This window comes from Curcuma longa, chromosome 13 (genome assembly GCF_044706935.1).
Source record: "Curcuma longa cultivar G26 ecotype Majalengka, Jawa Barat chromosome 13, ITB_CL_G26_1.1, whole genome shotgun sequence".
NCBI classification, from domain to species: domain Eukaryota; kingdom Viridiplantae; phylum Streptophyta; class Magnoliopsida; order Zingiberales; family Zingiberaceae; genus Curcuma; species Curcuma longa.
The window spans coordinates 4,178,785-4,239,732 of NC_133873.1; the positions used below are offsets into that span (position 1 = coordinate 4,178,785).

The window sequence follows — 60,948 nt, forward strand, 5'->3', positions numbered from 1 at the left end:
GAACACTGTTTGCACAACAGTGCAGACCAGGACAATAGCTCCAGCAACCACCGAGATCACCAGCCACGGGCTGCCGCAGTAATTCTGCTTCAGATCTGCTATGTACTTGTTGCCAACACTATTGTAGGAGCTTTTCAATTCTTCAAACGTGGAGCTCAGGAAGTGTTCCTCGTTGACATCAAAGACGACTCGTTTAACGAGGTTGTTGAAGAAATCTGAGACTTCTTTATCCGCTCCGATGCAGTTCTTGACAACTCCCTCCTTGACGAGCAAAGTGACATCCCCAGGCGTGCTCATGAGCTCCTTCATGAAAAACGCATAAGCCGCGAAGTAATTCTCGTCCGTGCACGATTGCTCGAAGGCTATCAGATTCCGGAAAACAGAACTTGTGCTGTCCTCTATAATCAAGGTCGGGATCATCAATGTTCTTCCGGAGACCAACTCCACATCCAACAAAGACTCAGAATGATTGCGCAGTTTCGGCTTGAACTTTATGCCAGCCTTATAAAGATCCGTTGCGCCGCGCCATGGTTGGAGCTCATCCGTTGGTTTGCTGTTGGAAGAGGAGCTATTGGCCATGGTAGGTCTAAACTTCAGGTGGCAGCAATGGAGCAAGTGGTGGAAACTCTGATCCGCTGTTATAGTTATAAGCGGATAAGAAGCTAGTAGTTTCTGTATGGTCTGATCTACCTTGTCTTTCAATTCATCAGGTGTTCCTGCAGTGGCGAGGCCATATATTTTCTCGAGCACAATGAAAGGCAGCTGGTTTTCCATCAGGAGGAGATCGTGTCTTATTGAATCATGATGCCACAGTGTTATTCTGGCAGAATCAGCTGTGCGTTTGGATTCTGCTTCGACAGCAAGTGCTACTTGTTTTGGATGAGGGGCTAGCATTTTTTTAACCCTTGATATGAATTTCCGAACCGTGCTTGCTTCAGCTACGAGTTTATCTTGCTTTTGAGTCTGAGCGCCAACTTCTTGCGGTGGCAATGGCAATATGCCAAGAAAAACCCAAAATGCCGCACCCATCGAGTAAAAACATTATGTATCCATAATTTGTTTGTTTTAGGATGCCCTCCTCATAGCAACCTTCCACTTGTTTCTTCACTCCCTCCATTTCCTCCAAGTACGTCCTTAATGGTACACTTGTGTTCATATTGCGGATTAGTTCAAGGAAGAACCACTTGAACTGGTCACCCATCCTGAGAGCTTCATTGTCACGATGATAGGGACCGAACGACACAAACTGAGGAGCATAAGCATTTTCGTCTGATCTACAGGTGATCTGTGGAACTTTGTAGATTCTGTAGATCTTTTCCTTTTGATCTAGAACTTTCCCAACTGGCGAAGTATTTCGTCTTCCATGAAACTTACTATATCTTCAATGCTGCCTTGAATAGTTTCACCAGAAGGTAACCCTGCCAAAATTTGAGGATGGTTAGGGAGTTTCTTCTTTTGAAATAAAAAGGTGAGGATCAATAGCAATCACATATTGTTCTTTTTTGGCCTCTAGAAATAAATAAGTCGCTATCCTCTTTCCTCTGATCCTCCAAGCGAAGCCCCGGTCCCTTCGTTTTAATGGGAATTTGTAAAGAGAAAAGTAATAGGCATGCGCTTACCTTCTCCGAGATAGAAACGATGGCTCTGTTCTTCATCCGAGGAAGCTGACACACGATCATGCGGCCGAGTTAAATCTGCTCCAACCCCCCAAATGAATGAACAAACAATATTATCTTAAAAGAAGATAACAGCGCAAACATTAAAAGAACGTATTTTTTATTTGAATAATAAAAAAGAGTACTTTTTTATTTATTAACAAAATATCATCACATTTCACTAAAATATATTTTTATTTTCAAAATATTGTTATTTTCGATATTATTATAACATACTATATATAATATAACATATGAATATTTCAATTTTAATCCATATTAATAATATTATATTATAATAATTATAATTTATAACTGATATAATATTATTTAAAAAAATAAAAATATAGATTGAGCTGGAATAAAATATTACTTTGATAATAATAAAAAAAAATCTTTGACATGATTTCAATAATAATCAAAAAGTACCTTCTAACTTTTGAAATGGCAAACAAGCTCACCTGAAGTGCCAGGATCTCCAGCGGCGTGAGACCGTATCTGCGACAGTTCGCGGTCAATTGCTTCCTGCAGGCTTGCATGCACTGGATTCCCTGCGATGCGTGGCTCTGCTTCATCAGCTTCTCTATAATTGATTAATCATAATATAGGAAACTAACTTCGTTGCGATTTAATCCGTACGGAGTAAAATGGTATTCTTGTCCATCACAATTTTATATGCAATTTCCTAAAAGGGTACATGTAAAATTGTAGATTTTTTAAAAGACTCATCGATTTCATTCTTCCAATACACGTATTTAATTTTAATTTTACTTCTATATTAACGATTGATTTTTTTTTTCACTAATCTCTTTTATATGCATCTTTCTTTTCTTCTCTTAATTTATTCTTAAATTAAATTAAACGTTATTTAAACTTTAATAAATAATCCTCTAAATTTATTTAATTTTAATTTTAAAATTTTAATAAAAAATAAAAAAGTTAATAAAAAATTAAAAATATTTTTATATTTTAATATCTTCTATTTTTTAATATTTAATTATAAAAGAATAAAATAAAAATAATAATTAGAATGGATTTTATTAATAAAAATAATAAAATAAAAAAATCACTTTGATACTTATTTTTTAAAAATTAACATCACAACCTAAATATTAACATCGTTATAGTGTTAGGTTTTAAATAGTAATACAACTTAAATATCAGCATCGTTGTGATATTGATTTTTTAAATCCAGCATCACAGTGATGTTGGTATTTAAAAATCAACACTACAACTTAAACATTAGTACTATCATAGTGTTAATTTTTTTAAAAAAATATTAAAGGACGTATTTGGACCCGGAGTACTATATAGAAATCCATGAATGAGTCCAATCAAAGTTCTTCTAGGTATATCAATTAGTTTTAGATGTTAATAGTGTTAGGTTTTAAATAGCAATACCACAACTTAAATATCACCATCGTCGTGATGCTAATTTTTTAAATCAAGCATCACAGTGATGTTGGTGATTAAAAATCAACACCACAACTTAAACACCAGTACTCTATCATAGTGTTGATTTTTTTAAAACATTAAAGAAGGACGTATTTGGACTCTGAAGTACTATAGAAATCTGTGAATGAGTCTAATCAGAGTTCTCTATGTCCATCAATGAGTTTTGACTAAAACTCATTAATCAACCTAGAAGATTTCAATTTTTAAAAAGTTAACATGTAATAGAAGAGAATAATACAGTAAAGGTATTTATGGTGTCCATGTTTAATTTTAACATCTCTACGATAAGTTATGTGTATGTGTCAATTGCTTTAAAGTCTGAAATTTTGAAAACCTTTTGATCACTATTGTTAACAACTTAAAATTTATATTTTTGGACGTATATACACTCCGAGGAACTTAAAAAAACTATAGCACTTGGAATAGATCCGATTAGAGCTCTCTAGATACATCAATGGATTTTAATCAAAATTCATTGATGAACTAGGGGTTTTGGATTTCTAAAAATTTATTATGAAATGGAAGAGGGTAGTGCAGTGAAGATATTTATGGTGTCCATAACTGGTTCTGACATCCCTACGATAAATTATGAGTAAAAATTAATAAAAAATATAAAATTTCTTTAGAACCTCCAAAAATGCCTTAAACCATATTTTTTGAGCTCAAAACATGGGTACAGGTTCATTGGTACTTTAAATGAGCTTTGATTTGGCGTGTAGAACGTCTCATACCTGAGTTAAAATTTATGCCCTTCGAAAGTAAGCATTGACATGTATACATAATTTATCGTATGGATGTCAAAATTAGACATGAACACCATATATATATATATACCTCCTACACAATTGTAAAATTTTAAAAATTTAAATATCCCAAGTTCATCAATGAGTTTCTGTCAAAATTCATTGATGGACCTATAGAGCACTGATCAGACTCATTCAAACTCACATAGGTTTCTACAATGCCTGAGAGTCAAGAGTATCCTCTGTTATCATCGTAAATGATGTAGAAGGATCCAAAGATTGTAATTTTTTTAGAGTTATTTTTATTTTTTTATTTTTAGATTTTAAGTTTGTTTAAGATTTTTAGAATTTTAAATTTGTTAAAAAAAATTTCATTCTGTTAGGATTTTTTTTCCTTTCTGTTAAATTTTTTTTTCTTTCTTTGTATCTTAGGATTTTGAGTCTATTTAAATAATTATTTAGTTAATGTTAAGAGAGTTTTTTTGATAAATAATATTTTCAACCGTGTCGTTTATTTCTCTTTTTCCTATTTTCTGGTATTCTTCTGAATCAATAGATTTTAGAAGATTATTTATGGTGTTCATAATCGAACCAACAGAATTAATATTGTCCATAGGATAAACGTTATTCTATCCAGTATCAGTTGGCATTAAAGCCTATGATCCCATGGATGATCGTCATGATCATGGTCGTGATGGACAGGTTCAGATTGAGGAAACCTCGCACCTTGGTCGTAGCATCTGTGACGAGATACTTGAAGATCTACAAATTAAGACGAGTCGCGAAGTTATCCCAATGTTTAATGGTGCAAGATCTTAAAGATCATAAGTTCTCTTATCTTAATTCGGATTCCACTTTTGTAAAACCCTATCACAATCATGAGAACTGTGATCGAGATGAACTATACGTAGATATTAGTTTTCCAATTGATCTTTTCAAGTTTTTATATTGCGGATCAAGAAATTCTTTAATTGGTTTGATGAGGTGGAAGGATTTTTTTTTATTATAAAGAGGATGTGAACAATAAAATCAAAAAAGTAAATGATCTAGTTTATGATGATGATGAAATGGATAAAGTTGTTGATGAAGTTGATATGGATCTTCAAATTGAGAAAGAAGCAGAATAAACTAAAATTGAAGATGTTGATATAGATGAGCCTCGAGATTCTGATATGGATGGATCAGAGTTGGGTTCCTTTGCATCTGATGAAGACAAGAATGTTGCGGATGACAAGTTCAAAGAAGACAATGCTGTTGATGAGGATGTTTCTCACGTGGACAATAACTTGAGGATCAAAGTGAAAAGAAAACTAAAATTGTAAAAATGGAGTTAGATTCGAATAAGAAACTCTTCCGTCTGATGAGACCTTTGAAAATCCATCGGAAGGGAAAGAATCAATCAAGTCCTCTTGTTAGACACAAGAAATTTTAGGGTTAGAATTAACCAATTAAAGGCTGAGTTTTAATTGGGCTAGATTAAGTGGGATGAAGCTTGAATTAGCCAAGTCCATTTAGGTTAATGGGTTGGATCTAGAGTTAGGTTAAGATTATGGAAAAACGGAATATATAAGAAGTTTTGTCTTAGGAAGACAAAATCAACAAAACTATTTGGGTTAAATCGGAGTTTGTTTGGTCAAATCAGAGTTTATTTGGTTAGTAAACAAAGCATTTAGCCTAATTAACTTAGCCCATGTAACCATATAAACCAACCCAATTTAACAGCCCAATTAACATCCCCAAAATTTATAAAGATTAATGGATCAGGTCGGGTTAAACCCGTTAACCCGTTAGGAAACCGACTTCTTCTTCCAAGACCAGATCACGCGCCTCGCAACCGCGACGCCCGCGACTTCTTCGCGCTGCCGAGAACCTCGGATAGGAAGGCTTTAAAAGGCCGATCGAAGGAGGGAGCCGAGGCACTTCTCCCTCTCCATCTATCGTGCCTCCGCCACCACCGTCCCCTACGTCCAGCGCCACCGCCTTCCTCCTCTCGGTGGTCCACCAAGGGAGCAGCGCCACCGTCTGGACTGCCCTCCGCGCCGCGCCCTGCTCTGCCCTGTCGCCACAATCCCCTCCTCTGCTGACGCCACCGCCCACCCCTGAATCGTTAGGGTTTCTTTCGCGTTCTTCTCCGCCTGTTTGTAGATCTGCTCTAGGATCAATTTCTGCGGAGCCAGGATACCGATCAACAAGTTTGCCGGTGTTCCTTCTGACCACCGGCGTCCATCATTTTCCAAGGATCCGGACAGCAGTGAGGCTGCCTCGAATACTCTCGGGGTGGGGCAACTCTCTGCTGAAACCACCGATTCAGATCTGATGGTCATCTTCTTCAAGCATGGCGCCTTGGATTGCACCACGATGCAATCGGTGAGAAACTATACCTTCGTGTACTTCTGTCAAGTCAAGGAAGCCAAGGCTGTGAAGGAAGCCCTCCAAGGGAACTTGATCCATGGGAGCACGATCAAGATTGAGTTTGCCAGATCGCCAAGAGCAGGTAAGCAGATATGGGTTGGTGGGTTTAATTCATCTGGATCGAAATTCAGCTATTATTGAATATTATAAATTGGAAGATGCGATTTGGGTTAGGTTAACATTAGATCCGATTAAAATTAGTATTTCATAGGATTATGAATTGATTAAGTTATGGTTTTGGCCTAATTAATTGACATAAGATTTAATTAATTAGGGTTTATGCCTAATTAATAAAGAGATTAATTTAATTAGGTAAATAATTAATGACTAAGTTATTAATTGATTAAATTGGTTATTTATAATTTGGTTAATTAACAAGTTGGTTAATAGTATTAATTAACATTGATTAATTGGCTAATTAATGATCTATTGGATTTAGGGTCCTGTTTGATTGGTACTGTTGGATCCGGTTGATTAAGGGAGGATTAGGTTAATTTGGAATAGGGTTAACTTGAGTTTAAATTAACTTGGGTTAATTGGATTAGGTTGTGGTTAGGTTGTAGTTGCATTAATTTGATTTAATTGAGTCTAAACCTTTAGATCTATTGGATTGGCTTGTGTTGATCTGAGTTGATCCAGTTTAGGCTAACTTGAGTTAATTGGAGCCTAATTAAGTTAGATTAACCTTAGAATTGACTAGAAATTTCTTTGAGGGAAATTTAATAAAATATTATATTTAGAGGATGTTTTATTTTGTAAGACTTTGATTTGTTGATCATGTTATACACGGAGGATTTTATTAGGGTTTTTATTACTACGAGTTGTCAATCAGGTGGGTAATCCTTGTACTTGGTCAATACAGAATGTTTTCTTTCCTAGTGCATGTTATATTTTCTTTGTAGTTGATTTGATACCTTCACCGTACTCCCATATGGATTATGATAATTTATTCACTATTAGTGCTGATTACTAATTAATTTCTGTTATCCACTTGTTCATCTTTTATATTATTGATCATGCACTGTCTATCTTGATTATCCACTGAGTATTTTGTACTCACCACCCAGACCCTGAGATTTTCTTATCTCCCCAGGTAGTAGATAGAAGATTACTGCTGATGACAGAGGAGATCTGCCGATCATGCCATCTCACAATTAGAGAAGTGTTTCGATGATGTGATTTTATCGTGTATGGATTTGGATTTGTACCCATGTATATGGACTTGTTGTACTTCCACTTGCGTGGTTTCTGATTTCGCAGACTTGTAGAGTTTAGTATGTTTTGAGGTTTTTCATATAATTGTTGTCGCTTTTCGTGGTGATACATCTTTAGTATGTTATCGTGGTAAGCTATTTTACTTGCATGTGTTAAATTGGTTTGTGGCCGTGTGGGCCTGTAGTTATATAGTTTAGTATTTTTCTTCATGTACTGTATGGTTGAGTGGTCGGGTAGGCCCTATATCATTATGTATTCAGGAAAAAATTAAATTATTATAGGGGAGATGTTGCTGAAATTTTTCGGGCGACTGTCTCTAGGGACGTGGCACCTCTGGTAATTCTCTTAGAATAAAGTCTTTAATGGTGTCAGACATGCTTGAGGCTGACAACAATGACATAAATAATAGCATTGTTCCGTCAAGGTCATTACTATCTGATAAAAATGTCCAAAATCAAAATCACATCCAATACGGTTGGCAATTCTAAAATTTCTAAAATTTCATATGATCGGTTGAAGAATAATCATATTTTTTAAATTTTATATTAGATATCTTAACGAGCCCTTTGTGTATAACGAGGTTAGTGGGAGTGCGATCGGATTCCTGACATTATATGTTGATAATATATTAATGATAGGAAACGATATACCTATTTCGCAGTAAGTCAAATTATGATTAGTCAAATGTTCTCCAAGAAAGACATGAGAGAAGCGACCTAAATCTTCGGGATTAAGATCTATAGAGATAGATCAAAGAGATTGCTTGGTCTTTCGCAATCTACACAAATAGACAAGGTGCTAAAAGTGATTTAGCATGCTTGAATCCAAGAAAGGTTACACATTTCAATGTCTACGTATCCACGGACAATAGACGAGAGGATTTACATGAGTTAGATCTTATGCTTCAGCAATAGGATCAATCATGTATGCTATGATGTGTATGAGGCCCAAAATATCATGTGCTCTGAGTGCCACGAGCGGATATCATTCAAATCTAGGAATGGATCATTGGATGATTACCAAGACAATTCTTAAAGTACTTGCGAGGAAATAAGAATTTATTCTTGGTACATAGAAAAGGTGATATGATATACACAGGTATACTGATGCCAGCTATCAGATAAACAACGATGATTCCAAGTCTCGATCTGGGTACATATTCACTTTAAATTGTGGTGCAATAAGTTAAAAGTGTTTCAAATAGGACAACATTGCAGCTTGTGAAGCAGTAAATGAAGCGGTTTGGATCAGGAAGTTCATTACTAAACTTAGAATTGTTCCAACCATTGTTGAAGCATCACTTGCTTACTGCTATCACAATGGAACAATCGCGCAGGCGATGGAACCTAGGTCTCACCATAGATTCGAACATGTGCTTTAGTGAAATCAATAAATCAAAAGATCATTATTAGAAGAGAAATACAAATCGAGAAAAATCTCACTGAAAGGAACCTTGTGGATCCTTTAATCTCTACCTCAAAGTAATTTTGATGAACACAAAAAAGGCGCATGGTATTGGATACCATAGTGATTGACCTTAGGCCAAGTGGGAGTCTGTTAGATTTGAGGGGTGTCCTAAGGCAATCTCGTCTTATGGTTATACTATTTATTGGATAAATAACAATTTACTATTTGAGTGCGCATTTCATATGTGTTTGATTAGATCCTAAACTTAAATATTGAATGTCTGCAATACGATTCATAGCATAAGAGAATTTGTGATTGGATCACAACTAGTGAGCATCTCTACATGTGCCATTATGAATATATTGAAATTATCCCTAGTTGAGGAATTGATGAACTCAAACGTTATCGAATCTGTCGAGACTAGCATGTTTAAACTTCTTGGTTAGCCAAGCAGCTGATCTCGCTAGCTGGAGATATTGGATATTGAGAGTTAAACGTGGATGCTAATTAAAGGTAACTAGTTCATTGGAATAACTTGCCTTGAGACTTCATATGATTCTATACATATATCAATGAAGATCTTAGTGCAACTTAAGTACGAATTTTCTTTAACTTGCAGTATTCAAGTCACCTTTGTAAAATACGGTAAATTAAAAAAAAGGGTTAATGGTTAACGGGTTTAAAACCTGTTACCCATTAGGAACCCATAACCCCCGACTCTTCTTCTTCTTCCGTTTGCATGCCCGACTTCTCCGCCCGCAACGCAGTAAAAGGGGGGATGTCGTTTCTCCTTCCCCTCCGCGTGAAACCGACATTTCTCCTCCTCTTCTTCTTCTTCGTCTTCCCTGCCGCAGCCTCTCCTCTCCTTCGTTTCGTCACCTGTAGCCAAGGAAGCCCAGCGCGACTTTTCCCTTCACTGCCGACGCACTGTCGCCGTGAAGATCGCCACTGCCGGCTGCCGCCTTCTGTGCTCTAGCCGAACCCTCTGCCGGTTTCCTTCCCTAGCCGCAACCCTCTGCCGTTTCCTTCCCTAGCCGCAACCCTCTACCGTTTCCTTCCCTAGCCGCAGCTTTCAGCCGCTCCGCCATCGCCATCCTCTGCCGCCGCACCTCTTTCCTCGACCGGCTCTGCTCCGTTGAGGTTTTGCCGCCGTGTGGTGAAGAGGAACACCGGAGTTTTCTGTTGGAGCCGTTAGTTGACCTTGGCAGATTTCTTCTAGCACTTGGCAAGAAGCATATTTTTGTGCTATCTCTTGATCTGCCAGGTATTGCTCCTCCCTGTTTTATTTCACTTCGTTATTGGGTGTTTACAAGGGAGATTAGGACAATTACATCAGTGAATAAATGGGTTCATGGTGGGTTATTGTTTGGAAGAGAACTTCTCGAGTTCCATGGCTTCCTCAATTGGTCATGTTCGTTCAAGGATCGTTGATTAGTTTTGGGTAAATGAACTGTTTGATAATATGATTCGTAGGCGTTCCCATGGTTTATTGGTTAAGAATACTGTGGAGAGTTGCAAGTTCCATAGCCTTCTTATACAAAATTATTTTGTACTGGAACGTGGCAGAAATCATGCATGCTCTTCGATGATGCTTGAGCACTCTCCCTAGTCTTTGTATCATTGCTAGTTGCGATGCTATATGCTTCTTAACTTCTGACTAGTACACCACAACTTAGCAGTTAATGAGGAATTTACATGCTGTTGGAAGTTTATACCCAGCATGATTGTCAAGTTGATAATATCTAAGGATTTCTTTTGAAATTATGTGTCCAGTACGTGGCTTAGGATAAATTAGGTTAGGTTTTAATTAATGTTGGGGTGAATTAATAATAAGATTTACTAAGGTCAATTATCAAAGTCATCTTTGTATTTATTTCAATAGGAATTATAATTAGGAGTTGATCATTTAATTAAAAGTTAATTAAATGAATGGGAATGTTAATTATCCTATTTACAGGACATTGAACCGGATTTTGAACGGAGGTTATTTTCGGACACGAATCAGTTTCGAAAGGCGGGTACCTTGACTATTCTCTTTTGATGTGTCAATTATGATATGTATGGTTTGGTATCTAGTAGTAAATTTTTTATGCATGTATATATTTGCCCTAGCATGCTTCTACCTGTTACAGACCGTTTGCCTTTGTCTGATACTTGTTCTTATATTAGGGATACATTGTTTCCTTTACTAGGCATTGATTTATTTCTGGTTATACCTTGCATGTATACCTAGACCTATGATACTCAGGGCATTTTGGCTTGCCCAATCTGGTGCATATTATATGGAGGCATAGTTTGATAGGATTGCATACATTAGTGTCATGCATCATCCTTGTATTATTGCATGTTAGCGATCATCGGCTCCTCCTTGATAGTCGTAGTCTGAGCCCGTCGTTAGTTACATGATCTGCACACACAACCACTCAGGGATTAGTGGTATATCAGGAGGGTGTGTGCAGTTGCTCTATCAGGGCTCCGCTCGGCCGCATCAGAGGTATATGGTGCCATAGTGTCGTAGCTTGGTAGCATTACAGGGATCCCTCCTTCGTATTATGAGACGAGGAGATGAGAGCTTTACTCCCCCATATGATCTGGGGTAGGAGGATAGATGTACTCCGCCAGCATCCTGTCCACTCGGTCACTGAGCAGTGATGGCAGAGTGCACAGTTGTCACAGCCCTACCCACTCGACCTCACCATTGTGGTGACGGTGGCTGACTGGCGTCAGGGGTGATCATGTCATTGCATCATGTGCATACTGCATGGTTTGCATTGCTTGCTGTATTTATTTGCTGCATATGTTTGACATGCATACAGGAGGACTTATGCATTTGGTTAGGTGACCTTGCATCTATTTGCATGGTTCATGCTATGATTCTGGTATGTACAGTTTCCCCAGTTCCAGTGTGTATTTCTTTCTGTACATGCATGATTAATTACTAGTAGATAGTTTATTATACATATCTATTGAATACCCGCTGAGTTCTTTGAACTCATTCCGTTGGTTGATTTCTCTTTTCAGGATGACGTCTGTCTGGAGAGCCATGCTGCTAGTCCCCTGTCGAGATGATCTCGACACTTGGTTTATTTTGTTTATGTTATCAGGATTTGTGCCAGTACTTATTTATGTCATATGGATTTTCTATATATATATGTTTCAGTTTTTGGTATGCATATTATAGAATACTAGTTGTGGATCTTATTTATATAGTTTTCAAACTTGTGGTGTGTTTGTTATGTATGGATTTGTGGCCGTGTAGGCCTTATTTGTGGTCATGTAGGCCTTTGTATATATATGTATTCAGGGTAATTGTCAGCGTTACACGGGAGATGCTGTCGAAATTTTCGGACAGCCGTCTCTCGGGGTGTGACAACCTTGCTCATATATGGAGGCCTCGAGATGATTGGGTATAAGCAAACCCTAAAGCTGTGTTCCGCCATCCACTCGAGCGGAGAATCATGATTTTGGGGTCAAGGGAATCATTCAACGGTCGCGACTTCTCCGTCGACAATCGCGCGCTTCGACTCCGGTCAATTGTGGCTTCTAGCTCCGTCAGTGGTCGTGTACCTTTTGCATTGGTGGTTGAGTGTCTCTATTCCGGTTAGTCAAGGCTTCTGTTCCGTCGTCCGACTGCTTCTGCTCCTCTGGTCGGCCGCCTATGCTCCGCTGGCCGGTCACCTCTGCTCCGCTGGTGGCGTGCCTTTGCTTTTCAGCCATCGGAGAATTTTGTCTAAGACCGGCAGCTTGTGAAGCTACTGGGTTTTTGCTTTCCAGCTGCCGCCGAAGTCTATTTTTGTTAGTTTTGGTGGACAACAAATGCTGAGAGCAAACCTCCCACCGTAGTTGGTTTGTGAAGTCGACTATTGAAATTTTGGACATGCTACTGGAATATCGAAACTGTTGTCGGATTGTTAGACTTACAGTTAGGATCTACCATCAGAAATTGGTTCGTTGTCAGGGCGTGGAGTGATGAATTACTAATGTGATTCGTGGTCGGAAGCTTGTGAAGTTTTCAGACAATTATTCCATCCTTTTCGAAAAGGTTTTAATTATTTGTGTTAAATCGTCGGTCAATGATTGACCACCGAAAACTACATCGGGAATACGATTTTTGTGATAGTTAGAAAGCCCCGGAACGATCGCGACAAACATTGTTGCGTAGTTTCCAGAATTGGGTTTCTCTTGAATCGATCGTTATCGATCATCGACTAGTACCGAAGACGATGACGCGACTCGTGGCTTCCGAAGCCGTCCAGACGAGAGCTTGGCGTGGATCACCAGTAGAGGCGGAATTTCGACAAAGACCGCTCAATTGATGCCAACATTGTTCAACGTCATCAAGAAGGTACGCATTGAATAATTTATTATTTAGTAAAATTTTTAATTTTCTATCATACCTTGTATATGTTATTTCCTATTTTGCATGCATGTGTTATGTAATAATTAGAGTTAATTATTTATTTATTTCTGCTGCGTACGTTTGTAAAACGTGTAAACACACGCATTGCATGAGAACGATCCTAACAGTGCGCACCGCCTCCTCACAAGTGTCGCGCCATATCTCATCCAACTCACTGGTTAAGGTGATCACCTTAGCTGCAATGACTCCTGGCTAAGATGTTGCGCCCACCGGTTCAGATGCCTCTAGCATTTGTTGGTGAGTTGATGACTCATGCTGGTCCTGATTTGGACCCGTCATAGGAATTTCAGTCCCCATCTGTGGTCAGGGGAGACAACCATCGAGCCGCTCATTTCAGGTATCAGTTCTTGACAACATGATCTTTTCAATGCCCCTCGCGATTCATCCGAAGATTCCAACACCTCCACTATCCGAGGCAGGGATGATGGCGTCTCTGTAATTACAACCATATCACACATTTGCCTTGATGGTTGAACCTCAAGGGGGTCGGTGGATGGCGGTGCGACAGAGATGCTCTATCCTTCTGCCTTAGGTGCAGGTTTCCTCATCCGCTTGTTGAGAGCAATCGCCAGTATGACTTCACAATGCATAGTCACGGAGCCTGTAGCTGCAGATGGATGGCTGGAAGTGGTTAAAAAATTAAAACTTTGGATAAGTGCAAGGGTTGCCTTCATCCCTGTCTCTAATATATACCCAAGCATCTCCAACAACAACCATTGATTGGCACGAGGATTAATTATCCCGGAGCCATCAGATCCCACATGCACATCGACCCCTAGCAAGCTTTTAATGTTTGGGACACATGTCAACCACATATCGATTGTATTTATGAACAAGTAAGACAAATCGACCCCTAGACATGATACGCCATCATGCATATCTCCAGTATTAATACTGCATAGCGCACATATTCCCAACACCTCCATTAAGGGAACAATCATATGGCACTACATCAGCCTTAGGTATGGATTAGTTGTTATGTCGCGATCTCATCAGTCCAGTTAATCAGACTCATGTCTCCTTCGACTAAATTTAAAGGAGAGACTTGTGATATGGTAAGAAGAGAGAATCGTATGTGGCAGAATCAAATCAGAGGTCAAGCATAGGTAGAGGTCAAAAGTCAAGCCTAGGTGGATGTCAAATAAGACAGCCTCCTCGACTCCCTCCTTGGCTCGACCACAACTCCAGAAGATACAACCTCCTCGACTCCCTCCTTGGCTTGGTCACCTCGACTCCAAAGGATCCCGCCTCCTTGACTTCAGAGAACACAACTTTTTCGACTCCTTTCTCGACTCGGCCACTTTGACTCTAGAGGACATCGCCTCCTCGATGCCCTCCTCAACTCGGTTACCTCGACTCCAAAGGATACCGCCTCCTCGACTCGACCACCTCGACTCTAGAGGACACAACCTCCTCGACTCCCTCCTTGGCTCAGCCATCTCGACTTTAGAGGACACAGTCGCCTCTTTAACCTAATTGTCTTACTTGGACCTACCGATGATTATTACGAATATTCATGAATAAGACACCACAAGTGAACATAGGAATAATCATATGACTGTCAGGTTTGGTCCCCTAAATGCTTTCTTATATACACACGTGGCGTGCAATGAATGTGGGAGCAGATAATGACTGTCGGATCTGGTCTCCCAAGATTGCTAACGTGAAAATACGAGACTCTTAAATGTCTACGGCCAGGGTGTAAATCTAAGGTTTGATATTATTAAGATAAATAAGTTACTTTATATTTGATCACACTATTAAAATGATATATCCTCTTTAATTTTTAGCGAATATAAGAACCCTTAGAGGAGAGGTGATTCTATCTCCTCTTCTTCCATTACTTTCAACTATGTCACACCAAACTTCCTCGACACCCATTCTAATTCTCATCGGAGTGTCATAGGCATCCTTGGCATCTTTCATCCCTCATGAACCTTCAACATCAATACCTCTACTATTTCATCCTGCTGACTCACCATATCGCGATCTCAAATAAGAACATTAAGATAAATAAGTTACTTTATATTTGATCACACTATTAAAATGATATACTTATGTTTGATTGAGAGACTCTTAAATGTCTAAGGGTGCAGGTTTGATATTTTCACCAATATTTTACCTAACACAATAACAATAGTCATTAAAATATATCTGCAATTAAATTCACTAATGGGTCAATAATCTATAATTGTGGTAATGACCGCAGCAGTGTGTTAGATGGCCATTATGGGTCATTAATCCACTAATGACACTTAGTGGAGGTTATATGACTATAGACCACTAAAGGGATTTAGTGGAGGTTACATGGCTATTAGAGGCCACTAATGATGGTTAATGGAGGTTATGTGGTTAGTAGTGACCACTACTAACTACAATTACATGGTCGAAAGTGGGCTGGCTAATTGTATAAATACAGGCTCACCTATGCAGCTAAGAAAAATGCAATGCGACATATGCGATGCGATGTAATTCGCATCCAACAACAATCTACTGTTCTTTTCAATTCCTCTTTCATCTTCCTTCGTGCTTTCATTGCAGCATTCAGAGTAGTTTAACTATTGTATCTTGGAAAATGGATCATAAACCTGGGTTTGTCCTTCACAAAGCTGCCTTTATCGACAATCAGGAGTTTGCGCCGCGCGAATTACATTTCAATAATTTTTTATTTTATAAAATTATCATTTCTATATTTATTTATTTATGTGTTTTCTCCCAACTGCGATTAAGGGGTGTCGACATCCTAAGATAGCGAGTGGAAAGTCCTTTTTTTATCCGAAAAGGATTCCAGAGTGAAAAAAAATTATCAAAGAAAAGGGAAAAAATGAAGATAAAAGAGCCGCCGCTTGCATCTACGAGCGGGGTTGCTCACAGCCTCTTCGAGTTTGCTAGTGACCGCGAGCAAGACCGCTCGTTGCCTTTGCAAGTTCGCTCGTGGCCATTGTAATCAATCTCGTGGTGCCGCTACGAGAGACTAGAGCGAACGATGGGTTGACAAAGGAAGGAAGAAAAGTTAGCTAGACGATTATTTTTAATCCGTCCCTTTAATATTTTATAATAAATAAATACACAAAACAATGTTATCTTCTGTATAATTTATCCTTTGACAGGGCATAACTGAGTTAAATTGGAGGCCAACAAGTCAAGTCACAGTCTCCTCGGTGTGCCATGTGACTTTCAATAATTGATAGTCTTTTTCTTTTCTTTGCAGAAAAGAAAAGAAAAGTATAGCTGGTACGTTAATTATGGGGTAGAATCAAATAAGAGTCGATCGACAAAAGTCATGGAAATATCCTGGACCATCTATAGTTTGTTAAAATACTTTTCTATAAGTGGCTGGGACCAATTGCACGGGATGTCTAGGATCAGCGCATAATCTTTTGTCGAACCAATTTACCCATATCACAAATCTCATCAAGTCAAAGTCTCCTTGGTGTGCCAAGTGACTTTCAATAATTTACTATAAGTGGTCGGGGCCAATTGCGTGGGATGTCTAGATCTGCGTTCTTTTGTCGAACCAATCTACTCATATTACAAATCTCATCAAGTCAAAGTCTCCTTAACGTGCCATGTGACTTTCAATAATTGTTCGTTCATCAACTTATACCTCGTAACCTTAAGTATAGCTGATACATTAATCATGGAGTAAAATCAAGTAGGAGTTAGTTTTCATGGTGATCACCTATAGTTTTTCAATTTATCTTTTTATAGATGATCGTAAAATCGATCGTGTGAAACTGCTAGGATGACAAATTCTATTTTTTACGAAATAAGAGTAGGTCGACAAAAGCTGTGGAAATATCCTCTTTCATGAGACCATCTACAAAAGCTTAAAATAATTTGCTGGGCCTAATCACGTGGGTTGTCTTGGTTCAACGCATGACCTTTCGCCAAACTAATCTAGCCATATCAGATCAAGCCTCCCTCATGGCCCAGATCACTTCCTCACCCTGCTACTGATAAGATCGAGGAACCCAATCTCATTCATATTTCATGAACGCCAAAATAATAGATCGATCCTCATACTCTTTTTTCGGCTTCTAAAAATTGCTTAAGTCGCTTCCCTCCTTCCAACAACGATCGTGACCTCAATTACAAAACACTATCATCCTCTGGATGAGCGGGACGCATTTTCCCCATCGATTAACAAACTTCATCAACATGATTTCATGAAGAAAACAAGCCAACCTTACCCCTCGTTTTGATGGAAATTTGTAAAGAGAAAAGTAATAGGCAGGAACGTGCGCTTACCTTCTTCTCCTGCGACCAAGAGAGTGGGGTTGCTCTGTTCTTGAAGCCTCTGACACAATCTCACTCACACAATCTGCCCCAAGATGAACGAGCAATAGTATCTTAAAAGCTAATAATCAAGAATAAATTAAAAGAAATGGCAAACGAGCTCGCCTCTAGCGAGAGAATCAATTTCAAGATTCGAGCGCGAAGTAAGGGAGAGGCGCACCTTTTTTCAAACGTTTTGACCAGCCCTTCTCCTCATCTGCTCCAAAAGAAGCCTGTTCATGATTCAAGGAAGCGTCTGACGTAATACAAGAATAAAATCTACCTGGATCTCCTCCACTCCTCGGCGAAGAACTCATCGGTGGCGGATCTGAGGAAGTCACCGGCGCCAGTGGCTGATGTTGTCCGACGGTGTACGACAGTCCACCACCAATGCGTGGCAGCTGCAGTTCGCTGGCGCCTTCTTCCGCCATGCCTGCATGCCCGTGATGCCCTGTCGGTGAGTGGCTCGGCTCCATCAGCTTCTCTATGATTGATCAATGACGAGGATATACCTGGATCTACGAAGAACTCAACTGAGGAAGTCACCGGCGCCAGTGGCTGATGTTTGACGGTGTACGACAGTTCACGACCAATGCGTCGCAGCTTCAGTTCGCTGGCGCCTTCTTCCGCCATGCCTGCATGCCCGTGATGCCCTATGGGTGAGTGGCTCGGCTCCATCAGCTTCTCTATGATTGATCGATGACGAGGATATAATACAGAAAACATTGGCTTGCCGTACAAGAATAAAATCTACCTGGATCTCCCCCATTCCTCGGCGAAGAACTCATCGGTGGCGGATCTGAGGAAGTCACCGGCGCCAGTGGCTGATGTTGTCCGACGGTGTACGACAGTTCACGACCAATGCGTCGCAGCTTCAGTTCGCTGGCGCCTTCTTCCGCCATGCCTGCATGCCCGTGATGCCCTATGGGTGAGTGGCTCGGCTCCATCAGCTTCTCTATGATTGATCGATGACGAGGATATAATACAGAAAACATTGGCTTGCCGTACAAGAATAAAATCTACCTGGATCTCCCCCATTCCTCGGCGAAGAACTCATCGGTGGCGGAACTGAGGAAGTCACCGGCGCCAGTGGCTGATGTTGTCCGACGGTGTACGACAGTCCACGACCAATGCGTGGCAGCTTCAATTCGCTGGCGCCTTCTTCCGCCATGCCTGCATGCCCGTGATGCCCTGTCGGTGAGGGGCTCGGCTCCATCAGTTCTCTCTGATTGATCAATGACTAGGATATAATACAGAAAACATTGGCTTGCCATTTAACCCGTAACCTTATGTTTGAATGGGGCATAGTTGAGTTGGTTACGACGTAACAGAGTTGTAGAAGAGGATAAGGATTCGAAGCCAGATAATACCCTCCTGCGTCGTGATCAACTGTAGTTTCTCGATTTACTTCCTCACAAATGAATGGTGCCGATCGTGTGGAACCGTTGGAGTGACGGATTTCACGTTATGCATAAGAAAAAGATGTGGTGGATTTTTTTTTACAGTATTATAAGAATGGGGTGAGAGATGTGGTGGATTTCTTTTTTACAGTATTATAAGAATGGGGTGAGAGATGTGGTGGATTTCTTTTTTTTTTTTTTTTTACAGAAAAAAAGACGGTGAAAGAAAAGGGGAAGGAAAGAGAAGGAAGAAAATTATTTATCTTTCTTTTATTTAAAAAAGATGAAAGCTTTATTGTAACATATGCTATTTTGTTTGAGAGGAAAAGATGAGAAACACTTTATATAAAAATATATATATGTAAAGGACGGATAAAAAATTATAAAATTCTGTCAATATTGAATGTAAAATTAAAATATAAAATGTTTTAAAATAAATAACACATGTTCTTTAAATAAATCTTTATCCTGGGAGGAGAGAAGAAAAAGATTAAAGTTATCTGTCTGTCCTCTTGAGTCTCTTGAAAAGATTTACAATGAGGATCGACGTTGACGTCGTAAAGTGCGAGTGGTTGGACATTGAGTGGTGATGGTGCACATTGTGTGAGGAGCGACAATACAAATACGATATATCTAAATAGATAAGTTGATTTAAAAAATAATAATTTAAAATAGGGATAAAATTAGAATAAAATATTTTTAAATTCTCCTTGTTTATATTCTAAATTAGAGTGTAAAAAATTTTAATGATTCATAAGTATAGAAAAATAAAATTTATCCTTGTTCTCTTAATTAACTCACTCTATTTTAAATAAAAGTTAAAATTCTTTTTTTTATTTACTCTCTCATTTCTCTTTTTTATCTCAAATAAGAGTCAAATAAGAAGCAAGTGGTCTTTAGGTCAATTAAAAATGGACAAAAATTAGAAGGACCATTCAATTTATCAAATCGTCACATGGATCTACCATCTCTTTTAAAAAATTAAATTAAATTAAAAGGCCATCTCACATCTCAAACATATCTTTATTTTTAATATAATAATCATTATAATATGTAATAATTAATATAATAATATTATAGTAGTTATTTAATAACTTCTATAATTATTTTAAAATAATTTTAATAAAATTTATAAAGATAATTTGATTTTAAAATTTAAAATTTAAAAATTTTAAATTGAAGATTTAGAGTTTAAAATTTATGTAACAACTACTTACGTAATTTTTACAATTATGTAACCATTATTAAATAATTTTTATAATTATTTAAAATATTTTTAATAAAATTTAAATTATTTTAATAAATTAATAAAAAAATTTGATATAATAACATTAAAAATTTAAGATTATAGCTTCCTGCGCGCCCCGTGAGCGCCTTATATATTATAACAACCATTCTTAGCCGATAGAACACTTGAAAATAAGGATATTTTAAAAAATTATGTAAGTAAAAGACAAAAGTAAAAAAGGACAGTCCTCTTCTGCCACGCCTGCATGCACATAATTGCCTGTCTGTTAATTGCTCGACAAAGATATAATACAGAAAATTGGATTCATTGCGATCTAACCCGTAAGAAGGACATGGTCTTCAGGTCCATTAAAATCGAATAAAAGGTAAAAGTAAAAACGCTTCTTTTATTAGAATCTGAAAAAAGTTTTTTTTCCATTTATATATAACTATCTTATTTTTGATATTATTATAATGCCTATAAAATCATAACTACAATGTAATTATAATAATTATATAATTATAAGAGTTATAATTTTATAATTACTATACCTATATGATTAACAATTATAATATCTTAATTGATAAATATAATTGACTATTATTGATTAGAAATGAAATACTTATATTGTAATAGTTATAAATTATAATTATTATAATATAATATTATTAATATTAATTAGAATTGAAATATTATTCTAATACAATATTGATAGTTAGTAGTTCGTTAATCATTTGAGGGGTGTTTTGGATAATTTATAGACGAACAAGGTGATCATAATTGAGTCTTGGTTTTGCACTTTGGTTCAAATGAATTAATCCTTGATTTCCGTTGGGAAATTATGCGCATTGCTTCTGTTTGATGCCTAGCAATGTAACTAATCAATGTAAGTTTGCTCTTTATGGTTTGGATGCTGAGTCGGTCAAGTTTAGAGTTTCTGGCTTATATTCAAGTTCTAGTTTATCAAAATTTTCCTTTTCGTCATTATCGAAGCAGTGGACAGAGTATAAAAGGCTCAGTTTCTTTGCTTAGTTGAAATAAAACCAGGAGCTTAAGGTTTTGTCAGAGTGATGAACTTGGTCACGAAAGTTCACATTTGGTCTCACATTTGTGATTTATACCTAACTCTTTGTGTTTCTTACTCCTTATGTTTATACTGTACTTTGAGGAGTTGGATGTGGAAAAGAGTGTAGTCCTTTTGTATAACGTAGTTAATGTTGGTGCAATTTGCACTAACGGTCAAACTTAAATTTTGATGAATGACAAATAAGTTAAAGTTAGGTTGTTGTTTTTAATCTCTTTACTAAGTGTGCAGGGTCGAAAGACTTAGAACCAGACACCAGGCTGAAGTCCAGGGTGGTTGAGCCCTGGCAGGAAGTCCAGTTGGGTCCGCGGAGCCTGACAACTGGCCGAAGACCAAGTTGGTTGAGACTTGGCAGAAAGACCAGGGTGGTTGAGCCTTGGCAGGAAGTCCTGGTGGGTTAAGAAGTTAAGTAGAGCTGCATGAGGTAAGTGAGGTAAGTCACTGGAGGAGCGAACCAGTGAGGACGAGTCCAATTTTGGACTTTAGGCGCGGTCCAACTTAGACCCACTTTGGTGATCTAAGTTGAGTCCTGGTTAGATCCTGGTCTGGAGTGACAGGATCTAATTAATTCTAAATATTCTATATTTTAATATATTTTATCATTATACTAACTCTATTTTATATGGTTTATTTATGGATAAAATTAATTTTGCATGTAAAACAAAATTAATCTTTATTATTATTTATTTTGTTATGAAATTTTATTATTTCTATCTATAATAAATATTTAAAGAGAATAAAATAAATATTATTTAAATTATCTTTTAAATCTAGATAAGATAAACTGCAATGCTGCCGGAAGATCACCCCCAACATCCGAGCGCATCCAGAATTTTCTGTTGTTGGGTAACAGAGCTTTTTTAATTTATTTTCGGCATTTATTTAAAAATCAAAAGTGTGGGGTTGTCACACTTTTGATCATTGTATTCGCCTACTCTACCAGAATTTTTGTCTGGTAGAGAGATTTAGTGGATTGCCCACAGGAAAGGTCCAAGGGACCTGGGCCTTCGAGTAGGAGTCGTCGACGGCTCCGAACGAAGTAAAAAATTACTTGTGTCTTTCGTACGCATTTTTTTCATCGCTTCGTATTTCTTATTTTCCGCTGCACGATTTTCAAAGCACAAGTTTCTAACTCTGATTTTTAAACGAACGAAAATTTTAAAAGCACGTAATTCACCCCCCCTCTCACGTGCACTCGATCCTACAGTTAAATTGTAGATGTCTAACAGAATTGGATTAAGGGGTGGTATTTTGACAACGGCATAAAAAATTAGAATAACTTGGAGCCAGGGCACACATTTTACCCTATATCACTCTTAAGTCTCTTTCTTGACAGCTTTTGTTCCTCATAATTTATGTATGTTGCATTGCACACACAGACGTCCACCACTGGGATAGGGCCATCATATCCCTTGGCTATGTCTGTATGTTTATGCTGTTATGATAGTTTAAATCCTTTACAGAAATCTACATGGAAAAAGGATTCTCACTGGAGTTGTCACCTTGTCTCACTAGATCTTTTGTATGTTACAGATACACATACTATGCACAGTAGTGGGTTGCAACAGTAAGACATGTCTGATGAACAGCTGGTGCCGATAGTTAGACCTATCATTTTTTGTATAAACATATATGTACATTTATATATTTGATGTTCATAAATTGTGATAATATTGCCCTAATTCTACATTTATGAGATTCTATGGGTCATTCGCTCATTATTTGTAGCTTTTGTATATATGTATATAGATAGATAGATAGATAGATAGATATAGGAACTATAAATATGTTTGCTAACACGGATGCTCACGAATGTATTAATGGCTAGCTAACTAGTGGTTGAGTTTTTTATATACCATGTTGAGCTTAAAAACTTTTATAAGTTTGTTGGTTTTTTTTTTTCATATGCAATGAACATAATGAACTAGCCTAGTATTGTGCTTGTTCAGGTATGATTGCTTTGCTTGCAGCTCCTTTAGATGGTGTCTAAAATAGATGGAAATGCCAAACTGTTTTCATATGCTTCAACCTTCTTACATGTTATGAGCCTCATTATAACATAATTAGCCCATTGATAACTATGATAATGAGACTTGATAGTAGGCGAGGACATCAGTCTTCTATATGTCGAGTGAATTTGTTTTTTCTACCCAAATCACGGTTCTTGATTTCTTGAAAGGAAAGGAATTCAAATGAGATGAAATGAATCTAAAATCTGGTATGTAAAAGCTATTGTCGTTGTTCTAAAAGGCGATTCACGTTGCCCCCAGATAATGGTGAAGTGACAAAGTGCTCAGTGGGTTAGTCAAGCATCCACGGTTCCAATTCTAGTTATGGAGTATTATAGGATATTTTTCTCTAGTGGGATGAAAAATTTAAGATATTGACTATTGGATGAGGAGTTGTATGCGTCTTCAGATTTACCTAGTGGGTGGTTTGTGAGGTCCGATTGTTCATCTTCAGGATTAGTTAGATTGTAAGAATTGAACACTCGACTTAAAAAAATTGATTCAAGTGGTTGCCTATATAGTTTGGATGTGGGATTGCATCGTCTAACCCCTAAGTGAGTATGCTCACATTCTAAAAACTGGCTTAGGCAGATGATACATGTGAGTTAGATTGATAAAGCAGGGGTGGTTTGAATGAATTTAATGAGCCAGATTACTTTTTCTCAACTGATCAATTACCTTAAACCTTTTGCACCGTATTCCTCACTCAAGCATCATACAAAACCCTTGAACTTCCTCCCCTGTGCAGACAAACTCCAGATAGGCTTATTCGCTGTGATTATTCATCTTCTTCTATATGTTTTAGGAAAATCAAGTGAGAACCCCTAAATAATTGTAAGATACATTACCTTCTTTTTTTTAGATCTTTTTTAAAAATATTTAGCTATCTTGTTTTTGTGATGAATCTGCAGTTTCAATAAGTAATGTACTGCAACCTGTCAGTTGAGATTACTGTGAGTCTTATGATTATTTGCTAATCTCTCATTTTTCCTAACGGGATAATATATACAATGTAATTTACATTAATAAAAAAAAATGTAGTATGCCAAGCATATACATAGAATTTCACATCACATTATTGTTCAAATAACTTTTATACATCAATTTCCACACATATCTATCTTCCATGCCTCTAGATTCTAATAGTTCTGCTACTGTCTACCCAATCACAGTGAACACTGTTTGCACAACGGTGCAGACCAGCACCACGACTGCAGCAGCCACCGATATCACCAGCCACGGGCTGCCGAAGTAATTCTGCTTCAGATCTGCTATGTATTTGTGGCCAACACCATTGTAGTAGCTGTTCAATTCTTTAAACATGGAGTTCAGGAAGTGTTTCCCGTTGACATCAAAGACGACTCGTTTGACGAGGCTGTTGAAGAAATCTGAGACCTCTTTATCCGCTCCGATGTAGTTCTTGACAACTCCCTCCTTGACGAGCAAAGAGACATCCGCAGGCGTCCTCATGAGCTCCCCCATGAAAAACGCATAAGCCGCGAAGTAATTCTCGTTCGTGCACGATTGCTCGAAGGCTATCAAGTTCCGGAAAACAGAGCTTGTGCTGTCCTCTATAATCAAGGTCGGGATCATCAATATTCTTCGGGAGACCAACTCCACATCCAACAAAGAATGATCATGATCATGATCGCGCAGTTTCGGCTTGAACTTTATGCCAGCCTTATAAAGATCCGTCGCGCCGCGCCATTGTTGGAGCTCACCCGTTGGTTTGCTGTTGGAAGAGGAGCTATTGTCTACGGCAGGTCTAAACTTCAGGTGGCAGCAATGGAGCAAGTGCTGAAATCTCTGTTTCGTAGTTATAAGCGGATAAGAAGATAGCAGTTTCTGTATGGTCCGATCCACCTTGTCTTCCAGTGATCCGTCTTTAACAGGTGTCCCTGCAGTGGCGAGTTCATATATTTTCTGGAGAACAAAGAAAGGCAACTGGTTTTCCATCAGGAGGAGATCGTGTCTTATTGAATCATGATGCCACAGCGTTATTATGGCAAAAGAGCGTCTTTCGAAACTACTGGGCAAGGCCATTTGCGACATCGTCTCTTCCTTCGGAAATCTGTTATCCTCTGATAGGTGTTTCTGAACTGTGCTTGCTTCAGCTACGACCTTATCCTGCTCTTGATGAGTTTGAACACCGGCTTCTCGCTGTGGCAGTATACTTGCTGGTAAGGGACTAGCGGCCATTTGAGCAACAGTGCTCGATAGCATTTTGTTAAATCTTGATATGAATTTCCGAACCGTGCTTGCTTCAACTTCGACCTTATCTTGCTTTTGAATCTGATCCTCAACTTGCTGCCATGGCAATGGCAATATGTCAAGAAAACCCAAAATACCGCACCCATCAAGCAAAAGCATTTTGATTTGATCATTTGTTTCCATTTGGATGTCCTCCTCATAGCAACCTTTCGCTTTTTGCTTCACTCTATCCATTTCCTTCAAGCACATCCTTAATGGTACTTCTTTGTTCATAATGAGGATTAGTTCAAGAAAGAACCACTTGTACTTGTCAGCCGAGCTGAGAGCTTCAGTGCCACGATGATAGGGACCGAACGACACAAACTGAGGAGCATAAGCATCTTTATCTAAACTACGGGTGATCTCTGGAACTCTGTAGTAGATCGTTTCTTGATAAAAAAGATTTTCCAACTGGCGTAATTCATCTTTCATTTCACGTTCTATCTCGCCAATGTGGCTTTCGGAAGGTAAACCTGCCAAAATTTGAGGAGGGTAAGGGAGTTTCTTTGAAAAGAAAAAGGTGGTGCAAAACACAAACTCTCTGAGTCCTCTCCTCTCCTTATATAGGTTAAAAACAACCTAGATTCTACTTGATTTATTCTTCTAATAAAATTAAATAGATTTATTTAAAAATTTTCAATGACAATAACCTAAATTTTTTGAATGGTATGCCCTTTGTTATCAAGCTACTTGACTTTTTTATTTATTAATTCAGGTATTCTATTTTTACGATTTAATTAATTCTAGAGGTGGAGGGCTCAGCCTCACTAATCTGTTACCAGATAAATTTGAAAAGTATAAATAGATCCTGATATGACACTCACCATCATCAGTAATTTTAACTCCATGAACATTTAAAAATATCCAATATAAAATTTAAATTCTCATTTATAAGAATCATTATTATTATATCATAATAAATATAATATAATAATTTATTTTTTATCAATACTGATAAATATTATATTATAATATATATGAATTAAGAGATCATAATCATTATAATTATATAATTATAATAATTATGAAATTATAATTATTATAACTATAGTAGTTGTTATATAATTATAAGGAGGTATAAAATTATAATTGATATAACTGTGTTGTTCATAATTATTATTATAATATTTTGGAAATAAAAATATTTCTATAAATAAAAATAAAATATTATTTTAATAATAATAATAAGTATCCTTTTAATTTTTGCACGAGATAATAATCAAGAATAAACTAAAAGAAACGACAAACAAGCTCACCTTGAGCGTGAGAACCCATTTTAAGATGCTGGAGCGAATGAGGAGCCGACCCTGCGAGTCCTTCCCGGCGCTTCCCCTTTGCTTCTCCCAATAAAGCCTCTTTTTGATCCATTGAAGCGTGTGACTTAATACCAGAATAAAATTCACCTGGATTTCCTCCACTCCTTCTCAGCGAAGAACTCATGGGTGGCGGATCTGAGGAAGTCTCCGGCGCTGGCGGCTGACGTTGTCCGACGGTGTGCGACAGTCCACCACCATTGCGTGGCAGCTCCAGTTCGTGGGCGTCTTCTTCCGCCATGCCTGAATGCACTTGATGCCCTGCCTGTGAGTGGCTCTGCTTCATCAGCTTCTCTATGATTGATCAATCATAAGAACATAATATAGGAAACTAAATTAGTTGCTATTTAATCCGTATGGAGCAAAATGGTCTTCTCCAAATCCATCGTAAATTTACAGTTGATGGGATGGAAATCTAACCTTTTTAATGCCATATGATGCGTAACTTTCTGTAGGTGGTTGAGAAAGCATTCTTCAAATGTTTTTAGACCATGTATATCCATGTATATCCAAAGGACAAATCAAAGATCCTTTATCGTCAAAGTCATAAAAATGACATCCCAATAAATTTGAGATAACTAAAAAAAAAATTATTTGTCACTTTAAAGTAGGGAAGATAATGATCTGATTTGGATCAGATTTTATATTTTTATCTTCATCTTTATTTATTATATTAATCTTCATCTTTTATCCTCATTGAGTATTCAATTTTCATTATAATTTTCATACCATTGATGGATCGGATATTCATTCTCATCTCTATACCATTATACAATCACATATTCTCTATACTAATCATTTTCTTCATTCCATTCAATTACCAATTTATTTCTCATTCGATAATCAACTTTGAGTGTCAACCAACTCCACTGTTGTGTTGTTCTTTGAAATTCAATATCATTGTAGGGCTAATATTTGAAAATCAACACAAAGTGGTGTTAATTTTTGAAAATCAAATATTTTTTCTTTTTTTAAAGGGATTTTGAAAGATTGTGATTAAGGTTGTGGAAGATCTGAGTCAAGAGTTTAAGATGTTTTCTTCTAAGGGCGCGTTTGGTTTAAGGTTATTGTTGATAATCTTAATTATCTGTCCAAAGTTTGTTTGATTTAAATTATGATCGATTCTCGAGTAATGCAGCATTACTGTCACATCAGCAAAACGTCAATAATGTGTTATAACTCAAGAATTTGATTACCTTAGCAGCGTAAGGTCTTCCACGATTTCGGGGTTAACAACAAATTTTTTTTCAAAATTACCCTCCAATTTTTACCCTTTAAACAAAAATATCCTGAAATTTTTATCAAATCTCAATCCACCATAATTAAACTCTAGCCGACTCTCCCTTCGCACAAATTGCGTCATTTGCAAAGCAATGTGACTAAAGCAATGTGGCTAATCAATGTAAGTTTGCTCCTTATGGTTTGGCTGTTGAGTTGGTTAAGCTCAGAGTTTTTGGCTTATATTGAAGTTCTATTTTATCAAAAATTTCCTTTTCGTCATCATCTGAGGTGGACAAAGTATAAAAGCCTCAGTTTTCCCCGTAGTTGAAACAAAAATCAGGGGTTTAAAGTCGAATGTTTCTGTTTTGTGATTTATGCTACTAAGGTTTTGTCAGAGTGATGATCACGAAAATTCACATTGTTAGTGTTGCTGCTGTTAATCCAAATTGTCTCACTCTTTATGCTTCTTATTCCTTATGTTTATACTTACTCTGAGGAGTTGGATGTGGAAAAAAGAGTATAGTCCATTTTTATAAGATAGTTTAAATGCAGATATCTCACAGAATTAGATTAAGGGGTGATATTTTGTCAGCAGCATAGGAAATTAAAATGACTTGGAGCCAGAGCACACCTTTTACCCTATATCACTCTAAGCCTCTCTTTTGACAACAAAGTCAATCTTTAATAAGTGGACGTTCAAGCAGATTTTGTTCCTTTATTTTGCATTGCACTGCACACATGAACGTCCACCACTGGGATAGAGTCATCATATATCCCGTGGCGAAGTCTGCATGTTTATACCGCTCTATTAGTTTAAATCTATTACAGAAGTTTGTGGAAAAGAATTCTCACTGGAATTGTCATCTTATCTCACTAGATCTTTTCTATGTTACTTACATAGTAGTTGGTTTCGACAATAAATATGTCTGATGAACAACTGCTGCTGATAGTTAGACTTACCATTTTTATATGTACATTTATATATTTGATTATTTGTTCATTAATTGTGATAATATTGCCCTCTTCTTCTGCATTTATGAGATTCAATGGGACGAATGACACTCATCATTTGTAGCTTTTGTGTGAGTATGCTGGCATTCTAAACACTGGCCTGGGCAGATGATACATGTAAGTTAGGTTGATAAAGCAGGGGTGGTTTAATTTGAATGAATCTAATGAGCTAGATTTGTTTTTCTAAACTGATCAGTTACCTTATACATTTTTCGCCCTATTCCTCACTCAAGCATCATGCAAAACCCTTGAACTTCCTCCCCCATCCAGACAAGCTATAGTTTGGATCCAGACGACCAGACATGCTATTCACTGTCATTATTCATCGTTTTCCTTCTCTCACTGTGATTTCTTCCACTTCAATTTACAATCTTTCCCTTCAAAATTAACTGCTGAAATAAATAGTTGTGGAAGGCTGAAAATTTCTTCTCCTTTTCAAGGGAATATCCCATATTGAAAGTTTCAAGGCATATTTGTTAGTCCTATATTGTGTCACAAACATTAATGTTGTTAACAAATGCATGGAAAGAGGTTCCCCTTTACGCGTGAGTGCGCAGGGGGTGCAAACAGTTGCTGGATTGTACTACTCGTAAGGCAACTTGTGTGCGAGCGCATAGCGTTCTTTATCATCTTCTCGCGATTTGACGGTTGACTCAACACCAGTGATTAAGAAAACACCAGTAAAGATAACTGAAAAAGTTTGTTTGGTTCTCTTCAGTAACAGCAGCTATTTTTTCATATGATCTTTGTTTACAAGTGAACTAAATCATCCTGCATTAACTATATCTTAATTTTCAGAAAGCAGTTATTGTTTTTGGTAATGCATATTGTTTAATTTATAATTATATAGATTGGACCCTTAAATTACAATTTGTACTTTTGAGACGAGTGCTGAACTAATCGATTAGAACAGTTAATAGGAAAAATTGTAAACTATTAACCTCATAAGGAAGGCATCTCTTAAAGAATGATGAATTTATAGTCTACTGTCAGTAAAGATAACTGAGTGTTGTTAGCATAGTTATTAAGTTGATCGGATGTCTCACTCTTACCTAGTGTGTTTATCTCAATTGCTTGATATAGTTGGCCAATGTATTTGGCGATCTGTTATGGTAGCATGAATCTTCATGCTTCACCTTCAGTGAGGATGATATTCTTGGGATCATTTATGATTGATTTCCAAGTAGATGTTGGTGCCCTGATTAGTTTTGATATGATCAATCAAGTTAGGTTAGGTCCTGCGTTGTTCTAATTTTTCTGCTAAGTGTGCAGGAACTTAGGTACGGAGGAAGTCGAGCGTAAGACGTAGTGGACGAGAATGGATTGTGCGGGGAAGTAAGCCGACGGGCTCGGTGCAATCCGAGGGACGTAGAAGCTATGAAAGAGTACGCCGATGGAGCGAGAAGGACGTGCACGAAGTCCGACGGACGAGAAGCCTGGAGGAAGCACGCTCGAGGGGCAAAAGGTCGGAGTCGGGTTCGGGTGAGCCTAACTCCTGTTGGTCAGAAATCACCCAAGAATAAAACCATGAGGATTTAGGTCCAAAGAGGACAATATCATACCATTGTGGAGATGTGGGCATCCTTGAGACCCAATAAGTGGTATCAGAGCAAGATCGATCTTCACCAGACTAACCGTCGGAAGAGTCATGATCCAGATCTAACCATGTGGGTTGAACCTTAAACAAAGAAAGTGAGTGCTCCCGTGTCTGAATCAAAAGGACCAGACATCAGGCAGGAAGTCCTACGTAGGTCGGATGGACCGAGGGGCAGGAAGTCCTAGTTACGGCTAGGTAGAAAGTAGCCCAAAGTGGTTTTATTTTTGGGCTCTCCCCAAAAGGTCTCATGCCAATGGAGATATCTTCCATCCTTTTAAACCCATGATCTTTTCCATGTGTTTTAGATGTGGGACTAGGGCTTAGGTCCAAAGTGAACAATATCATGCCATTGTGGAGATGTAGAACATCCTTAAGACCCAACAGATCAAACATGCCAGTTGTTTCTAGATGCTTTCTCTTGCCATTGATGATGATGTACCAAGAGTCGAACTCATGTTCTTTCATTTCAGTGATGGATCAAACTTCGAGCATCGAATCTGTTACAATTAGCACGCTGGATTTTGCTACTTTTCCCCTGAAAAAGAGGATAATGTAAGTTAATATTTATTTATATATATTCAACTAGTAAATATGAGAGTATATTTCTAACTAGAAATGGATTCGTTTGTTTCATATTATGGACTTCATCTCAAAAGATTATAAGACAAAAAACCTAATCTATTGAAGAGGTGATCTTGCTTTCCATATGAATCTTGATCACTAGACTTTTAGCAGGCCTGGGCAATGCATCATTATCATGCATGCCATTACAATTTAAAGTCCCTGGGGTAATGGTGCCGCGCGCAGTAGGATATCCAGGTTGTCACTCAGGCACCTACGATTCGATCCCCAGCTACGGCGTATTTGCAGGAATTTTCTTTCAAATGGAGAGCGCAATCAAAAGATGTTGGGCGTCTGGGTTGACCGCTATGTGCACTTCCCGATTTACCCTAGTGTCCGATAGGAAACTTTTATGAGACCAAATCAATTATCCCAAAAATAATCAATGGAACTAATTGAGATTTATCATTTTTGATCACCAGACTTTTAGTAGGCCTGGGCAATGCATCATGCATGCCATTACTTCAAATCCATACTCTCACTATACATCATTTTTTTATTTATTGTCACTTTATAATTCTACTTATCTCAAAAAATTCATTGAACCTTATATGTAGCAAGCTCTGAAATTTGTTGTTTTAAAGGAGATTGAAGAAGTCTCTATGCAAGTCAAAGTAATTTATGCAAATTTGGTGTTTGAAAAAAAAAATTAGTTATGCATATATCACTCAATATTATTTATGTAGACAATAATCATTAGTACAAGTGATAATTCCATTAAGGTTACACAACATTTCTACACTGAAGATATGTATCATATACTTCTTTATTACAACAAGGAGAAGATATGTATATCTCTAAAAGAAATATGTTTTTAATATATTTACTTGCGGTGGCTAATATGCTAGGAATCAAATTAAATCCTGACGTTAAGCTATATCAAGATGGGAGAGCCATTAATTATTCTAGGGAAGTATAGAGTACTAGTTGAAAAAAATAAATTATTCTTGACATGGATGATCAATCAATTTCATAAGTCCTCATGTCATGATCATTAAGGAGGTAGCTTTAGTATTCTTATGGTACCTTACAAATTCTCCAAAGAAAAATTTATTATATCAAGATCGATATATAAGATGCTTTGATGCTTATTAATAGGCTCTCCTACCATTTAACTATCCACAACATGCTACAAGATTCTTTCAAGTGGCAATATTTTAGAAGAGCAAAATTCATACTATCGTAACTAGGTCGGTTATAGCGGGAACATAGGCTTATTATCCGTGTAAAATGAACTCTTTGACTAATTAAATCAATTGATAATTAAGTTGGGATATGTTCCTATAGATCTGTGATTATATTATGGCAATCAAACTACCAGATTCATATGGCAAAGGACAATGCAGATTAATTATCACTTTATTAAAGAGAAGATGTATGTAATGCAATTATTTAGTGTTGAATTAAATATTGTTGAAGAAGATGGAAAACTAGTACTCAAGATTCAATTGTGAATATGTTAGAGATTTAATTGTGAGTATGAAATAGACTTAAAAGTTATATAAACAATGAATATAACTATAGATTGAGAGGAATACCCTAAACTAATGAATCCTAGCTAATAAACTCCATATAGCTTGTTCGGCTACCTCAGCTTAGAGTTTGATCACATTTGTGTTCTTAGAATAAGTGATTTAAACTTTGCTTGGCTGTCTTTGCAGTAGAACTGAAGGATCTAGTGAGGGTTTTCTTTGGTTGGGGTAGTTCCTATAGATTTGACAATTAATATGGTCATCACTTATGAACATGCACTTGTTAATATAATCCATGAACTCTATTACATAAATTTTATTTTCATCTTACCATAAGGTCGCTCTCTTACTATATTAAATATATAATTATGTTGTAGGTGGGAATGACAAGATTAAATCTTTCAAAGAGTATGGTTATATGAATTCAAACACACATTATCCTATATTACTAGAAAATTCTTTAGATCTATCTCTCTTAGACAGCCAGACAATAGTTGATATATTGTCACATGCCTCCACGAGTTGGCGCAGATGGTTCCCGTATAGGTGTAGCTATTAAAAGGTTTGTGGTCGATTCTCAATGGATGCAGAACGATCCGATGGTTACCTCATCCCCTCTTGCAGACGCTATTGTTGTTGGACAAAGTCCCTTGTGATTTATCCCTTCCAAGAAGTGTGAGACTGCCCTGGAGGAGCTGCAAATTAATTAGGTAACGGTTTTACTTTTTTTTCTACCAATAGTTGATTGTCATATAATTTTTTTTAGTATTTAAATTTGATCCTTCAACCAATTAGTTTGACAAAACCTATTAAAGTTTAATAAGACACTGAATTAAATTTATTCTTAAAAATTTAATTTATTTTGAATTATAATTTAGGGCTCATCCTCCCTCTTCCCTCCTTGTAGTGCTGTATTACCCTCGTGAAAGAGAATATGCAAGTCACCCTTATCAATATTTGTTCATCAAACTTTTATCTACTTATTTATAAGATACTTCATCTAGAGCAATATAACTTAAATAAGTCATCACATCATTTAACTAATATATATATATATATATATATATATAATCTAATAAAGAAAGTTGAATTAATTACATACATAGTTATAGTCTCAATCCCTTTTTTTTAATCCGATATTCAAACACATATTTACAAGCCTAACTAATCTTGAAGGTGAACAATCTTTCCCTTGCTAGCCCACCAAGTAAATCCGGGAACATTCTTACATTCACAATAACATGTCGGTAGCCGACCTCCACGGTCTTTCACCATGGTCATGAACATCGTTATTGTCATGGATGACATAGCATATCTCCAAAAGTTTCGTGCAAATTTCGACTTTGTTTCACATGCTGATAGATGGGTAGAATAATAAATTTTGCAAATGATAATGGGCATGCACAAAGTGAATTTTGAAACTCTGCTTTTATCACACGCATGCCTCATAGTAGCTCATGTAGCTTTTAGAAAAGTTCGAGATTTTCTTTTGATCATGTGTGTCCAAGGCTTTCTAATGATATCTATTGTAATGGTAGGTGTAAAATTATTGAGGTTCCTACAAACAAAAAGCAATAGGACACCAAAACCCATACATTTGATTTCTTCATCAGTTGTCATTATATTGTTCAACTGAATCTCAAATTTATATATGTTCGTTCCACTATATAAAGAGAAAAAGAAAAGTAGCTTCCAGCTTTCTTTGCGACTACTTGTAGTAGAGAAGTCTTATTTCATATCCCTTCACATGATTTATCGGAGGGCAGTGTAGGTTTTTCCACTTTAATGTATCATGTAAAGCCAAATCTAGAGGCCAATTTGGCCGCCATTCATCTCTATGATTAACTCATAGAATAGAAATGGAAGTAAGCTTCACAAGAACGTGACGTTCCAGTTACTGCTGTTGTTTGTATCGACCTACAAAGCATGTAAACCCCACAGATCCGAAAGCAACATGAAAGATATATTACAATATAGTAAAGGTGGTGGGCAGGCAGGCCAGGAAATAAAAAAGCAGAGTGGTAAATAAAAAAAAATTGAAAGTTAATTACAGTATCGTACAACACTTATTTTAATTAAATGAAATGTTTGTGTTACGCAGGCTATAGATATGTGAGGCACGACTCACATGTCAAGAGACAAGAGAGTGAGAAAGGGATGGCAATGGCAGAAGATGGCAGGGAAGAAAAGAAGAGGAAGAAAGGTGGTCTCAAGACCATTCCATTCATTCTAGGTGAATAGATGCATTATTATTTCCTTCCTCTGTCTTGATTAAACTAATTCTTGTTGATGCCTCAGCTTTGATGTCACCAAGAAACAATGTAATGTCGTTGTTGTTCATCCAAATTGAGCTTTGGAAGTTTCGTCAGGAGTTCTTGCAGAACTCTGAAATGAAAAATCTGAAATGTTGAGTTTTTTTCCAAGTTTGCTGATGAAATGTTGAGCTTTGTTGTTCATCCAAATGTGCGATTCAGTTTTCAGAAATCAAGGATTCAGTTTTCAGCAAAGATCATGCTTTCTCTGTCTTGCTAAACTAATTCTTGTTGATGCCTCAGCTTTGATGTCACCAAGAAACGATGTAATGTCCTCAGTTGTTCATTCAAATTGAGCTTTGGAAGTTTCGTCGGAAGTTCTTGCAGAACTCCGACTGAAAAAAATCTGAAATTTTATATCTGAAATGTTGAGTTTTTAGGAAGTTTGCTGATGAAATTGGTGTTATGCAGCAAATGAAGTGTGCGACAGATTCGCCACGACCGGCTTCAACGCCAACATGATCACGTACCTGACGCAGCAGCTGCACATGCCGCTGGTGCAGGCCTCCAACACCCTCACCAACTTCAGCGGCACCTCCAGCCTCACCCCGCTCGCCGGCGGCCTCATAGCCGATTCCTTCGCCGGCCGCTTCTGGACAATCACCGTCGGCTCCCTCGTCTACCAGCTCGGCATGATCAGCCTCACCGTGGCGGCGGTCGTCCCGGCGCTCCGCCCTCCGCCCGGCGCGCCGGCATCCGCATGGCAGCTACTGATCCTCTACGCCTCTCTCCTCTGCACGTCGATCGGGTCCGGCGGCATCCGGCCGTGCGTGGTGGCCTTCGGGGCGGACCAGCTCGGGGGCGACGCGCACCGGCAGCAGAAGTGGAGCTTCTTTAACTTGTACTTCTTCAGCATGGGACTGGCGGTGCTGATGGCGTTGACAGTGGTGGTGTACATGCAGGAGAATGTGGGATGGGGGTGGGGATTGGGGATTCCGACGATCGCCATGGGTATCTCTGTGGTGGCCTTCGTGGCAGGGTTCCCTCTCTACATCAAGATGAAGCCCGGGGGCAGCCCACTGACAAGGTTGACTCAGGTCATCGTCGCAGCCTTTAGGAAGAGGAATGCAGTCAAACCAGAGGATCCCAATCTCTTACACGAGGACAAGGCGTTGGATGCTGCTATCTCCACCACTGGCAGACTGCTCCACACCAATCAGTTAAGGTAAGCTCTTTGTAAGGGGGCTTCAGAAGCAAATCGCATGCATAGATTCATCCTTGCGAGTTTATTGGCATGAAGGTTCCTGGATCGAGCTGCGATAGTTACAGAGGGGGACATGCTCGAGTCAGGCCAGCCAAGGCTGTGGCGGCTGTCTACAGTGCACCGGGTGGAGGAGCTGAAATCAATCATTCGAATGATGCCCATTTGGGCAGCCGGAATCCTGGTGACCACCGCCTCCTCGCATAACCACAGCTTCGCGATCCAACAAGCAAGGACGATGAACCGTCACCTCTCGCCGCACTTCCAGATCCCCCCGGCCACCATGTCCATCTTCTCAACGCTCGCCATGCTCATCAGCTTAGCTTTTTACGACCGGATCTTTGTGCCGGTTGCTCGCAGGTTCACAGGAAGGCAATCGGGCATCTCGTACCTCCAGCGCATGGGCATCGGCATGGCCATTGATGTATTCGCCAACATGAGCGCTGCACTCGTGGAGATCAGGCGGAAGGGGGCTGCTGCGGATCATGGGCTCGTAGATAAGCCGAAGGCAGTGGTGCCGATCAGTGTTTTCTGGCTGGTGCCACAGTACTCGATCCATGGACTGGCCGAGGCATTCACATCGGTAGGTCATCTGGAATTTCTCTACGACCAGGCACCCGAGAGCATGAGGAGTACCGCTGCAGCATTGTTCTGGCTCGCATCATCTATCGGAAACTACACGGGGACCTTCTTGGTGACCATAGTGCACAACTGCACAGCTAAGCGTGGAGATTGGCTGCAAGATAACATCAACAGGGGGAAGTTGGATTACTACTACTGGTTGGTGACCGGGTTGCAGGTTCTTAACCTGGGTTATTACATCACCTGTGCAATGTTTTACACCTACAAGTCACTTGAAATAGTTGAAGATGAGGAACCAGAAAACGAGGCTGATAATGTGGCTGGTGGCAATGATATAGAGATCGCCAAAATCATGACTGCAGTTGCAAAAGATGAAGACAAGTAGGGAAGACATGAGTTTTGACTGTAATTAACTAGCAGCGTGCTATAAGTTGAATTGGAAATATCGTCGTTGAATCTAGTTATGCTGAACATCGTATATACAATGATCTAAAGAAAACAATCTATGAACAAAGAAATAACTTAAGAAGCAGGGATCAAGTCCAGCAAACCTAGAGAAAGGAGAAGAGAAACCAAACCTTTGAGGAAACCCTTTAGGAAACCCACAAAGCTATTTTACTGTGCTATTTTTGCTGAAGTGAAGTACTGCTATTTTGTCAAATTCTTCGTAAGCAAATATTATTTCAGGTGGATGCGAATTGGGACAAAGACTTGAACTGCAGTCTCATCATTTCTTTTCATTCGCTATAATGAATTTGTGTACGTTGAATTGCAAATTCATTTCTAAAATTCCGAAGGCAAAAGGAAAACAAGTTCATGCGTGTTTCTCGTTATCTGCATGTTTTTTCAAGCTTCAACGACATGTTCTAGCATTTAATTCGTTCAGTCACTGTTGTAAAGGCCAGGTACTTTTCTCCTGGGCCTAGTTTTCGTTGCTGATCACGAACAATCGAGCAGTTGTTACGTGGAGAACTAATTGAGCAACACCTCGTTAGTGCGCGGAGCAAATCCAACGTGAACAAGTCATAAGCGCGAGAGCACTCACGTACTAAATTGTGTGGTTGCAGGCCGCCGTCCTCGTGGCGTTGGTCAGAACCAGTCAAGGCTCATCTCCACAGTGGCTCTCTAGTTGACATCGCACTCGGACGCCCCTATTCCAAGCCCCCACTGCCTCCACTCTCCTCCCACCAATCCGCCGTCGACGACGACGCTTAATTATTGGCGGGGTAACGTGTTGTGTGCGAACCCCGCCATCCCGCCCACCAACTGCTCGACGAAACGCCAAGTGTTCCCTGCACCGTCCCATGCTCCTCGTGGCCTCGCCTTGCTCAGTGCCTCTGACCGATTCATGCATCTTTCACATACGACAGCCTCTACTCTGTTTCAGTCTCTTCGATTAAGATGTGTCTTTTTTCTTCAACGAGATATTATATAAAAAAAACACCATTACCTTTTAGATCCCTCCCTAGTCGGTTTTTGTACTGCTTTTAATCAGTTTGTTAGATTCTCTTAGACCAGAGCGCGTTCTTTCAATTTCTGCATTGCAGAAACGGCAGGCCAGACTCGTTTTTGCTTATCTTTTTTAACATTTTTTTTAAAGATGATGCTTTATCTTTGTTCTGATAAATCGTAACTGAGGTGGTCCAATAAGATGCAAGAGACATCATATCTGTTCAGGTCCATAGTAGAGTAGTAGAAGAACAGTGATATCTCATGTGGGATCATGCATGAGGTAGAGCGAAGACCAGCCACAAACAAGGTAGGCCAATTGACCTCACTCCCCATCACAATCGAACAGCACCACCCCCCACCACACTGTCCCTCTCCTCTTCCAGTTTCCTCCCTCCTATAACAATTTGCAGAGGCCTTCTCAATCTCATCGTGTTTCGTGATTTGTGATCTTCCTCATGGCTCTTTCCACATTCTCCTTCTCTTGTCATCTTCTTGATGCAGCTGCCTCAAATCCCCAGAAGAGCACCACCTCTTCCCGTTTTCTCACTGAACTCCATTACCAGCAAGAGCACAGCAGATCTCTCAAGGTTGGTCTTCCATTGATCATGTCTTAACTTTGTTAGTTGATTTACTTGAATTTACTTACTTGCAGCCTAAGAAAAGAAGTTCATGGGTTTGTGCATCACTATCAGAGATTGGAGAGTACCATTCACAGAGGCCTCCAACTCCACTTCTGGACACCATCAACTATCCCATTCACATGAAAAATCTCTCACTCAGGGTATGCCAAAGACTGAAAGCAGTATCTACTTCAGATGCATGCTCTTTTCGTTTGTTCCTGAACTCCTTAATTTTTGGTGATTTGAATTGATTCAGGAGCTTAAGCAGTTATCAGAGGAGCTCCGTTCCGATGTCATCTTTAACGTCTCCAAAACCGGAGGCCATCTCGGTTCAAGCCTCGGCGTCGTCGAGCTCACTGTTGCCCTACACTATGTCTTCAGTGCTCCACAAGACAAGATGCTTTGGGATGTTGGACACCAGGTTTCCTTCTTTATTTCTTCATTTTTTCCCCCAAACAACATGAATTAGTTCTAAAATATTGAAGCGGCTTGCAGTCTTATCCTCACAAGATACTAACTGGAAGGAGAGACAAGATGCAAACTTTGAGACAAACAAATGGTTTATCTGGGTTCACTAAGCGTTCGGAGAGCGATTACGATGCCTTCGGTGCAGGGCATAGTTCAACCAGTATATCAGCGGCCCTTGGTAAGAAAAAGCTAGATCAAGATATTGATTTGTTTCAAATTGTTCCTCTGATGAAGCTGTAATTCCAAGCGAACAGGGATGGCTGTTGGGAGGGATCTGAAGGGAAGGAAGAACAATGTGATAGCAGTAATTGGTGATGGAGCCATGACTGCAGGCCAAGCGTACGAAGCCATGAACAATGCAGGGTATTTGGACTCTGACATGATCGTGATACTAAACGACAACAAGCAAGTTTCTCTGCCCACTGCAACTCTTGATGGCCCCGTGCCACCTGTTGGGGCTTTGAGCAGTGCCCTCAGCAGGTTGCAGTCGAGCAAGCCGCTTAGAGAACTGAGGGAGGTGGCTAAGGTTAGTATCCATCCATGTGTGATATTCCCTTCAATCGAATTCCTATTTCTTCAAGATTGTCTTGTTTGTTCTTAGCCAAGACTGTTTGAAGGAATCAAATGGTTAGTTCGGCACAATTTTATAATATACAGAGTAAAACAAGAACTGGAAGACATATGCTTATATTCCATCGAGTTGAAGAATCTTTCCCTGCTTCTTGCACATTGTTCGGAAGAATGTTATTAATCAAAATAAGAACAGCAAAAGAATTTAAAAAGAGTTCTTTTGACATTGCAGGGAGTGACGAAGCAACTTGGTGGATCCATGCATAAGTTAGCGGCTAAAGTTGATGAATATGCCCGAGGAATGATCAGTGGATCCGGCTCGACTTTGTTCGAAGAGCTTGGCCTCTACTACATCGGTCCAGTGGATGGACACAACATTGATGACCTCGTCACCATTCTCAAAGAGGTCAAGAACACAAAGACAACAGGTCCAGTTCTCATCCACGTCGTGACAGAGAAAGGTAGAGGCTACCCTTACGCTGAGAGAGCTGCAGATAAGTATCACGGTAAGTAACAATTAATGCTTTAAAAATTACTGGATTAGCGAAGAGTTCTGACTTCTAACTCGTTGTTGCATTTGGCATCTGAAGGTGTCACCAAATTCGATCCAGCAACTGGGAAACAATTCAAGTCGAGCTGTCAAACCAAATCTTACACGAACTACTTCGCAGATGCGCTTGTAGCAGAGGCGGAGGTGGACAAGGACATAGTGGCAATCCATGCAGCCATGGGAGGTGGAACGGGGCTCAACTACTTCCTTCGTAAGTTCCCAGACAGGTGCTTCGACGTAGGAATAGCAGAGCAGCACGCGGTCACATTTGCTGCCGGGCTGACTTGCGAAGGCCTCAAGCCTTTCTGCGCCATCTACTCGTCGTTCTTGCAGAGAGCTTATGATCAGGTGATTCACGACGTGGATCTGCAGAAGCTGCCGGTGAGATTCGCGATGGATCGCGCCGGCCTCGTCGGGGCTGACGGGCCGACGCATTCGGGGGCGTTCGACGTGGCCTACATGGCCTGCCTGCCGAACATGGTGGTCATGGCGCCGTCCGACGAGGCGGAGCTGTTCCACATGGTGGCCACAGCGGCAGCCATCGACGACAGGCCGTCGTGCTTCCGCTACCCGAGAGGAAATGGCATCGGCGTTCCTCTTCCTCCGGGAAACAAGGGCGTTCCTCTAGAAGTAAATACTCTATTTGTGCTTCCGTTTGTTTGATTATTACTTGTTTGAACAAATTGCAATAATTCTGCAGATTGGGAAGGGGAGGATTCTAATTGAAGGCGAAAGGGTGGCGCTGCTGGGATATGGGACGGCGGTGCAGAGTTGCTTGGCGGCGGCTTCCATGGTGGAGCTCCAAGGCCTCAAGATCACGGTGGCCGACGCAAGGTTCTGCAAACCACTTGACCGGAGCTTGATTCGAAGCTTGGCTAAGTCGCATGAGGTACTCATCACCGTCGAAGAAGGATCAATCGGCGGCTTTGGCTCTCACGTAGCTCAGTTCATGGCTCTGGATGGTCTCCTCGATGGCAAACTCAAGGTAATTGAAGAAACAAATTAGTATGATAATTAAAGGGTGGAACAAACAAATTTCTGAATTGTTGCTGATTTTTGCGACAGTGGAGGCCTTTGGTTCTTCCTGATAGATATATCGACCATGGATCGCCCAGTGATCAGCTAGCGGCTGCGGGATTGACACCTTCTCATATCGCAGCGAGTGTGTTCAACGTCATCGGACAAACTAGGGAGGCTCTTAAAATGATGTCGTAGGAAGACACATTAAAACTAGTGTTAATTTTATTTTTATTTTTATTTTTCTTTAATTGTGTTGATAGAGGTGCTTTGTTTATTCTCCTGTAGTAAACAATAAATATGGAGTGGTATCTGTACATTTTAGCTTTGAAGACTTTATTCCATTCCATCGTACAGAGACTTTATTTTTAATTAATGCTTCACTCGTACTAATTATTGATCAGCATTAATTAAAAAATAAAATAATTACAAAAATCATCTGATTTCTCACTTAATAGTTTATAATAATGCCAGAATTTTTTATAGATAGTAATTATTGCCCTTCGATTTCTGCATTATTCATTCGTGATACATTTAGATAGCATCCATATTGTACGTATATTTTCACATCTCTTGCATCTGAATGCATCAGTAGCGAACTCCCAAAGTGTGCTTTGCCACAACAAATCTTATTGCTTTGGTTACTTGATTGACATCGGATAGAATAGTAATTTTTTATGAGCAATATTAATTTCGTTGATTCGTCCACCAACAATCAAACTCAAAATTTTAAAATATCTAAGCTGATTCAAAATTTTAAAATATAAAAGATAGAAATTATCAAAAATACCTTAAGTGTTAAAAAATCTTAAAAATTAGTAAAAATAATAATTTATTAAAATTAATTAAAAAAATTCACTGAATCCTTTTCTATTAGTTGCCTTGGGTTGAAAAAAAATTTATCCTCGAATTTAGAATAGTATTATGTGGTAGTCTAAGAAAAAGATCATCTGACATCAACCCAATAATTATTTATTATGTACAAATATATATTAGGTATGTATAACCTAATAAATTTGACTGTTGAAAATTAAGTAGCAATTGTTTCTGTTATTTGTACTAAGGTACTAGAATCATAATCTTCAATCCCTTTAGCGATCAAAAAGTCAAGGATTGAAATAATGTTCCAGTTATTGTAAGCAACTATATTCCATACCGTCTCTATCTGATCAAGAAATTGATTTGTACACTAATGATCTATTAATTCAAGAGTTCCTCATCCACTTATGTCAACCTTCTTTAATATATTCTCCTCAATCGTGCACTCACTAATATATCGATAAATGTGCACTTCCATCGTCTGTCCAATTCTATGGCACCTATCTTGCGTTTGTTGGTCCATTGAACCATTCCAGTTATAAAAATAACTATATCTGCACCAATTAGGTAATCCTTTTTTCTTAAACAAAGATAGAATTTGTCATCCCAACGGTCACATACAATCGGTCTTATGATCATCTGTGAGCAACTATGTTTGTCATCCCAGCAACCATAATCTTCAATCCCTTTAGCGATCAAAAAGTCAAGAATTGAAACAATGTTCTAGTTATTGTAAGCAACTATATTCCATACCGTCTCTATTTCATCAAGGAACTGATTTGTATACTGATGATCTATTAATTCAAGAGTTCCTCATCCACTTATATCAGCCTTCTTCGATATATTCTCCTCAATCGTGCACTCACTAATATATTGGTAGATGTGCACTTCCATCTCTGCCCAATTCTATGGCACCTATCTTGCGCTTGTTGGTCCATTGTACCATTCCAGTCACTGCTATAAAAAATAACTATATCTGCACCAATTAGGTAATCCTTTTTTCTTAAGCAAAGGTAGAATTTGTCATCTCAGCGGTCTCACACAATCGGTCTTATGATCATCTGCGAGGAGGTAAATTGGAAAGCTGCAGTTGACCACTACAATGAGGACATTGCTTCAGTTTCGCCAAGATTCGACTTTTGCCCACTTCATCAAGTCTACCCCGCACTAACCAACTCAATCTTGCCCCAACGGTTAGGTAATCTCCTCACCACCCCTATGTGTGGATATACCCATACAAATTAATGGAAGCCTCCAAGATATCAAGCATCTTAGTCATTTGAGGTTAGGCAACATAAGAGGTTAGACATCTTAGTCACTCCTAATCCTTTCATGTTTAACGGGAATATCTGTTGCAGACAAAGAGGTTAGGCAACATAAGAATTTTAATATTTTCTTAAACGACAAAGAACATAATCAGAATTTCTAACCTCAGACATGATGACCCAAGGAACAGATCCCATTCCTATGGAAAAAGCACCCAACCCAAATACACCTATCCATTGAAAGAGAAAGGGATCACTGATGGTTTTCATTCTTAAACTATTCTAGACAGGGGCCTTTGTAAGTTGAGGCATAACTAAAATGAGAGCATTCTCAAAAATTTTCTTTGCTGGCCAATATCCCACAGAGAACTAGCATAGGAACCCATTCATGTTTATACCTTGTTCCTATTTCAAGATTTATACCTAAGTTCTAGTTGAAATCAAGTTCAGTGACCTACTTTTGATTCAGTCTTACCTTCAGATAGAACGAAACTCCAGTGATAAAGGTACCAATTAAAGTCCCTGATGCAGAAACCTACAAAGAAAAGATCACCGTATCTCATGTCTTTGAATCGGTTTGGAAGAGCAAACAATTTCTGTACCACTTTTCGTACCATGAGAGAGGAATTCTCCCGCTCCTGTCCATTAAAATAACCCCACGATTGTGAAGGGAACCTGTGTGAGTAGATTATTAGCAGCTACTTCAGCAACAGTCTCGGAGGATAGTTTCAGTATTGAGAAGAATTCTAACCTGAATACTACAACACATCACTTTACTCGAGGAGATGAACATGAAGCAATTGCTAAAGTAAAAATGAAATGAAATAAACAATCTAGCAAGCAACACCACATAGGAAAGTGTTGGTGCAATCTTTGCCCCAAGTGCATTGAGTTTCAATGTTTGGCTAAACCATGTTTAAAGTTAGGCAATACTTGTGATCTAACATATGTGATGCAAGTTTGCAGAAAAGTCCAGATTGAAGTCTTGGCAAAGGAAAGTCCAAGGGTGGTCTTGGCAAGGAAAAGTCCAAGGGTGGTCTTGGCAAGGAAAAGTCCAAGGTTGGTCTTGGCAAGGAAAAGTCCAAGGTTGGTCTTGGCAAGGACTTGACATGACGAAGCTGATGGAAGCATCTCAGGCTAGTGCAAGGATGATGGCGCATCCAGGGAAGGCATGAGGCTATGGGAGGTGTTTGAAGGCCGAGGTCTAGGTCAAGAGAAGCTGAAATGGGATTTTTCAGCTTCACCAGTCGACTGGCCCTGTCAGCAGTCGACTGCTCATAAATCAAACGCACACAGAAAAATCAGTCGAGCCAGAGGAAGACAGGAGTCGACTGGGCAGTCGAGTCGACTGGTGTATGGTGAGTCGACTGTTGTCAGTCGACTGGTCTTGGAACAGTCGACTGTTATTTGAACGTTGCAGAAAATTGGCAAGCATTTAATGCACTTTAATGCGAGATTTTGTTGCCGATTGAAGGCATCAGTCAACTGGCCCTGCCAGCAGTCGACTGATGTCGCAGAATTATAAAAGAAGTCTGCGCGAGAACAACTCAAGATTTTACAAGAATTCTGCTATTCTTTCATTACTTTGTGCTTCTTTTGAGAACTTGTTTGTTCTCTATTCTTTGCTTATTCCCTCTCCTCTTAAACACTATTTCATATCATTCTTGAGGAGATTGAAAGAGTTGTAAAGGTTTCTCCGCCTTCGAGGTTTTCGAGAATGAGAAGATTCATAGTGCATCGGGTGTGTGCGTGCGTGTGGATCCTTGGATTAGTCACCTCTGCGGAGGTGGATACCAAGTAAACAAACCGGGTTAGCATTGATCTCTTATTTTCTCTTTTATATTTTGCTTCCACTAACACTCTTGTAGAGAAACAATCAAGAAGAGTCGAAAAACACTATTCACCCCCCCTCTAGCGAACCAACCGATCCTAACAGAAAGTACTCCAATCCCATATCTTGAGGAAAACCTTCCAAAATAGAGGAAGTAAGGACCCCCAAAAGATGACATTTAGTAGCTTATAAAGTTATCATAAGAATTATTGAAGAATCCTACTGGTTGGTTGGCAACCTTGACATTGGAATTAATGAAATCCTTTCAATTCTTGCAGACTTACTGTTTTATGTCACAGACCCAATTGCCGTTTCTTATATCACTCAATTTCACCCTATAGAAACTGAAGATAAATAGGTAGTTATCTACTTTTTATTTTTAATCATAATTGAATCAACACACATGCATGAGACAGAACAGTAGGTTTAAGTCTTTAACCATCTAATAGCATAAAAAGTGTCTTGAGGTTCTGAACTTGGTCTGTATTAACATTGAAACACCAGTACTAACCTCAGATATAGAGAGGCCATTATCCTTCATAGTCTCTGATTGAGTTGGTGCAGAGCATCCAACCTACAACACGAAACAAAGAATGCTAGTTTTATTGTAATAGCAACGAGAATTCTTCTCTGCATCTTTGCAACTAGTTGTTTCAGTTTGTGAAGTAAAATTTATATGCAAACTCCATCTGCATGGAAAAGTTTAGCTTGTTTTGAGATGACATATAGCCATTTGAACTACTTTCTTTGAATCAGCGAAAGCCTTAGCAGCTATATACATTTAGAGCAATGATATACTACATAAAAAATGTAGCATGAAACTCAACATAACACACTCAACTGCATGAATGTGGGTCCCACTGCATGGATGTGAGACCCACTGCATGACACATTCCATGCAATGGGTTCCACATCTATACAGTGGGACCCACATTCATGCAGTTGAGTGTGTTATGTTGAGTTTCATACTACATTTTTCATGTAGCGTATCATTTTTCATACATTTATGAAAGATTTACACAAGTTCCAAACTCAAAGGAGCCACACATTGCAGAGCAGAACCATCCATATCGATTCACTTCCATTTGTGGAGGTTTCTTTGCAGCAACTCAGCTCTTGTTTGATAGGGGATTGCCTCACCTCATTCCCTCGAGTGTCATGCATGCCATTTTTTGCATCTTCTATTTTAGCCATCTCAACCCTTTTCTACCTTCTCTGAACTCTCTATGACTGATTGAAGAGTGTAGAGATGGTTGACAAAGGCTGGATCCAACACAATTGATCCAAAGAAAGAAAAGAAACTCTTCTTCTTTCTCTTCAAGAAGACATATACGAGTTGAGTTCAAACTTCAAAGTATTTACTAAGACATGAGAGATTATACGAGTAAAGAAAGTCAGGTGGGGGCAGTAGCTGTCTCTGTGGGTAAGTAACAACGACATATATCCAATTGCATTGTAGCTGTATCTACGGTAGAAAACTAAAGGGAGCATGGCACTATAGTAAGAGGTATAGGATTTTGATACGAAGGAAAGGAGAATCTACATGTGTTAGAGTTAAATCGACAGTCAAGTACAGATAGGTCAAAGTTAAATGTAAGTGGAGGTCAAAATAGTTACTTGACTCATCAGTTCAAGTCATCCAACTCTATGTTCAACTCGGTCCACACGACTCTCGAGGATTCAAACTCCTCGACTCCATCAACTCAGGCCACCTGACTCCTCCCTTAACTCGATCCACGTGATTTCAAAGGACTCAGACTTCTTGACTTCATCGACTTATGCTACTCCACCCATATTTCATTTCCTCATCCATAATTAGGATATACACTATGTTGGTCCACTGGCAACCACTATGAATATTCTCAAATATAACGTCATGATCAAATGAAGAAATAATCATATTGTTGTCACATCTATCTCCTAGGTGTCCTCCTACATACACGTGATATTAGTGATTGGAGTGGTCTTCAACGGTTGTCAGATCTAGTTTCCTCATTAGCTCTGATATGGAAATGTTTTTTGTGTTGTTATATAAACTCTAGATAATATATGTGTAACAGTTTTACCACACACACTCATCCTTTTCTTCTTCTTCTTGTTCCCTACTATTTTCATATTCTAATCCTTATGCTAACTTGAGCGTCAAAGTGACCACGTCGAACCCACCTTAGCGTTCATTCTAATTCTCATCTAAGTATTGCAGACATCCCAAGAGTCCTCTTCACCTTTGTCATCGCCAACCTCATCTCCTCAACCGTCGCTCTTTACTAATTCACCTATTATATATATTAACGATTTCAAATAGGAACGGATTTATTTGGTCATGAACTTCTTTAAAGCCTTAGACATTGAACTTCGCTTAACTTGTTCAAAAATGATGTTTAACCCGGTTGGTTGATGGATCTTGAGTTTTTGTTGGATTTCTATTTAAAAATCAAGCACTTTTAGATAATTGTTGAATTTTTATGGTAGCATCTCTCTCACACACATCACTTTACTTGAGGGGGGTTCCAGGTATCACAACTTTTATTCGGAATCGTTCAGATTCCATGGGGAAGAACGCCAAATCTAGTCTTTAGGCACTGAATGCGACATTGACTTCGTTGCTGTCATCTTCATCAATTTTCTTCATACAATACTACAAAAGATCCTATTCAAGATCCCTTATTTGACTTGTACGTCTAAACCATACTGTCATTGTCGATTTGATACTTCATTATAAAGAGTTGGAATACAATAAACATGAAATGTAATATAGAAATGATACGTTGGAAGTTAATACAAAGGCAACTAAGCCATTGGTGATTAATTGCATTCATATCCTACTTTATTGTTCTATTTGTCCGATTTGTCGAGCATTTAGCCATTAGGTAGAGCTGGTCGACAAGTTGCATCTATTGTATTATATTGAAACAACACATGATGACAAATATAATTAGATGCTAAATGAATTATATATTAATATAAACATAGAGGAAAGTATCTTGTGTTCCTTATGCCATTGCTGATAAGTTGAGACTCCATTCATCTTCAATTTTCTTGGAAGTGGCCACTACTTTATAAATTCTTAATGAACGTGGCATACTTATCGACAAAAGATAGAGGAAAAGACAAATTCTCTCTCTCAAACTTTAATGTAATTACGACTGTACCTAGTTGTAAAGTTGTACTCTTCTCAATTTTTAAAAATCGCTTCGTTTCATGCAACAAAAGCAAAATGTTTAGCTCCATGACCATGAAATGAATTTTGCATGAATCAGCATTCAGAATCTGCTTAATAGCAGAAGATGATGAAATAAAGAGTCCATAAATTTCGTTATTTTCTTATGCAAAAACATCTCGATCTCCATGAAGACAGAGAAGTATTGGATTGAGACAATGCAATCTCCGGCCTGTTCATGCGTATCATTCGATTGCAGTCCTGTGTATTTTGCTTCTGCTGCTTCCTGACTCAACCTTCATATACATGGTCTTAGTGCATCTCATTTTTAGAGAAATTTGTGAAATCAAAAAGCTGAATAAAAAAGCTCTAACGTAGAGGTCAGGTTTGAGATTTTTAATTTAAGAGCATCCTCAATGCAAAATTTTTAAAAAGGTTTGTGAAACAAAAAAAAAATTGAAAAAAAACTCTAGTTATTGTGGATATGAGGTTTATATATAGCTTAAGAGCAGTAGTGAAAATTTAAAACTATTTTTTTCCCTTGAAACTAACTGTGGGTGGAACTAGTAATTAATTAACAATAAGATTTGAGATTTATAGGGAGATTTTTTTTTATTGTGGAGAGAATAATAGATTTTTATGCATTTAATGTGGTATATTGGGAACTATATATAACAAAACTCATTTAGAACTCTAACCATTAGAGATGCCTCAAGAGCAATAATTAAATTTCAAAACTATTTTTTTCTCTCAAATGTAGTAATATAGGTAGGACCAATAATTAATTAATAATAAGGTTTGAAGTTTATAAGAAGATTTTTTTATTGCGAAGAGAATAATAAATTTTTATATATTTAACATGATATATTGGAAATTAAAAAAAATTATTTAGAGCTCCAATAATTGGAGATGCTCGTATCTGGGCAAGCATGCATATAAGAATCAAAATTTAACCATTAAAAGTACTCTCATTTGACTGGGAAGAAATCATGGAACATTTTTTCATTAATATTAAATATGTGTAGAGTTATTATAATATCTGACAGTGGCAGAATAGTCATCAACCGCAGACAATTATATGGGCCTGGAAAGAGCCTAATAGGCCGCTTAAAGTTGGGCTTCTGGCCCAATAAGAAAACTACTCCAGAATTATACGAGAAGGAATGACAAGGGCATAAAGTACTTCAATTTCTACTTAAAAAACAACCAGCATTAGGGACGGAATATTCCGTCGCTATATCGCGTTAACGACGAATTAGCGACGGAATTATTCCGTCGCTTATTTTTTGGTCACTCATGTCATTATTGCGATGGAAATTTAATTTCCATAACTAATTAGGGATAAAAAATTTATTCCGTTACTAATTAGTGACGGCATTTTAATTCCGTTGCTATTTACGTGATTTTTTTTGTGGTATTTGTCAACTTTAAACAATGCCTCTCACCCGTCCACATCCTGCCGGATCAAGACAGAACACTGGAGGCAGGTGTTCGAAAGAATGCCTGAAAGGAGCCGTTCATTTTTCACTTCACAGAGAATGGAAGGGAGCTTTCTGTTGCAGAAGCATCTCTTGCACTTTGCCTTCGCCAGCGCAAGCATCCTCTGAACATTGAATTGCAGCTCAGCTTACGGATCTGGTCGTGTCCTTTACTGGCCTCCGTCAGTGATGCATCCTCGTCGTCGTCGATCCTTCGTGTCCGCCGGGATAAGCTAACTCAGCTGTTCTAAGGCTCACAAATGATAAACGACCTGAGACTGTAGTTTTCTTTTCAAATAAAAATCTTTTGGATAAAAAAAAGAAGGAAATTTAAATTTATATGTTAGGCAAAGTAAGAAGAAGATTATCTACTTCTGCATTTGAAAAAAAACAGTGAAAATGATGTATGAAAGTGATGGGTGATCTTTAGGATCCGAGATCTGCTTTTCCAACAATTGAATGTTTCTTTTTTGACCAACTGAAACATATGAACATTGGAAAGGGCACAGGTACAGTAGAACCCAGACTTCTTTCGAGCCTTGAAGTCGAAGTCTTCAAGTGGTAGGGGCCTTAACTCTAACTTGCACTTCTTGTTAAACAACTTTGTCATCTCTCCTTTAGTTAGGCTCATCATTGAGGGAGATAGACATGATTGCAGAAACAGAATTGAATTACTTCAGAAGTGCATTAAAGTGACTTAACTGGCCCTGCCCTTAACTTTTTTGCTACCTTTTTTTCTCATTCAACAATTTCAATTTGGTACCTGCTGTGTTTTTCCCAATTACCCACTCTTAAGTTTTTGAGTGTATGGGTTCAGATACAAGAACTTCTTTTAAAAATAATCAAAACAATACTTCATCTGTAATTTAATACCCTAAATATCTCTATGTGCTCTATATATCATGAGCATCTTTGGTCAAAATTGCATCACTTTGGAATAATTTAGACCAAAATTATTTGAGTCTTTAGAACAATGTCTGTGGAGCAATTTTAGATAAAGTTGCTCCACTTTGTAGTAGTTTTGATTAACACTACACAGCTTTAGAGTAATTTTAATCAAAACTACTTGAACTTCTATACTATAATGTAATCTTTATGGTGAAGCAGCTTTGATCAAAGCTATTTTAAGATGGTATAATTTTTGACAAAGTTGCTTCAAGGGGAAGCATACTAGGGTATTTTGAGTACCAATTATGGAAAATAGATACTCTTTTGACGATATGAATAATTAGGGATACCCTTTTAATTTTTACCACATGCCCTACAGAAGATTACTCAACTATCACAAATAGTTGTTATAAGTCAATAGTTAAAAGTTTAATTAATTGGAACCCAATCTAGTTAAATAGTGGTAAGTCGATCGGTCAACTAAAGCCTAATTAGTTGACTTATAACAAGGGACATTGAGCAAATCCATCAAAATGTCAAGAGAGCAAGGGACATTGAGCAAATATGTATGCACTACAAAAATAATAATAATAATAATTTGATCAGTGATAAATTTTAACTACAAAATTAATTCATCGTAAATCTGCAATAAAATTAGTAATGAATAATTGTTTCATTGACGATGATATTTACGACAAAAATAATTTAATCATAGAATTAGCAACAAATATATTATGTCTTAAAATTCATCATCAATTTGACAAATGATATAAAAATTGAGTTTGAGTCCTGCCCCCGGGGCATAGTGAGTTGATTACAACGGAGTAGAGTTGTAAAAGAGAGTAAAGATTCGAATCTCGACGAAGTCGAGACACTACCCTTCTCTGTCGTTCATGGTCAACTGCAGTTTCTTGATTTACCTCCTCACAGATGATCATGAAGGTGACCGTGTAAGATGGGAAGAATTCCACCTTTTTGCATAAGAGTAAGTTTGAGTTTCATAAAATCGAATGAGTTTAAGTCATCTAGAGTCAAAGAACTTGAGTCTTTTAAATCAACTGGGTCTAAGTCCTCTAGAATTGAAGAGATTGAGTCTCCTGAGTACTCGAGTGGGTTTGAATCCTCCAGAATCAAAGAATTTGAGTCCTCTGAAGTTGAATGGACTATTTTGACTTTCACCTAGATTTAACTTTAACCTCCATCTATATTTCACTGTTGATTTGACTCTACCATGTATACATCTCTATTTCCACCGTATCAAATTAATACGGTATAAAATACTTCAACCAAAGCCTATACATACGTCCCTTAGAAAAATATACATTACCCATGACCTTCTCGAGGCTCACCTACTTGTTTTAGATCATCAATTTAATATAATCCTCTGGATGATCAATTATCAAATTGTTCCAAGGTTTACTGCAGCCCTTCTTCAACATCTTCCTTCCTGCTGCAGTAAATGAATAAATCGCTTTCGTCTGCCGCTCCTTCTTCCAACCACAAACAATCCTCCTTTTCTAGCAACCAAACGAAAGCCAGGCGACAAAACTCAGCACTCAGCTGCTGCATGCGTTGCCGCGCTGCTCTTCTTATTGCGTATCAACAACTCTACTGTCAGAGATTCTTCTTCCTCCTCCACTAATTCTTTACCTATATACATACACTTCCTTCATATATATTTCATCTGCTCGACTATTCTATTGTTTTTCTGCTTATGAATTTATTTATACTCAAAGTGCCCTAAAAACTAATCAAACATTTTTAAATCTGTATAATGTTTTTATTTCAATAGATAAATACACTGTTTTTAACATGATCAAAAACTCAAGTATTGAATACATTGATGCACTCTAAAAGCCATGGTAATTTATTAATAGTGACCAAATAAGTCAAAGTGATTTCAGATTAACACAAGCCATTTTATTTTATTTTATTTTTCAGAAGACTAATTGCATGCATGATTGCCACCGCAAGCGTCCAACGCAAGCACGTCGCAGCTCCTGAGCTGCGCCAGACGTGTTTGTAGAAATGCCAAAACCAATGATAGAACCACAGGACAAGCCCATGATCGATGTTTCTGAACCCCCTGCTCCCTCTGCATCATCCTAATTAAATCAGCTATGCATGTTTCTTCAAGATGAAGCAGAAGGTCGATCGATCGGTTGCTTCAAAGTTCCTTTCAGAGTGTTTGTGCGTTGGCAACGCAACTGCTCCATGCATGCATGGCTCTAGCACATTGCAGATTCGACACTGAACTGCCACCAGCTTAAATCAATAATTAATGGTTGGTGAAGGGGAGAAAAAAAAAAACAAGGTGGTGATTTAGACCAGAGGCATGAGGTTTGGCAGTGGCATGTCCTCACTAAGTGCATGTGGATTAGGTCACAAGGCACCACTGAACAGTGCTGCCCTTTACCTAAAAACTTGAAGCCTGCAATTAGATTGTCTGCAATTATTGAAGGCCAAAGAGTTCAGGTGACATTGTTCATAAAGACCAATATTTTAGGACATACATACATGTGCATGTGAATGCATGGGAAAGTGCACCTGATTTATTTGGTAACGAGTACAACAAAGTTTGTTTGTTTGTTTGTTTTTTAAGTGAAACGAATGCTTGAAGAACAATTCACTGCGTGTCATGCTCTGCTTTCATCTCATTGCCTCACTGATTGCTGCATGGCATGGGCTTGCGAGGCGGTTCAGGAAATTGCAGTTTGTTTTCTTAAGAACAAAAAACATGGAGATCATTCAATCTGTGGCAGCTTTCAACGACAGTAGCGATCAGATCGTGTATCTATCTATATATCGTATTTAACCCTAAATTTTGAAGTGTGTGCGTAGATTCTTCCTGAAATTTTCATTATAACAATTAACAAATCATTTAGGTGATAGAAATGCTTGTATGAATTTGTTTTAGTTTGGGTTAATGACAAATTATTTGGAATGAAGTTTATTGTTCAGCTGACCTCGTTTAGCAAAATAAAGCTTAGTAATTATTAAATTACAATATAATTTTAGATTTATTTCTAAAATACTCCTGTAGCTATTTAAATGCTGTAAAAAAAATTATAATGATCTTCTTCGTTACAATTAAGGTCATCAATACCTTTTGATTAAAATAGTTTAATGACCTTATTAGTGGTTGGAATCAAAAGATAAAGCATGATAGACTCTTAATTAAAGACACAAATTTTGTGATTTTTAATAGTACTGAAAATTTAAAAGTAAGGGTAGGAATAATAAACTCTTAAATAAAGACTTCATTATGAATTCATATTGTCATTTTGACTATCAAAAAGTATCCCTATATTTACGGCACCATTCATATACTTGTTGTATAATTTTGACCACTAGAATATCATCAAAGTGTTTTGGCCATATAATACAACTATACCACCTGTTCATGATGCCCTCATAAGTTTATTTATTATGGCTTTAATTTACTTTTAATTTCAATCACTAGAATGCCATTAAGGGATTTTGTCTTAAATAACTTGATAAAATTTTCATGTCTCTTGCTCTTTGATTTTGGCTATTTAATGACCACTTTAGTCAAAAATAATTTAACCGCCGCTTAGCGATCAACATGATAATATTATATATCATCATCTTTGTGTTCACAGTTCACTAAAAGATCTATAAATCCGTGCAATAGTAAAGTATTCAATGGTTTACTCAAATACTCACGATTTGCCCTAACATCCACTTGTACTTTTTGAATTTATCTAGTAGTTAGTTTGTGAAGTTGGATTGTCCATGATTAATTGGATCATAAAAATCATATACATGAAAAAAAAAAAAAATCATTAAATTGTTTTGTCCAACACTTTGATCTTTGACTAACAAAATAATAAAATAAGATAATTATTACACTCATTCTTGATCTTTACCACTAAAATATTATTAAAACAAACACTTTAGAAATATTTAAGAGTATTTTTTGAAAATTTGATGATGCTTTGCTCTATGGTAAAATGTCTAGATGATAAATTAAATACTTTTAATACATTTGAATGATTAAGATGCATGGGAAATGGATAGACGAGGGTGATTGGCTCCACTGGCAGTTCTCTGCAGCTGTCATAATGGAGATCAATGTGATCAGTAAATTAAAGGCATTAATAAAATTGATTTCTTTGTGCAATTATTATTTTTGCCAGCCCATCGACTTTGCTTGTGGGTCGAGGAATCTTTGCCTAATTTTTCGACAGACATGATGTTATTTCCTGTGCAAGGTCCTTGTGTTCTGGAGGATACAATACTGCTGAAATATGATAGCACATCAAAATAAATAATATTTGATTCATTTATATGATTATCAATTTTATTCATGAACGAATTATTTAAATTTATTCATTTAATTATAACTAATCAAATTTATTCAAGAATATTTGATTAGTTCAGAATCCTTGAATCCAAGACTTGTGGACAAATATACGAAGAGTTAAGAGCACAGCTTTGCCTTTTTGTTGGAACTAAATTCTAAATAAGTTCTGAAAGAGAAAACATTCATTCAATGTAATTACAGAAAAAGATAAACAAGTAGCAATAAATAATATTTATGACAGACTTACCTTTCCCTCTTTCAGGAAAGAAATCAGTAGCTATATGCTTTCCACGAAAGCAATCTTTGATTCATTCATTCATTCATTCTGCTGTATTTATGAATTCTGGTGGAGTGTAATTATACAAATAAATTTGCAGGATCTTTGTGCAAAGTGGAATAATGATATTTTATATTTTTATTTAAAAGGTTCGTTTTTGATTGCCATTCAAATATATATATATATATATATTAATATTTTTTTTACTAGAGCTCCTCCTTTCTCGAAAGCTTCGATCACCTTCGATCAAGTTCAAGATTCGATGATCATGACCTGAGAGCACAAACATAGGATTGATCGATAGAAATCGATGCGGCCATTTCAACATTCTTTTCAATCAAAAATTGAAATCCGTCATCTCAACGGCCTTACACGGTCGATCTCACGACTATATGTAAAAAGATAAATCGAAAAGTTACAGTTGGTCATTTCGACAATACTCTTCTTCTACAAAAAATAGAATCCGTCATTCCAGTGGCCCACACACGGTTGGCCCCACGACCACATGTGAGAAGACAAATCGAGAAGTTATAGTTGGCCACGACGGAGGAGGGTATTGTCTCAGCTTCGTCAAGATTTGAACCCTTGCCCTCTTCTACAACTCTGCTCCGTTGTAACCAACTCAGCTATGCTCCGGGAGCACCATTTCGACACTCAAATTAATAGTACGTGAAGAAATCAAAAACTCATAGAGATGCAAGAGAAAAAAAGTATTTAAAGAAAAGAAAACTTTTAAGGAGAAGAGTCATCTCTGCTCATGAAAAATGAATCAACGTCCTTCACTTATTTCTGTCAAATCAATATATAACCAATGGAAAAGAATCTCCACATATTACCTAATAATGTCGAAATGTTAGAAGACAAGAGCGATAATTAGACCATACACTGATATTGTCTGTCTATTGACAGATAGATTGTTATCGTTGAAAGTTGTCAGAAGTTGAGGTCGAGTTTCTGAATTTCTTAAGTCCGAATGGAAATTTATTAAATGCATGCCGAATGCTCGGGAGAATAGACTACTTCGTCAAGCACTATAGCTTTATAGTATTGTAGCACCTCCAAAATTGTAGCATCACCGTCTATAGCATTCTAAGTACTATAGCATCGAGGGTACCGTAACATCCCGAATACAATAGCATCTCAATTACTGTAGCATCCTGATTACTACAATTGTGCATATAATGTAGCATCCCTGGTCATAAGAAGAAGGTTAAGTGTTTGGGAAAAGAAATTAGCGGATCGGAAAGAGAGATTAGTGCTCAGGAATAACTTCGGATATCATCAATAACAAAGTAGACGACTGTAGAGGGTGATTCAGGCTGTGTGTCCATGTATGTGACAAGCCTCCAAGAGTTACCTCAGATCATGCGTCAGCCTGAAAGACTTCGGTGAATGTCAAAATATAACACATTGATGCTATGCAGCAGGACGAGACAGCAACATCAGCCCTTGCAGTTTCTTCAACTCATGCCATTATCACTCTCGATCAGCTCTGCGATCTAGTTTTACATAAATCAAGGTAGACATGAATCTGACTCTGATGTCATAGTTGTTAGAGTACACGAATCCATGCAGTAAGAGCCATCTTGTAGGTTACAACACGGATTGCTCAGGCTCAGCAGTCGACAGCAACTGATCATTGTCATGAAGCACATCGGCAAGGATCAAGTCTATGGATGAAAACATTGTAATTTGAGAGGTCCTTCAGAAACTGTTTAATGCAGTAGTTTACCTTCACAGTTTAATGCAGAGTTTATGGAGTTTTTTTTTGTCTAATAAGTTGAATTTATTCTGGTTTTTGACTTAATTTATGGAGTCCACAGAGATCCCACTGAAGAATGTCTTTACACGTAGAATATATAAAATACACATCAAAAGTCCTTTCTCTGTTCATAATTTACGAACTTAAAGTTTAAAAGATAATTAAAAAAAGAAAGGCCGAAATTAGGAGCCTTTTTTTTTTAAATAAATAAAAGGTACAATTTTCTATCATTATGTGAAAAAAGGATAGGGTTATAGAGGAGGACTGAATGTCACGTGTGAATCACGTGAACAAGAGCAGTGTTAAGAACACACCTCACCAGCTCTGAGTGGTAGCAGAATGCTGTCATATTATTACTATCAAGTATCAACATTCTCGACTGGTAAAATTTATGATCTCATGATCTTTCTTGTTCCTGTTTTTCTACTCTTCCTTGACAAGCTTCGCCAAGCGATAAGGAATTCCCTCTTGATCTTGTTTTTTCTTCACTTGTTTTCTTCTTTTGTCTTCGTTCTCGCAGCACGATTGCGCTTGGTCTTGAAGCACATCTCGCATTTTCTTTCTTCGCCGGAGCTGTGAGGGATGAGTAAAGAAGAAGACATCAAGTTCCTCAAGATACAAGTAAATCTCTTTACTTTGTTCTCTCTCTCTCTGTCTCACTGATCAAGATCTTAACTTGGAATGGCTATCTTTGTTTGCAGACGTGCACTCTTAAAGTGAACATTCACTGTGATGGGTGCAAGAAGAAGGTTAAGAAACTGCTCCACAAAATTGAAGGTGCATGACCTGCAAGATTGCTGTGTGGTTACCTTTTTTCGGCAATTGGATCGACCAGTGCCGATTTCTTCTTGTTTGATTCCGTTTGTTTTCATGGTTTCTTGTTTGGATTGCTTGTGTGAGCAGGGGTGTACACGACCAACATAGATGCAGAACAGGGGAAGGTGACTGTGTCAGGCAATGTTGATCCTGCAACGCTCATTAAAAAGCTTGCTAAGGCTGGTAAGCATGCGGAGCTGCTTGGTGCTGGCAACGGCAGCAGTAAGGAGGCACAGAAGCCTCAGCCACAGAACGGCAAGGGGCAGCAGAAGGAGAACGGAAAGCCCCAAAAGGGTGGTGGTGGAGGAGGTGGTGGTGGAGGAGGAAATGGCGGCGGCAAGGAGCAGAAACCCCAGCTTCCCCAGCTCACTCCACAGCAGCAGATGCTGCTCCAGCAACAGCTGCAGCAATTCCAGCAGATGAAGGGATCCAATGACTTGCATATGCCTCCTCAGCTCAAGGGGGGCTTCAATTTCCCTCCGCAGAAAAACCCTAAAGCCGCCAACTTTGGCTTGCCCCCCAAAGGCTGCGACGACGTCTACGACGACGACGAGGACGACTACGACGATGATTACGAGGAGGACGACGACGAGATGGATGAGTTCGACTGCTTCGACGCTGATCTTGAGGACGATTTCAAGGACATCAAGATCAAGCCGGCGGTCGCGGCGACGGCACAAGATAAGAAGGGCGGGAATGGGAAGAAAGGGGGAGAAGCTCCTGTGCAGGGGAAAGCCGTGGGGAATAATAATGAGACGAAGAGTGGTAAAAAGGGCGACGGCGGAGGTGGATCTGCCACCAAGAATAATGGCGGTGGTGGCGGGGGGAAGAATGGCGGAGGCGGACAGCAACAGGGCAAAAATGGACCAAATAATAACAAGGGCACGGGAAGTACTAATGGGGGCGGCGGCTACAACCCTAATCCTGGCGGTAATGGAGGTAAGAAAGGGGGTGGGAAGAATGAGGCCGGCGTCGCCGGTGGCCATCCCGCGGTTAACCCAAGGATGATGGGCCAAGGCTTCCCAGGCATGGCAATGGGGCCTCAGATCGCCGCCGGCAACATGCATCCCCATCCCGCCATGGGCCATATGGGAAACATTCCTGCTGCCGCAGCCGTGCAAGGACTCTCGGCCGGAGGACCGCCTCCTGCTGGTTACTACCAAGGAGGCATGGCGCCGCCGCCATCGGAAGCCATCGCGGCCGCCAACCCTTACCAGCAGCAGTCCATGGCCGCCATGATGCAGCAGCAACAACAGCAACAGCAGTACATGGCCGCCATGATGCAGCAGCAACAACAGCAACAGCAGCAGAGGATGATGATGATGAACGCGGCGCAAGATCGCGCCTTTCAGCCACCCATGATGGGTTATGCTCGGCCGCCGATCCCGGCCTACTACAGCATGAACATGCCCCCGCCGACGATGGCGCCGCCGCACCACGGCGACCCATACAACTACTTCAGTGACGAGAACACCGACAGCAGCTGCACAATCATGTGAAAAATCCAACCTTTCTTGCTGAATTGGAACTGCCGCTTCGCTGTTCTTGTTTGGTGTTGTAATTTGCCACTTCGATTGCATCCACGATCCAGTTTGATCTCTCTTTACCAGTTCATTGGGTGGGAAAATTGTCATCCAAAGGAAAGCACAGTAGTGGAGAGTCTGCAGCCTGCTGCAAATACCACATCAACAATCAGTAATTTACTATTTTTCCCCTTAATTCTCACCTTTGTTTTAGGTAAAAGTCTATATATGTTTTCAAGTGCAACTTAGATAGAAAACTATTAAGCATTAGATAAGTTGTATTTGGCTTTGTTAGGGATTGTGATGATCACTGGTCGGAGAGAGCGTTCAAGCTCTCCTTTATGTGTCAATATGTGTTTTACAAGTTCAGAATTATAGTAATAACGATCAATGTCTACAAAAATGTCAACTGAGTATTGTTCCATTTCTGTCTCTGTCTTCTCCAATCCCACAAGCTGTAATGCCCTGGTTCAGTATCAGACAAAGGATCAAAATTTTAGGTAAGGCCGGAAAGATGAAATCCAGAATCGCTCAGCTCACAGCAAAATGAAATGGAAAAAGGCAAGCAAGCTACAAGGCACTCGAACCCCGGAAGTGGAGACAGGTTTTTGCAGAGATTTAACAATGTCAACATGAGGAATGATCACATTCCTACTCCGGCAGTCTCGTTCTAGGAGTAGGTAGTAGTGTATAAGAACAACTTGACATAAAATGCATACAGTTTTCGAAGACTGCCAGCAAAATTTCAAGATGAAAAAGTCAGGAACTTGGAAGGAGCACAAGCAGGAGACAGAGGAATCACGTAACCTATGCCTTGGGATGTTTAAAAAAACCATCTGAGTGGAGAGAGAGAGAGAGAGTGATGCTGGAGGTGGGGCGTTGGGGGAAGAGCTAAGGAGCATGGAATGATGCCCTCCTCCAGTTTTCTTTACTTTAGTTACTCAGTCGCTTCTCTCCATGCAACTCGTCTCCCCAAAACTTTTGACCCAAACTGTACTGCCGATTCAATTCACGATATCCTCCCTCAGGCCTCAGGATTGGATTGGGAGAGTCGGCGAGGGGAGGAGGAGAGGCGGAGGAGCGTGAGCATCTTGACTCTGGGGTAGGCGAGCAAATGTAGTGCATGAATCTAGGCATGCAACGGTGTCAGAATTTGCACGTACGGAGGGTATCAGTCAAGTTCTTCACAGTAACCTCGAGGACTTTGTTTAAGAGCTGTCCAATCCAATCAATGTCCTT

At 38.6% G+C, this 60,948-nt stretch overlaps 5 protein-coding genes across 6 annotated transcripts in view; 3 read left to right on the top strand and 2 right to left on the bottom strand.

Moving 5' to 3' along the window:
• Positions 1–1,029, bottom strand: part of LOC141843913 (UPF0481 protein At3g47200-like) — a 1,044-nt gene extending 15 nt beyond the window's left edge. Inside the window, exon 1 of the mRNA XM_074731933.1 lies at positions 1–1,029. This exon is cut by the window's left edge and continues 15 nt beyond it. Coding sequence (XP_074588034.1) covers positions 1–1,029 — 1,029 coding nt within the window.
• A 23,327-nt stretch (positions 1,030–24,356) lies between these two features.
• LOC141843914 (UPF0481 protein At3g47200-like) lies at positions 24,357–27,110 on the bottom strand. The gene is made up of 2 exons (XM_074731934.1): positions 26,813–27,110; positions 24,357–26,029 (listed from the first exon to the last, which is right to left on the bottom strand). Exons 1-2 carry the CDS (start codon positions 27,108–27,110, stop codon positions 24,465–24,467), a joined length of 1,863 nt encoding a protein of 620 aa, XP_074588035.1. The 3' UTR covers positions 24,357–24,464.
• Positions 27,111–34,918: 7,808 nt separating this feature from the next.
• On the top strand, positions 34,919–37,352 carry LOC141844350 (protein NRT1/ PTR FAMILY 3.1). Its single transcript, XM_074732396.1, has 3 exons — positions 34,919–35,024; positions 35,515–36,268; positions 36,344–37,352. The coding sequence occupies exons 1-3, from the start codon at positions 34,949–34,951 to the stop codon at positions 37,269–37,271; spliced, it is 1,758 nt and encodes a 585-aa protein (XP_074588497.1). The 5' UTR covers positions 34,919–34,948; the 3' UTR covers positions 37,272–37,352.
• A 1,374-nt stretch (positions 37,353–38,726) lies between these two features.
• On the top strand, positions 38,727–41,912 carry LOC141844095 (putative 1-deoxy-D-xylulose-5-phosphate synthase, chloroplastic). Its single transcript, XM_074732092.1, has 9 exons — positions 38,727–38,925; positions 38,991–39,119; positions 39,215–39,379; positions 39,454–39,604; positions 39,681–39,952; positions 40,229–40,502; positions 40,587–41,176; positions 41,247–41,531; positions 41,612–41,912. The coding sequence occupies exons 1-9, from the start codon at positions 38,794–38,796 to the stop codon at positions 41,759–41,761; spliced, it is 2,148 nt and encodes a 715-aa protein (XP_074588193.1). The 5' UTR covers positions 38,727–38,793; the 3' UTR covers positions 41,762–41,912.
• Positions 41,913–57,714: 15,802 nt separating this feature from the next.
• On the top strand, positions 57,715–60,082 carry LOC141844241 (uncharacterized). Of its 2 annotated transcripts, XM_074732274.1 has the most exons (4): positions 57,715–57,752; positions 57,891–57,991; positions 58,072–58,147; positions 58,274–60,082. In XM_074732274.1, exons 2-4 carry the CDS (start codon positions 57,953–57,955, stop codon positions 59,683–59,685), a joined length of 1,527 nt encoding a protein of 508 aa, XP_074588375.1. In that variant the 5' UTR covers positions 57,715–57,752; positions 57,891–57,952; the 3' UTR covers positions 59,686–60,082. The 2 variants fall into 2 exon arrangements, with proteins under 2 accessions (XP_074588375.1, XP_074588374.1); XM_074732273.1 differs by lacking the exon at positions 57,715–57,752 and having other exon boundaries at positions 57,832–57,991.
• Positions 60,083–60,948: the final 866 nt, after the last annotated feature.

Bases quoted from the DNA above. Each gene is read 5' to 3' on its own strand.
- LOC141843914 (XM_074731934.1), bottom strand. From the start codon at position 27,110: ATGGCGGAAGAAGACGCCCACGAACTGGAGCTGCCACGCAATGGTGGT. The intron at 26,030-26,812 runs GTGAGCTTGTTT...AAATTTTGGCAG, and splicing joins AATGGGTTCTCACGCTCAAG to GTTTACCTTCCGAAAGCCAC.
- LOC141844350 (XM_074732396.1), top strand. From the start codon at position 34,949: ATGGCAATGGCAGAAGATGGCAGGGAAGAAAAGAAGAGGAAGAAAGGT. The intron at 35,025-35,514 runs GTGAATAGATGC...GGTGTTATGCAG, and splicing joins GACCATTCCATTCATTCTAG to CAAATGAAGTGTGCGACAGA. The intron at 36,269-36,343 runs GTAAGCTCTTTG...ATTGGCATGAAG, and splicing joins CTCCACACCAATCAGTTAAG to GTTCCTGGATCGAGCTGCGA.
- LOC141844095 (XM_074732092.1), top strand. From the start codon at position 38,794: ATGGCTCTTTCCACATTCTCCTTCTCTTGTCATCTTCTTGATGCAGCT. The intron at 38,926-38,990 runs GTTGGTCTTCCA...ACTTACTTGCAG, and splicing joins AGCACAGCAGATCTCTCAAG to CCTAAGAAAAGAAGTTCATG. The intron at 39,953-40,228 runs GTTAGTATCCAT...TTGACATTGCAG, and splicing joins AACTGAGGGAGGTGGCTAAG to GGAGTGACGAAGCAACTTGG.
- LOC141844241 (XM_074732274.1), top strand. From the start codon at position 57,953: ATGAGTAAAGAAGAAGACATCAAGTTCCTCAAGATACAA. The intron at 57,992-58,071 runs GTAAATCTCTTT...CTTTGTTTGCAG, and splicing joins TCAAGTTCCTCAAGATACAA to ACGTGCACTCTTAAAGTGAA. The intron at 58,148-58,273 runs GTGCATGACCTG...TTGTGTGAGCAG, and splicing joins ACTGCTCCACAAAATTGAAG to GGGTGTACACGACCAACATA.